The sequence below is a fragment of the Phaenicophaeus curvirostris genome, chromosome 1, assembly GCF_032191515.1.
Source record: "Phaenicophaeus curvirostris isolate KB17595 chromosome 1, BPBGC_Pcur_1.0, whole genome shotgun sequence".
In the NCBI taxonomy this organism is placed as follows: domain Eukaryota; kingdom Metazoa; phylum Chordata; class Aves; order Cuculiformes; family Cuculidae; genus Phaenicophaeus; species Phaenicophaeus curvirostris.
In genome coordinates this window covers 92,875,643-92,947,731 of record NC_091392.1, presented here as the reverse complement: position 1 = coordinate 92,947,731, position 72,089 = coordinate 92,875,643, and positions in this window count along the sequence as shown.

Below are 72,089 nucleotides of genomic sequence, written 5' to 3'. Positions count from 1 at the left end.
GCAAATGCTGCTCTGCAAAGTCAAGGCATGTGTCCTCATTGGCAATTCTAATACCTTTCTCTAGCAGATCTGTTTTCATGCCATAAAGCTCTTTAAAATAACACAGCAATACCCATTATAATATTGTAAACAGTATTGCTTAGTGCTCTTTTCAACAGAAGGAACAGAAAAAAGCCCAACTTGTAAAAATGGCTTCTGATCACTGTATTTCATTTGTGACTTTCCACACATTTCACTTATCTTTAAACAGGAACAAAGTATTCAGTATTGTAAAACCAATGAAGCTTTTAAGCAATGGAGTTAACTTCTACTTCCTTTACATGTCCTTTAAAAAACATGAAACTAACTTGCTTCATCTGGCAAACCCAAACTGACTCTTCATGCCAAACTAGAGTAACTTAGATGGACATTAAAAGGATTTACAAAACAACATTTTGTGAAGGAATTCTCCTACTTATGCAACTAAATAAATTCAAGGATAGTTAGTAGTTCTCGTAGATCCAGTGTAGGGAAGATCCAGTGTAGGGAATATCTCACTTATTCACTCCCTAGGCAAACTGAAAGATTACCACAGGCTTCAGTTTCCTCAGTGAATTAAAAAAACTAACCAGAAGAGGAGAAAATAACACTTCTGCTTAGCAGAAACAAACACAAATATTTTATACTTTATTTTCAGGTCATTTTTCTAACTCGTTTTTCCTGGTAAATCTTCTCAATTAAAATAAAATTCACATTTAAAGGATGAGCTGAAAATACAATTTTTCTGATTCCTTATTTCCGGTTTCCCTCTCTTCAAAGACTGTTTTGTCCATTATCCCCGAATGCAGCAGCCTCATCCCCTAATGTGTCTGTAGGCTAAACCCATAGGTTAACAATACCAAAAATCACCATTCCTGGGCATTAAGAGGGAACCACACTGTATGTGTCTCTGCTAGTGGAGACAATCAGTGTAAACCCCAGCAACGCACTTGGGCCTAAAATCTTCTGTATAACCTGCTTTAAATAGGTTCTGCCTCTGCCCCACCACCTCCAGTAAAGCCACTGGCATCTGGGCCTCAGCAAATGCAGAAGCTGGAACACACTTGCCCTTTATGTTTAGGGAAATGAAAGGGATTGTGCCCTCTCTCCTCATCTCAGGCACCACCTGCTTTTGAACTTCATGCTGAATGGGATAGAGAGGGGAAGTAAAGCACAGATGAGAGAGTGAGGGGAGGAAGAATTTCTGTGATTTTTTACCACTGCAGTTATGTCCAGGACCTTTTTACTAGCCCACATGTTTCTGAGATAATTTCCTACATGTTTCTGAGATCATTTCATACTTCTAGCATCACTGTCAGTTCCTCTTAGTGGATTTCGTTTATGAGTAAACTCAATATCAGGCAGTGTGTTTCCTGTCAGTATCAGCTGATGCACTTTCTGTTTGAGTTTACATCCTTCACTAAAGAGTAGAAATGAACTCAGTTATTTCCTGTGACTTTCCTCTCTTCCTAGCTTTTATTATAAAAAGGGAGGGAATAAATTTGTATAATAACATCCTCCTCCCGCACTACGTACCGAGGTAGTAAGTTTGAACAGGTAGCTGAAGAATAGGTGCTGATCCTGGCTGCAGAATCAGGGTAGAAGGATGGGTGTCCTGAATTGCAGATAATGGAAAGAAGGTGGCAGAGCCAGACTGCAGCCCTTCAGATCTGACTGCTTAAAAAAAACATGTGTTGTCATCTAGTAGCAGTGGGCCATCACACGTCGAGAGAGAAAGCAGCTTCATCAAACCACAGTTCAGCCGTGCACTCCTTCCTGAGGACTTTTTGCCAAAGAGCATCCCAGCATGAAGCAAGTACATTGACCTTACCACAAGTTGCTTGAATACACCCTCACACACTCCTCCTTTCGTCCTACAGGCTTGGGTGGTGGTGTACACAGCAAGCTGCTCTTCCTGCCATCTCAGAAGAGCTGTAATTCCCTGGGTGACAAAAAAGCGTATCTGCACACATTAGTGGTCTTGCCGTGCTTTACTTATGCACCACATAAATTCCATTTAAATCTGATGCTTGTTAATTTAGGCAGATACAAATAGGCAGATAAGTCCATCAAGCAGATGCTACTGACTTTTTCCATGTTGAGGATTGGGCAACAATAACTGGCAGATATGCCTATACTGCTCTGTGCCAACATTTTAAAAACAGCACCACAGATGCCACCATCTCTCAGCACCTAACAAACAGGTCAGGAGGATATATTGAAGCTACCAAAAGGTGTTTCAAAACTAGAGCATCTCATAGGAGTCAAATGCACAGCTTGCAGTCGAAATGTTTCTCCCACCTTGCAAATTGTTAAGGGAGGCAGACCACCACTGCCAGACAACACAGGCTCTGCACAAGGAGGCTAGAGGCACAAGAACAAAAAAGAGATGGTACATGAGAGATACCAAGCATGACTGGGAGAGAAAAGCTATAAGAACTGACAGTTTTGAGTGTTACAAAATAGGCTATTTATTAGCTTTGACTGACTGAGATGGGCAAAAAAAGTAGCCCTACATTCTGTAGCCTGGGTTCCCCCCTCCTTCTGTTGAATAAGAGACCCTCTGCTCTGCTAGCTGGCCTCTGAAAATCACTTTTCATCTGATACCACTTCAGTAGGTGAACAACTGTCCCCAGAAGCAATGTTGGAAGCACAAGCTCCATAATGCTGCCTAATCGAGGAAAGAAACCTCCACTAGGCAGCAGGGCACTGGCAATCTCCGCTGCCCGTTTGAGAAATATCTCTTTCCCTAACTACCCAAGTAAAGTGTATTTGTATATTTGGCACGATTCCCATGGGAGAGACAGAGAACAAGGCTGCATAGTCCCTCAGAGCCTAGCACCCCTGAATCAATAGAGACCTGTTAGCATGAAAAGAGCTCTATCATTGTAAGAAATGAGGTATGATTAATTTTATTGATGTGTGGGTTAGAAGAAATGAATTGGTGTTAAGTGCTTTGAGACAAAACACTACAATGTGTTTCCAAAGGGAATTTGGCAAAATAAACTTTACAAAACAACAGACAAGGTTAATATGAATTGGGAGTTGGAAGCTGAAGATAACATTTGATGCTTTGGTATTTGAATCAAGACCAAACTTTGATTATCACATCGATCAGTTGATTAAAACTAGTCACCTGAAACCCAGTATTATGTGCTGTACAGGACGTTAAAAGATATTGCTTAAGCCAGAAAGCATAAAAGGTTATTGCATCTCAAATCTTCATTCCATGATTATGCTCCAGTAATGCCATTTATAAAGATAGCAGGAATGTCACATTTGAAGAGAGCAAGTGTTATGTATGACTGCAAGTGTTGTTGACTTATTCTGGGTCATTGGAGATTAACATTTTGGAAAGCACAGACATGTAGAAAATATGGTGTATGTTATACGGAGTCAGAGAACAAGCCTGTTCTTGCAAGATTTCAAACTCAATTATGTAGACACAAGAAGTTTAGATAAACTTTTCAGATTCTAGCAAATGAACTTTTGGTTGCTTATCTGAACTGACCCTCTGAAGGCATTTGGGATTATTCTGAATGCTGTTGCTGTTGCTGGAAATAACAGCAGGTTAAGAATTTAGTTTCAGCTTTTGCATTTCTCAAGTCTGGTTTATTTAATTGTGCAAGAGCAGGGCCAGATTCCAAACTCTTTGCCCATTTACGTCAACACTTCATTATATCATAGAATCATAGAATAATTTGTGTTGAGACCCTATAATGGTCATCTAGTCCAATGCCCCTGTAATGAGCAGGAACATCTTCAAGTAGATCAGGTTGCTTGGAGTCCCATTCCACCTAATCTTGAATGTTTCCAGGGCTGGGGCTTCTATCACCTCTCTGGGCAACCTGTTCTTGCTGACTGTACTTGCTCTCCAGTGCAAAGAGATTACAATTTGAGCCTTAGAGTAACATTAGAAGTTTTGTGAGTTGAACTATGAATGAGTTTGCTTGTCTTTCCAAGAGAATACATGAAAAAAAACCCCAACCCTCCCACAAGACTTCAGTCTCAGAAGGGTGATAGACTAGCTTCATGGTTTTGCTGGTTTCTATCCCATACAGGTCAAGAACTTTACATGCCTCTGTCCTATAAAGGAATATCATCTAGTTAGTCCTGAAAAGCATTAAGTCAAGATGGACTTTCCATTTACAGACACTAGCTCCCGATCTGGATCTGCTATTGTAATATCACTCCTCAGTTACCATGCCTAGAGGTGGGCTTTATTGTAAGAGTGGGGAGAAGAGAGTGGTAGCTAGATGTCATCTTTCTCCCAGACAGTTCTCCTCTGCACTGCATGAGTGGGAGGGTACAAAGGGGCAAGGGCAGTGGTGACCTCTCAGCAGAAATGGGGAGGGACTGTGACATGAGCTGCAAGCTTGGGGCTTCAAGGAGAGCTGAGAGTGCCCAAAAGGAGGGCTTGAGCAATGGGGAATGGGCAGGGGACAGAGGTCTGATGTCAAAATGGGTAGGAAAAATACTGAGGAAGTAGGGCATGTAGGTGAGACCTCCTAGAAAGCAAATTTTTGGGGAGAGTAGGGTTGGGGGATCCATCAATGCAGGGCTACATTCCTGTTCAGCTGATGCTTTGGGGTGAGGCTGCTGGGGAAGGATCACTTGTGCACAGCTACCAGGCACATGTCCTCTTTTTCTGTTTTTAGAACCACATGATTCTGGGACCAGCGCTGTGCTGCTGTGTCTGTGCTGCAATCAGGCATAGGATCTTGACACAGCACCCAAGGAGCTTCGTGGTCTTGGTGGAAACTTCCTTTCTGAAGAGCCCAAGCTACAGCCCCTAGCTGCTTCCTAGTCAGTAAATAAAAGACTATAGTATTAGAAGGTTGATCGTGAAACAGCCCATAATACTGACATAATCAGGGATTTTTAGCCTTACATAGTACAGGATCTTTCTCATATTCACCTTGCAACAAGATTAAGTACACCTTTCTAACTAGGGTGGATTGGCTGGTTGCTTTCCTGCTGAATGGTAAAAAGAAAGCTGTGCAATTGCGCTGAAATTTGCAAAAAGATGGAAATAAATACTGGCTGTCATTGAGATCATACATTAAAAAATACAAAAAAGATCTCAGTACCAAAACTAAGTTATCCAAAATGTTACAGGGCACAAAACCCAAATGACTAAATTCTATAGGTACTATAAACAGCAGTAAGCTATAAATAAAGGATATGGCTGAATTTACCAAATCAGTGCTGATGCCCATTAGACAACAATACAGAAGCTCTCCAGTGTTGAAGTTCACATAAGTAAACAAATTTTACAAAGGAGACGTGTATGTAATATAAGTACTAATTCACATACATGTGGTGCCTCTCCACAGGGTGTTAATTGACCATCAGCATGATGGCCATTCATTTGGCTGTCTCTACAATAACAAACTAGTATGTGTTAGTTATTGTACTTGACATAGATTTAGCAAATGAAAATAACCTCAGCCTTGTAAAGCTCGTGATTATCTAAAACCTGCTATTTAACCACAAGAACAATCTTTTTGGCCTCCAGAAACAATGCATATAGAAATTTACTTGAAACCTACAGCGGTGCTAATGCCACTATGTTCATAGTGTTCACAGTTCACAGACCTAGGTGTCAGCAACTAGACATAAAACTTACATATGATACTGCATTATTTACAGTAGCCACCACTGCACAGAGCTGCAGTTACACCTGTCAGTCTCATTTGACTAAAATCTTGTCTTTACTACTCAGCAAAATTTAAAAAAAAAAAAAAGGAAGAAAACCCCAAACTAACTTGTTTTTAAGAGGAAAGGGGAAAAAAGTAATCCCACAGCAGAAGTTTAACAAATTCCATGTGTCAGCTGCCAGTTCACACGTTCCTGTGCAACTCATTCCAGGTAGCCCTCTACCATGAGAGGTAGTTTCCCAGCACAGTATTGCATGTTTGCACTTGCAGTGATCCAGGCAACACTGCACATTGTGGGTAGGAGGCTGCTGGTGAAAGAGTGTCTCTACAGGCAACTGCCAGCTATAGTCCTGTGATATCGATATAGGCAGGATTTGGGGATGGTTAATACTGGTATGTTTAAGAATGTGCCTAAAGTATGCAAAGAATGTAAATTCCCTCCCTGACATGACTGTAACAAGAAATTCTCACCAGTACCTCAAGGTGAGAATTATTCATTTGTGAAAACCCAGTAAGTCATTGCCCAAACAGGTAAAATAAATCAGAATATCTATTTCCCAGAAATCTGAAGTAACTGTATTTGTTTTGCTGGCAAAATACACACAATAACTTAATAACTTAAATTAATATTTTTTTACTTTCTCTGTAGAAATCCTGATATTGGAGAAGGCTCAGAAATGGAAACATATCAAGATTGTCAATTCCTTTAAAGAGAAAAAAGTGGGTACTGACATATCCTGGAAGAAAGTGGCATGTTTAAAGAAGAAAATGAATGCATGTCTCTTAAACCCACAGTCCAGGCAAATGTTTGGAATATCCCTTGTCTTCTCCCTACTTGCTGTGCTTCCCAAGGCGTGTCCCTCTTTGGGCTTTTAATTCAGCTTTGCTGTTTCTAATGAGAAGCTTCGGACTAGTTCAGTTGGTTACACACAGCCACCAGCAGCAGTGTTGATGGTCACAGTCTCAGTGTGTGAGAAACAAAGACTGTGAAGCATGTTTCTGCTTTCCCTCCACAAATGAACAGTGAGTAGATGGTTGAGCCCATATTTATCATCTTCTGTAGAGGTGCAATGAAAATTTCCTCTCCAGCCCTTCAGGAGGCCTTATACTCAAAAGCATTTTTTTCACAGAAGAAACATCTGCTGACTTCAGGGACAGCTACTTGCAACCCCTGAATGAGTGCATACCTCTAAAAAAGTTTTATTTTGGGGTAAAACCCACTGAAGCCCAGTTGGAACCAGGTAGAGCTTCACATAAAGGCGCCCAACCATGTGGTGCAGGATGCTCACAACAGCTGCCTGACACTAAAATTGAGTTCTCAGGGCAGAAACTACAGGAAGATGTAAAGCATGCAGCCCGTTCTCAGACAGCAATCACTAACCATCAATGACCTTGCAGGTTCCAGAAACCCCCTCCTTGGGGGCTAGATTATCCTAAGGTGGTCCTTCAGCTACCCAGCTATCTGAAGTGCCTAAACTACAGGCTTCTCAGAATGAAGGCATCACTATGCTGTAGATACTACTCCAAGCAATTTCAAAGAGTACACAGCCTTTGAAAGCCCGACCAGAGCTGAAACGGCATGGAAATCTGCAAGTTGAGGGTACCTGCTGACTTAGGAGACAAGCCAAAAGGAAGACTGCCAGGAAGTATCTTAAATTCTGCCAACAGCAGGCTCCGAAGCACTTAGTATTTTTTAACAATTTCCAATTGACTTGGAGGTGGCTGACAGTGAAACCTTAATGCAGAAATTTGAACCCTTTGCATGAAAGTGAACAAGTTATAGTTGAAAACAAGTGTCAGGGGAAAGTGGAGACAAGGAAGAGATGGAAGACACTTAAGAGCTCAAATCTGTCCTTAGGCTGAAGAGCTGAGGGTTGCTAACATGACTAGCAACTTCATCAGGCACTACTTGTGTGTTGGTTTTAAGTGCACAAAACTACGCTGCTGTGTTGCGCTGCAGGACCAGAACAGCCAATGGTGCTAGTGGAGGAGGGCATGCTTGGAAAGGACTCCTGCCCATGGTACCTCCTAGCATGCATGCGTTGGGTACCTATCTGTGTGAACAGACTTGGTGGCCAGTGAGTACCTGCCTTTGTGGAAAGCTCCTGTCAGTGGGAAATCACAGTCTTGATGGCACCCGCTCTCCCAGGACAACCCCCCACTGTGTCAAAGAGCCAATATGTTTCATGGCATCTTGGCTTGTATCAGAAACGGCGTGACCAGCAGGTCCAGGGAGGTTCTTCTCCCTCTGTACTTGGCACTGGTGAGACCGCTCCTCGAATACTGTGTTCAGTTCTGGGCCCCTCACCACAAGAAGGATGTTGACGCTCTGGAGCGAGTCCAGAGAAGAGCAACAAAGCTGGTGAAGGGGCTGGAGAACAGGCCTTATGAGGAACGTCAGAGAGAGCTGGGGTTGTTTAGCCTGGAGAAGAGGAGGCTGAGGGGAGACCTCATTGCTCTCTACAACTACCTGAAAGGAGGTTGTAGAGAGGAGGGAGCTGGCCTCTTCTCCCAAGTGTCAGTGGACAGGACAAGAAGGAATGGCCTCAAGCTCCACCGGGGGAGATTTAGTCTGGACATTAGGAAAAAATTCTTCACAGAAAGGGTCATTGGGCACTGGAACAGGCTGCCCAGGGAGGTGGTTGAGTCACCTTCCCTGGAGGTGTTTAAGGCACAAGTGTTTGATAGGACTGGTTGGACTCGATGATCCGGTGGCTCTCTTCCAGCCTGGTTGTTCTATGATTCTGTGATTCTATGATTTCCCTCAAATCTGGTTTCCCTCAAATCTGGTCACTGGTTATCTTTGCATGTTTTGGCCTAAATGACCACATGACTCAAAACACATAAAGCCTTCTTTTAGAGTCTGGAATCAACTTCTGGTATATTTGTATTCAGAAAGCCAATCTAATCCAGGGCAAGGCCGGTAAATGATATACTGACGTTACAGAGGATCATACCTAGGCAAGGATCAATTAAGGAAAAGGACGTAAGATCAAAGGCAGACTTCACAATAAGCAGTTTGTAAATTTGCAGACACTCTAGTGAACAGAAAAAGCCAAATCTGTGCCCACTACTCAGAAAAGGAATAAATAATGCGAAGATATAAACGAAACAAGTGAAAAAGCTCTGTTTGGTGGCAAAGCAAAACTCTTCTGGATCAAACTAGCAGGATTTACCTGTTTTGATGGAGTCACGTTCCTTTGCCTGTTAAGAGAAAGCATTAGAAGATGACACTGACACAAATATGGAGATTGAGCATATCTATTTTCTCTAGATACTGTATCCCTGATGTAATAATAGCTGACAGTAAGCCTGAATTTTGTAGATATGAATTTTTAGCAGAAAAAAGAAAAATTAAACAGGAAAAGTCTCAATTTCAGCTGTTCAGGTGGTTGGGAAAAAACAAGAGCCAAGCAATGCAGAATACCAATTTGGACTCATATCTGCATTTAATACTGCTGTGGAACAACACTCATGAAGGCAGCTTGTCACTTGGGTGTTTTTTAGTGAAAAACAAAACAAAACTGCCTACACTGTTGGAACCAATGTCAGAGTTACTGGGGGCATGCAGATAAATAGAGACAGGCAGAACAAAGGCAATTAATATGACAGTCACAACTCTGGCCACATCAAATGAGTCCACGTTTCTTGGTAGACTGGAAGCAAATAAATATGAACTGCAATAATATTACCAGGAGATTAGAGGAGGTAACCCTTCTTTGTCAAGCATAAATAACATCTGTATACTCCCCCAACTTGCTTTTTCATCTAAAATATCTTGGAAAGGTTAAACCATAGCAAATTCAGATAGCTGAACCCTACAACATGATGATAAATTCAAATTCAGCACGTGGAAATTTAAGCAGTGAATATAAGTTCAGATGCTTATATCCAGAACTAATCCATTTATCTTTACCTGACCATAGTGATGATGATACTCAGGAGAAATCAATAAATTACAGACACTTAAGGGATTATTTGGGCATTGCTATTTATATGTATTTTAACTGGAGTTTTATGGTACATTCAGGTTGATGAACTGTTCTTATTTCTAGCTGTACCTTTAAAAAGCCCTCACTTTGAACAAACTGAACCTGTTTACTGTATTATACAAAAATTCATATTGCACTGACACAGTTGGTTGTAAACCAGGCGCTGAAAGAAACCAGTCTCTGTCAGGCTTCTTATCCCCAAACCACTGCTGAACTGCACACTGACCTTACAGTCTCCGTTCTAGTCCAGCAGGGAAAGCAGTGACGCAGCCCTTGACCCTGCTCACCATCTTGGCATGCTCCTTATGGGCAGCAGAAGGGCCTGTTGTGCGCGCGCGCGCACACACACACACATGAGTGCACACATCCACACCCCTCCTGTCCCCAGACCCAGACCCAAGCCTGAGGCTGTGCCTGCCTCTGCCGATGCCACTGGTGTTTCTGCAGCTGCAGTCGAGTTCTGAGTGGAGAGGACAAGGAAAAGATAGTGAGAAATAATCTCAGTGATTATGTGAGACGGAGAACACATTCCCTTAAATAACCTCCTCTGTCTGCTGGAGTTATCAGAGTATGCCTTTCTGATACTGGCTAATGCCAGGTTAAGTTCAGTAGTTTGCAGGTGCATATTTTATTCAAGATTTGTCCTTAACTGAACAGCAAGCTCAGAGATATATTTGATGTAATATCTTCTAGAAAAATACATCCATCTCAAATGACATTTTTCAGAGAGGCACACACAATCTTGTTAAAAGCAGGAACCCACATGGCTATTTGCTCCATTATACACCTACAGCAGATATGTCAGGAAAGGGAACAGCTGCTTACTTGCTTCTGTGATCTTTTTTTGTCTAGATGTTTGTATGTTTTGGAGAGTGGTTTGGCCTTTTTGCAGCTCTCAGATGAATCACTCTGCTAATGCACTAGCAAGTGCACAGATAACATTATTAACGATGCAGACCATGGTTCCAGTATTGCCTTAATACACCTTCAAGTCAATCTGGTAAATTACTTCCATTATGGGATTTAGATAGTATCCCATTACAGATCAAGCTTTTGGTTAAATGGCATTTCTTCGAAAGACATATTTGGTGCCAAGGTCTGCTTGGCAGTTTCAGAAGAGACTGAACAGAGCCCCAGACTTCCAATTTACTCCTTGAAGCATTCTCTCTAACTAGCAATCAAAGGGTGGAATCATGACAGTCAGGAGTGACGTGGTGAGAACTTCTTTCATCAACAGAGTAGGGCTAGCTAGACAGATTTTCACTACGGTCTGTCCCTAGAGTATTATAAACATGCAAGTCTCCTGGTCACATATTGAAAATTGTTTCTTATCTGAATTGGGCAATACCAAAATTAAATGGACTATTTACTCTTAAATTATTATTCTAGAAAAATAATTCCATATATAGGCTGTTGTCAAAGAAACTGTCTTTTCAGTATCTTTCCAGTGTTTTTTTCCTTGAAGCTTCTGTGAAACTGCAGAGCCCATCCCAGTTGTCAAAGTACAACCAGTTTAGGCAGCATTTATTATTGCATAGTTCTTGCTCTGAAAGAAGATACAAATAAAACAATTCCCACTTGCACTTCAAAAAAAAAATTGTCCTGCAACAAAACCAAGCCATGATAATGCTTCTGTTAATATTAGAAAGTATAAGTTGTGTTCTTTTTTTTTTCTCTTTAAACAAAATGAAGACTTTTGTGTACAGCCTAAGCTTTTTTTCCAGAGTTTCTATTAAACATTTTTAGGTTTTAGTTAATAAAAAGAGGCATTCCATGACACGTTGTGCCATGTCTGGCACATTGAAATTAAAGTGATGTGGGATATTAGAGGGACTTGCCAGTATTAACTATCTTTGCATGATAATTTATTCCATACTTAGTGTTCAGATGTTGCAGTATTAAATACAGCTAAAGCATATGGTACTATTTTATTCAAACAGTAAACTATGCAATCATTAAAAATATATGGAAATGTAAACATCATGTCAGAGTTCGATGTTTCAGAAAGGAGCTGCTAATCCTTGCAAATGGTCTCCTTATAATAAAAATCAAAATCAATTAACCATTTTTATTCCTTATGTATTTACTTGGAATTATGTATCCATTTAGAGCAATTAATTTAGTTACATTTTGAATTTATATATATTTACATTCCTACATTATTGTAAAGGAATGTGTCATATTTATTTTGATTTGGTAAGAAAGAAGGATTGGAAAAATCTGTTTAACTACAAAACTAGGAGCTGAGATCAATCTCCATTTCACTTGAGGACTGAAAGCAAAATGCTTCTGGCTCTACAGCATCTTTGTCAGCCTTGGCAATCTGCATTATGTTACCCATGATGGTATGCATAAGGATCCATTGCCATGAATGCAATTTAAGAAAAGACTTTCAGTTCTTTTTACTCCTTTTTCGTATTTTCAGACAGCTAGAATGCCTTTTTTCTCCTTGCTGTACAGAGATTACTTATTACTTGTATTTAACTGAATAAAAAAACAGCTTGAAAGGTAATAAATAAGCTGAGTTCTTAAGAGAAACTTTTCAGGTCTTTTCATGCATAGGGGGAAAACAAGAGGGATTTTGCTGGAACAAGGTAGGTGCACTGCTTTGAAGACCGAGATTCTCCATTGAGCAGGAAAGCAGGGAAAGCCAAGGTAAGTGCTCTGGCAGGTAGGTGCTCTGGGAGTGCTTTTCACAGCCCCCTGGATGTTCCTATCAACCCAGCACTACCTGAACCACTTCTAAACATTAGTTGGCCACTGAGGCTCTGTGCTCCAAGTACTTAATAACGGCATTAGCATAATATTATAAGTTTTCAGCTATGGGTCTTGAAGGAAGATGTAGACATTTAGGGCTGATTGCTGTGCTGGTTAAAATGCAGAACTGGACATCTTTCACCAGCAGACAAAAAAGTCTCAGTCTTTACCAGGTAAGGATTTCATCCACAGAGCCTGAAGATTCAATACAATCCAGATACGAGAGTTAACCAATACCTGGTATGGCTGTCTCCCCACTCAAACACTGCTGTTGATGCAAGACCTTTTTAACTATTTTGTGAGGCTACCTGAAGGTATGACATTGGGCAGGTATCTCCTCCCAAATCTGACTTAGTTTCTTTATGGGGTTACTGCAACTCAGCCTGACCACTAGAAGCAAAGGCAAAATGCTCCAGATACCTCTGCCGTACAGACAGTGAGTGATCTACAGAAAACAGACAAATTATCTGTTGCCTTTGGGCAGAAGGACACAATGGTACATGCAAGATTTTGCTCCAAAGCACATAGATAACAGGGTGTTATCTTACAACTAAACCAGTGCCTGCAAAGCTAGGTAGCATTTCACCATCACTGTGGAAGATCTCCACTTGCAGATGGATCACATTCCTTAAAAGAAAAGCCTGCATCACAAGGGAGATGGTGAAATCTGGATGTCTTTCTAGGAAATCACACAGATTTTCCTTTGATCCAAATGAGAAACTCAACATTAGGGTGACTGGGTGAAGGTTTAAGACCGAACATAAATTAAAACCAACTCAAAACTCAGTATTTCGTTACCAACATGAAAAGGTGAAATTCTGTGTTCAACAAGTTAGACTTAGTTATCTAACTAAATTTTCTAACTATACAGTCTCTGAGACCGGGATTGCGTGCCTCATTTTGTTGTCAATTGTTTTTCTTCAACACTATGTAAATTCAGCATGAGAATTTCTTTCTTGGAGCCATTTAATTTACACTATCCATTACCCCTGTCTGCGTGACTGAAACTTACTGCATGATGTCTGGTAAGCAGTGCTGGCGGCTGGGAGCCAGGAGACCTGGTGTCTATAGCTGATGTTACTATCTCTGGTAAGTTGCTTCATCTCTTCTGTTGCATTCACTTAATTATGGGCATCATCTTCAATTGAGCTGTTTGAAGGGACTCTATTATTACAGCTGTTACACCAAATACAACAAGACTTGAATTATTTCCAGGGAACACAGCAATACAAGACTGTGAATTATTAACTGGCACATGTAACCTAAAGTATTTGGCAGATACAGTCACAGACTTGAATGTCACACTGTCCAGGTCTTTTTTCCATCCACTCAGCAGTGTAGATAAGCAAAACATTTGCTGCCTATATTGAAAAAAATTTGTCTCACCCATTGTGCTGCAGAAGTGGAGAGGAGCAGGTGATTAATTTTTCCACTTCTTTGATAATTGTAATTTTTTTCATGGGCCTGATCCAAAGTCTGGTGACACTGACTTGGGGCTTTTCCTTCACTCCCTTTCCGAGTAGCAAAATGCTATCCTAATACTACGGGTGTTCTAGCTCACTTGCACTCTTCTGCTGAAACTGTTGGAAAACAGGTAGCAAAGTTGACATAGAAGAAGCTGCAAATCCTGTTACTTACACAAATTTACACAAGTTAAATACCCTAAAACATCCTTTTTTCTCTTGATATCTCCAAATAGTATCCAATGATACCTCTGGTGTTCCTGAGGAAAAAAAACCGGATTCTGATTTAATGAGGACAAAGAAAATCATGAAACATGAGAGGCCTCCAACACTATTCCTTTCACACAGAATCAAACTTCAATCAGAACCTGATTCAAAGCTTGACATTGTTAAAGAGACCTTTTATATCCTCAAGCCATTGGCACTAGAATTCCTAAAAAGAATTACAGGATATCAGATAGTTTTCTAGATCTCTTTTTACAGATCAAGTTTTTAGAGACATTTTGGATAGTAGCATCCTAACATTTGAAACTGGAATTGAACTTGGGGAATTCACACATCTTTTGAGGTGACCACATTTATTTCACACGGGCTGCAGAAAAAGAAAATATTCCAGGTCTTCTGAATCCTCATGATAATCCATTTCCATTCCTGGTCTGACAAAATGTTCAGATGCACAGAATTCTGCAAATGATCTCAGCATTAAAAGGACCATTTGTTATTCATTGAGCTCTAACCGTGTCCTTGACACTTGGCAATTCATGAAGACTTCCCTACTTAGAGAAGTCCCTTTGAGTAATAGGCTGGTGATGAGATCTGCTGGAATGTCAGAGGCAGGAGGAGGTCACAGAGTCCCTCTTTTTTGCTGTTACCCTACCACCCTTCATCCAGGCATTGAAACTATTATTGAGGTAGCTGTCTCTAAAGTCTTTGTCTCACTGCGGTTAAGTTCCTTGCCTGAAGCCATGACTGCAAGCAGACACTGTGTTACTCCCCCTTCCCTGGCACCATGAGGTTGTCACCTCCCCTTGGCTTTTAATAGCCTGAAGCAAATATATTCTACAGTCCTCAATTTGCCTGTCAGTCCTCAAAGTACCATATGATTTTGGAGGACTTGGTATTGCAGAAGGTAGGTATATACCCGTGAAATAGGAACATCATTTCACAGATATTTTCTTGCATCTTTAATGCTGAATTTTAAGGCGATTTTTGCACTGTTGTAATTCTGTAGCAAGCATAACTTAATTATTGGGCCAATTATAATATCAGGGAATTTAACAACCATTACATGAATGGTTGTTGCATCAGCACATTTTCCACTCCACGGTAAGCAACAGGAAAGAGAGAGGAAAATGTATTAACTGAGCAAAATCTAATAAACATAATACTACCTACAGATATGTGCTATTTAATCCCATGAAAGGATTTTATGCTTCTGTTCACATGGCAATATCAGATATCATCTCACTGAAGGAATCGGTAACTCCAATGTGCAAGTCCAACACCTGGGAAATAGTGTATTTATTTTAATATCTGCATGCAGACAAAATGTTGTCCTTGAGAATTCTTAAATGTAAGGGGAAATAATACTTAGACATTAACAAATTTTAGGCTAGATCCAAGAGGAAAATGCTGTCATTGACTTCAATCTGAGCTTTCTAGACAAGTTTGTGAGATTCTCTAGGACATGGTGCATCTTCTGTTTGTCTGTATAAGCCTTCCCCAGCTGGGACTAGGGCTGGAAAGAGGTGTTATCAGTTGCTATCATGCAGACAGTAAGAATCTCTCTTCCCAAGTTCAATTAAAATGTATCTGCCACATGTATTGTGCTGTGATGGACAAGTCCAAAGGTACACAAATGCCACTCAAAATTCAGCTGTTTCAGTCCAGAGAAACATGAATAAATAATTGGTCAGAAGCTGTACTGGAAAATAAGAAGGTGTAAAAGGAAGCCACATCAAGCTTAATTTTCCTTCACCTTGCAGAGGAAGTGAGGTAGAAGAGGGGATGGCTAAGTCTTTAGAAAACAAGCTAATTTTAAGACAAAGAAACAAACAGTTCGAAAGAACCAGCGCTTCAGTTCAAAAGGCAAATATTTGTGCTGAATCCGAAGCCATATGGTGCTCGACAAGTATTATATGTCCTTTCATTATTTGCAGTTCTTATAGCTACGTGTGATATTGATTATGTTAATAATCAGGATAACATTTTGAAGAGGAAGTGTTAGATTTCCTAACAGTGATTAGTACATTGATTGTGATTGGCTAAGCAATTAAAGAGTTAAGGTGGTATTTTATTGTTTAACAGGGCATTTTATAAGTCAGCAGCTATTTAGGACATCAACGAGCCCAAGCTGGAATGCTCAAATTTGTAAAGTACACAATGTTTTTTAAATATAACATTCTTGTATTAATGTTCATTGACTAAATAGGATCCTCATGTAGGTTTCTGCATGACTGTTACTGAAACTGAAATACACAACATACATCGTAGACTAAATATTTTCAAAAAAAGTAGCCACATTTATGACAACTTCTCTAATACCTGAATATATATTTAAGGTGAGGCTATTATTTTTATTACTTCAATAGAGGAAAAGATATCCTAAAGCTATATATTATGTAGCCCTTATCCAAATAGTACTGAAGTAGATGAGAAGGGTCCTTTTATTCAGGGACTGAATGCAAATCCTAAATTGGACACTTTGAAAGATTAAAGTTTATATCATTTTAGGTTACATTCTTATTTTCAAATTCAGGATTCAAAATAAGAGTTGACTAGAATGTTATTGGGAGTTTTTTACTGCAGCTGGAAGTATCCACCTGCACAAGGTAACATTAGGGTTATAAATTCTGATTTTTTTTGTGAACTGCACATGGATTGCACACTTGTTTTTCTCATGAAAAATGGCTGACTCAAGAAAGATTTACAGATATACCAAACCCAGGGATTTATTTATATTTAGTGCTGATAAACCAGTGGGGCCTTGTTTTTATTGTTTTTAAAAGGCAAGAAAAATAAAGATCAGCTGCCACATTACAAACAACACCTATTTCACATACTTGAAGCTAGATCTTTGCGTGCAGGCAAAACCAGATTTTTATCTTTTTTATACATAGACATATCAGGCATCCCTAGAAGTTTGAGGGAATATTGATAAACCAACCCTGTCTACTATATTTTCAAAGGAATAAGTGCATGGTATTGTAACCCAGAGTGTCTCCTTGTTATAAACTAAAAAATGGCTATGCTGAAAGCGTTCCACATTTTTTCAGAATGTACTACTACTCTGCTCTTGCAGTTGTTCCTTCTTCTTGGGCACATTTAGCACAGTAACAACTGCTTTCATAGCCCAGATTCACACTGAAGGGTTTTAACAACTGTCAAATGGGTCCTGACAGACGAATTTCAGGAAACTGGCAAATCTGTTTCTCTTTGAAGCCTGATCACATCTTCTTCCCTGAAAAGCACAAGGTTTCAGAAAACACATGGTCATCAATATAACCTGCTTGGATGCTACACCGTGTTCCATCAGCCCCCAAGAAACAGTCACATACAACATTTGTATTCTTGATGGTGACAATTAGGATCTTTAACTCCACAAGTCCAGTGACTCAGACTGCAGACACTGATTTCCTTAGTCTCTCTGGTGGCCCATTTCTATCACCCTAGAAGATGAGAGCTCCATTTAAGCTCTATGCTCTTGGATAAATACAAGATCACCTCAGCCTGTGGGGACAGGAGATCATTTCAGTTCCCCTCCAAGGTCAACCAGGGGGAAAGGACAGCAGTTGTGATGTTGCAAGGAGGACAGACACTATCGGCAATGAGGGAAAGAAAAGTGGCTAGCATTCAGCCAGGGAACCTTGCCCTGACGAAGCAGAATCACAATCAACACGACTTCTGGAGATCACCAAAAACTGCTTGGATTTGGGAGCAACCCCTCCTTTTCAGTTTTGTCTCCCTCTTCATGCCTAGTGGCATCATGAATGTATGAATGGGATGGAAGGGTCTCTGAGAAACAGGAAAGTTTGGGGGAGGTGGTGACACTGTTATGTGCCTCTGTTGAAAGACACCACGCTAAAACCTGCCATGGGGTGAGGACAAGGTACGACACTTGGAAAAAATTGTACACTTTCAGCATCTTGTCCCCATAATGCATCATAGAAACCTGCCCTCTCTCACACCCTCTTTAGAAATGGCAGTCTTTTGTAGAGTTGAAAAATAAAGAACATAGAGGGTAGCTGGTTCATTTAAAACAACTGTCTAAGCTATGCAGTAAGAGAACAGAGTGAGCCATCTGGTAGGGTTTCAGCTGCTGCAAAACAGCAATACAGCAGCAGTACATTTCATAAATTAGTAAAATAGTAATCCAGTCCCCAAGCATAAGAAAATAAGTGACATAAGGACATAAAACTGAGTTCCCTGAAAGACTTGCTAGTGACTTTAGCCTGAGATCTTGTTTTTTGGTTTATTTTTTGGTTTGTTTTCTTTTTTTGGGTTTTATTTGGAAGTCCCCAGTATTCATGCATTGAAAAACACAGAACTGTAAGTTCAAGATCAATTACCTCACTCTAAACAGACCAAGCTGTTGCAGAAGATTGTAAAGGGAATAAAAGTTGAACTTCTTTCAGGAAGACTTTCTCTTGTCTCTTATACATAGCTAGCAAGCAACAAGAGTTCTGTCTCCTTGTCCAGCACTTCCTGACCAATCAAACATTATTGCTTTTTAAGCTAGTTTCAGCAGCATTTGCAAGGAGATAATCATCAGTCCTTAGGTGTTCCTGCTGGTAGAAAATATAACCACAACTACAAGTAAATAAATCAGCTCCATAGGCAGCTTGCACTCCTTTAGTGGTGCAAGAACAGGTAACAGGCAACTCTCACATCCACAGATTCTCTTCTTTGCTTTGAATGTGCTACGCTTATTTATTTTCTAGATTTTATCACACATTTTCAGTATGTATGAAAAGTTCAGCATAAAAGCATGAGAACCAAGAGATGTTGTGTATCTCCTTTTTTCTTCCTTCTAGAATGATCAACAACTTTCTAAATATTTGAGCTATTTACAAAAAAGAAGAATCAAAAATAAGCAACAATTAAGCATATATTAAGACACAGTGGTAAAGTGAGAGTTTCCTCAACTGCAGTACTCCTGAGTGACTTTGCTTGGTGCTTTGCTGCTGAAAACTAACAGGTGACTCTGTTTCCTTTTCCTAGTCACCACATCATCTTTGTTACGCCAAATACTCCATGATACATAAGAAGAAGCAGTAGGATGAAAACATGAAAACTGCTTGCCTCAGAGAGATGCAGGCAAGTCAGTCTGCTAACAGTATGCCAAAATATTCCTTGTCTTCAAGGTGGAGTAAGACAACCTGATCCCTCTATGTGGAGCCCTAAGCTCAGAACAGGGTAGCTGGCTCCAGTATCTGCTTTGGACAACAAGCACAGAGATGGACAACAGCACACTAAGCCTGGCTTTTCAGACCTGGGACTAGACACAGTGGGTCTTGAGCCCTCTCTCATCACCCTCTAATAACACAGCAATCACTGCTCACATTACTCTGAAAAAAACCCCACTGGGCTGAAACACAGTCCTCTCAGTATAACAGGCAACATGTGGTGGAAAAAAAACAAAGGAAGATAAGTAATAAATTATGCCCCAAGCCTGCAGGAATAACGCAGGCTAGTGGCCTGTGTTGGAGGTCTGCAGAAGACTTCCTACCCTCCTGGGTGCTGCTAGGTCTTCCAGGCTCAGTCACTACCATTGTCTGTGAGGTATTCCTGTGCATCACTTGCTTTCCTTTTCTTAAAAATCCTATCAGCTGTGTTGCAGCCTTTTAAATTACACCAGATTTAGGTGAATCATGCAGTCTCACTATAAGAGGACATTACATATGAGCAGGACTTATGATCATGCACTGGAGAGGTAGCTGCTGAGCACTAAGAATTTTAAGCAATGGAGTAAAGGAAATGTGGAAAGCCATCCCCATCCACCTATGATTTCCTTGGCTCTCCACTGTGCTTTTCTGTAAACCATAAAAAAGCACATCCTGCAGGGTAACAATGACAGGAGGCATTCTGGGGAACACTTGTGCTCTATGACTGCAGTGTACTGTCCAGCCAGGAGACTTTATGAAGTACGAGCTCAAGCAACAAAATTTGGTTTTTTTCTAAGCACATGTCAAAATCAGCTATTGCATGCTGACAAATTTGTAGAGGCAAGCTTTCTAGTATAAACACAGCCTCACCCCTCTGCTTGTGGGGTAAAGCCATCATTACAAAGTGGGAAAACATGACAAGAGTCAGACAAAATGTGTGATGATTTACTAATAAAATGATGGAGGAATGAGATAACTCATGAGCACGGTAACAAAGTTACTCCATATGGCTCAAACCCTGCTAATGTTTGGGATTACATCTCACAAAAATGTATACAATTCCTATCAAGAATTTCCCTCTCAGACCACTTTTTTCTAATCAGAGATTTTCAAAAGCATTTGCTGCTGGGCTATGATCTGCTTCTATCAAAATCACCAGCAAAATGGTTTAATTTTGATGGTAGCAAAGGTAGGCCAAAATTCTGCCCACAAAGTTTTATATACCAAATTCAGAGTGCTAATGTTGTTATCTCCCCAGCCATAGGAAATCGTGTGGCATATCCCTGGAAAAGTAAAGTCAGGACTTTCTAGCAATACAGAGCCTCAAACAAAAGCCAGCTCAGCACAAGTTCTCTCCTCATATGAATGACTTCTCATCAAATCCTAGTTACAACTGCTTAGGTAAGCTTATCAATATTACTCTAATGCACCGGGGAACTAAAAATAAAGAAAACGGAGAAATCAAAAACCAGTAAAAAAAAAAGAACAATAAAGCCTGGACATGCTTCACATTCTTTTCTGAATTAAAAACATTGTCTGTTCCTGCAGCAGCCAGCTCAGCAACTCAGAGTGCAAGTCGTCTTTGCAAAATATCGGTGAAACAGAACTGTCAGAATTAAGGAGAAGAGATAAGGCTTAAAATGGAATTTGGCAAATAAACAAATAAAAAAATAGAGAACTAAACTTAGTTCAACCCAGCAAACCCTGCTAACAAGGCACGTCTTCTATCTACAGTCTTAATAAAAGCACAAAAGACAACTTATTCCTTTTCTGTACACATTGAAATCAGTCAAAATAAACTGCAGTTTGGTTGGTAGCTATTATGAATCATAATTACATACAAAGAAAATGGATATATTTAACATGAAAGATTTCTACACTGAACTAAAAAGCAATAGAAAAGATAATTACTTTGATCCTTAAGTTTTTTCCACAAAGACAAAAATCTTGCCAAGTTGGAAGCTGATTCTGCAATTTTTAATGTCTTAAGATAACTCATTTCCTCCTGCTACCCCCCACAAACCTGTAAGTCCCAGATTTTTTAAAACAAAAATTAGTTAAAAGGAGATGCTCATTTAAAATAAAAAGGAGTTATTTTATATGATCTTTTTTTTCCTTTCTCTTCTCTCTCCTTTTCATTACTGTTACTGAAGTAACACTTTGGATAGCTCTTATTGCAAAGTAGTAAAGAGGAGAGAAATAAAAAAAATCATATGTGTGGATGTTTTTCTCCCCTCTAGTTAAGTTTACTACTGACAAGATCTTGTACAATTAGTTGCCAGTGGATTATTTTCATGGACATTTTAATGTGATTGAAATTGAATAAAATATAATAACATATATAATATAATAACATATATACCTATATAACATATAACATATATAACATAACATATAATAACAACACGATTATTTTTTCATTGCTTCCTTTACTGAAATGGTTTAGTTACTTCTGGTTCTGCAGCAAAGAAAAGAAATTTTTCATTAACCTAATGATCAAAAGGGATTGATATAGAATAGTGGATGTGTGACCAGCCAAGGTCAGGGAACCAAGGTATCTTTACAGAGTCATCTAGCAGAGACAGTGCTTACCCTGTTCTTCACTCACATTAAGTTAGGTAGTATGCAATCAGGGGCATTTCCCAACATCCATAACTTACACACTACAGACCAAATTCTTGGAAGCCTCTTTCTCTTTGATGAAACATATACAGAAACTTTCTGACCATCTGTTGACGTGCTTTATTTCCAGTTTAGAAAATTAAAATCTGACTTGATGCACAATCGTGAAAAGGTTGGTGATCTTTCCAAACAGAAAAAAATGGAAAACAAAGATGAAAGATCTTGTAGCTAGACCTAACTATTTTAGTCAAGTAACCCAGGGTTACATGTGTTGCAAGAAGAGGTGTGTATATGTGTATATGGATGTCTTTGCACTCGCATACTTATGTGCATCTGTACCTTCTCCTTCTTCCTTCTCCATCCTCCCTGCAATCTTTGAGATAATTTCTAACATATTTGATACAGGAATAAAGCTGTTGGAGACACACATCCCTTATGACATAATGAAAGAGCTGGTAGGTAAGGGAAGAAAGATCTTACAAGAACCTCTGTCAAAGGAAAGGGCGTAATGTGAGCTCATTGAATATTAGATACCAAGCAATCTACACAAGACATAATTTTTGAGGTGCAAATTTGAAGAAAAGCAAGCCCCCAGTGCTCATGCAGCTGGCTTTTTTTCTTTCTTCCCTATAGCTATCTGGACTCCTGATGGATGGTCTGCCTTTAATTTTGATGAACACACACCCACTGATGCATAAATTGACTTCAGTACCACCGGGTACTTGAGCACTGTGAGGAGCATGATATAGGCTGTGGGTTAGTAGACTGAACAGTTTACACTTATGTGCTACTTGTACAACACATGGCTCAAACCTGTCAGTTTACACGTTACTGATGTAAGAACAATTTTATCTAGCACTGAAGTGGATTTTGAAACAGCAGTCTTGTCATGAGGTATAAATGGCAGCAGAATGTGGACTGACTTTTTTAAATGTGTTTTTGAAATAGGAGCCTAGGCTTTGTTTGGATACACAGTCTAATGTACCTAACCCATCACTCCATTGGAAAGCTGCTGGGCCACGTTCCTGCAGAGGAATGGTAATAACCACATACCTCTGATGTGCCTGGTTATGCTGCCCATATGTATTTACCTTTTTTTATCCTGTGCAGAGTACATGAAGCAGAAAAGGTGACTTGTGTTCAGTACTGATTCTCCCCTTTCCTCTGTAGGCTGTACTGTACAGCTAAACATGCAGAAGAATTAAGTCAGCAACTAATGACTGTCAGTCTGGGAGAAAAGGAGAACTGGAAAGCAATTAATGCTTGAGGACACAGGCATAATTTACTCTAAGTACCCTGCACACTGTGTCAGCAGCTCTGCAGGAACCCCCTTCATGCGTCTTCTACCCTGCCACGGCCCATGGCAAAGATGCACCTTTCTGAAGCACAAATGTTCAAGGACTGTCCCTGGAATACTGCCACTTAAGCAACGTCCATAGCCCTGGAAGAAATCTTACCATGTGTATTTCCTTTTCTCCTTAAACGTGAATCTATTATAGATTTTCATACAGTACTTACTTTTTTCACACTCATAACACAGGCTTTTATTGTCAGGAATTAATGTGTCAGCAGGGAAAAAAAGAATAATTTCAGCTATATATGTTTCTCTATATACATCCATTTCTTTAGGAAGAATGCAATATTCCTACTCAAAAGGCACAAGAAAAAGCATTTGCATGGAATGAGTGTTTCAAGTATAGTACTTTAACATCGCACCCAGTGATTCTAAGGACATATGTGCAATACTCTAACTAACCTATTTCAAATGTTTTCTTATTGAGCTGGTACAGCATGATTGTGACAAACAAAGGCTCTATCTCAGTTTACAGTCAGGCAAATAAAGAAAGAAAACAGAATACAGGTCTGTGAGTTCAAGTTCAGACTTCAGTTATACATACAACAGTGAAATGTGCTTTTCTGAAATGATGCATGGTAGTAAAAAAGTGGCTTTTAAGTACAGGTGTATTGTTCCAGATCCACAGATTATGTTATATATATTGTATATATAATATTAGATTATACTGTTATACATTATGTTAATATTAAACAATGCAGCTTCAGGGGAATCAACTCTTGAATATTTTTCTGCTTCAAGAATACCTACAAACAAAGAAGCCTCAAAAGTTTTGCTCTTTTATCATATGGAAGCCACAAGAAACTCTGTGTTTAATGCTGATTTTATGGTTTTAAACTCCTAGTTTACTTTTGTCATGTAAAGCAATTATTCCATTTCATACTTCTGCAGATGAGTTAAGAATCAGTCCCAGAAAATATGTTTAAGCAGCTAATATGTAGTTACAGTGGGAGTCGGCCAAACTTACTCCAATCCTTCTTTGTCTTTTTAAAGAAAAAGGCAAGAGTGTCGGAGTTTTTTTGGAGCTTGGAAATGGTATTTTTTAACAGAGAATCTGTTTTCATCAAACTTTAGTTGCTGTCCTCTTAGAAACTTGCATTTATTTGCAAGCAATGCAAACAGTTCTTCAGCTCAGGGACTATAAGGTAGATAGGCCCTAGCATGATGGAGTCCTCATGTCAGCTGGATGATACTTTATTAGAAACAGTAAAAAACAGTCTAGTGAAATCTCAGCCCAAGAGGGACCGATATTCTAAGTCTCTATTGCCTTTTTCTTTTTATACCATTCATTTTATCCAGACTGTGTAACTGCCTTCGGTTTTAAATGATGAAAGCCTTTTGGAGGATTTTCACTGAGCTTTCCTTGGCTGCTGGATTAACAGGACATTTTTTTTTTTTTCTGTAACACTAAATATCCTGTCATTTTCAATTCAAACTGACCTACTGCAATAACATTAGTTGAAATGCAGTTTGCTTGGTGTAAGTGAACACTTTACATGGTCTTTGATAGAAATTTCGTTGTAAGTACAACGCTACATTTACCACTACAGAAACAAATAAATCACAATCTTTAAGCACCAGGGCTACTTAATGTAGCAGCAGGGACTTTCAGAAAAACGGGAGGGTTTCATGAACAGGAAATGACACTGCAGAAAGGGCATTAGCAGACTGAAGAATGTTTGATGGAAAATATGGCAGCTCAGGACAGAAGGGCAGGCAAAGGTGACACCATTTCAACGCAAGCTCCTGCTTTCTGCTCTCTGCTCAGCAGATTTTGACTAGGTAAGCCTGGACAATTTGTAAATACTTGTTCCTTGTCTAGAAAAACACATTAACTTCATTTCCAAATAATTTCATCCCCAAAATGCAAGGCTTATTCCTGTACCCCTGGAGTAGTAAATGTAACTTCTCAGCAACTGTATCTGGACTGCTGGTCTCTCTAACTGCATCCAGGGTTATTCCAATGTTTTTTGTTTCCACATATAAAATTGCAATGATATCACAGAGCATGGTGTCCCATAGAATATTTTAAGTAAATAATTAGCAATCAAGACAAAATTATTTAGGCTAGCCAGGAGAGAAATTAATGAGTAGGCCTCCTACTAAATGGAAAGTCTTAAAGTAATCATTTCCTCCCCATATTCTACGTTTTGTGTAGTTGTTCACAAATCCCTGCTTCCACTCCCCTGCTGGCTAGTTCCTTTCTGTGTGTCAGGTCTTTTCTTCCTGTAGCATTACAGAAATGGCCTTTCCTACATCCAGCCCTAGCTCTCTGTATGTGTCTCTCAAGCTTCTTTCCACATTATGAAGAGAGCAGGTTTTTTTGAAGTTAGATAGGATTGCTGCATGCATTTCATCCTCTACAGACCATTCTGATCCTTTCTGCTTGCCAGGAGAAAAAGACCAAACCAACAGAGGAATGTTTCAGTGGGGAATATTTGACCATGTGCTACGTAACTGTCAGCTACTATTGAAGCTTCTTAGTGGGCCCAAAGACTAAACTAATTTTTCACTGTCAGCACTATTTCACAGGCTGAGACACCCAAGGAGAGGCATGAGAGGGTGTGTGTGCTGCCTGTAACCGCCTGAGGTTCCCTTTTCCCACAGGGAGGGAGAAGACTCCAGTTGCCAGGGGTGTCAATCAAGTGTTAAATTTGCAATAGCAAAGCATTCTTTTAAGCCAGACATCTATTTAATAATGCTTACTCCTTACTCAAAATTGCAGACAAACCTGTCCATAATCAGATAACATGAAAAAGACTCTGACAGATGGCTGGTGACGTCTGTACCTGCTCCCTTCCCCCATACTTGGCCAATTCACTGTGGTTTGCAAGTACCTGAGAGAGGCAACATCTGAGAAACAGGCACACTTTGCACTCCTGGGCAGGCTGTATGTGTTTCAGTAGTGAGCGTAACCTGCTGGTTAAAGCACAAAAGTGATTATCAAAAGAGTTCAGATGGTGTTCCTGACACAGATCATGCACGTATTCTGCACAACTTGAAAGGTGATGGTCGCATAAAATTTAGGGAAATTTTGTTTTGTAATGCTACTGAGAATCTCATATGTCAACTTTTTTTTTTTTTTTTCCTGCATTGGTGAATAAAGAAGGTTCTGGAATGGAAATAACTAATCTTCGACAACATTGCTGCATTTACATTGAAATTACTATAACAAATAAAACCTCTACAAATCTTTCCTCACTTTCAAAAACCATAAAATATGCTTATGTGTACAGGTGTTCTCAAGGAACTGTGATTCATATTTGTACACAACACACGAATAAAACCTTATAGTTACAAGTTACTTCTGTCATGGGGTTCATCTGATTTGTTCAAGTGTCCATGTTAGACCAACACTGCATCTCACCTTGTGAGGTTATTAATTGGCAATAAACAGAAACACGCTATTTAAACCACTTTTGACTAATGCAAAACAAGATAAATCTGGGTTGGCAGATTTATTAGTACTCAATATTTATGCTATGACTCAAAGAATGATTAACTAGGACCCCTGACAGGTTGAAGATGTATGACCTGATATGGCAGCCTTTTTCTGCATCTATTGGGAGAAGACTTTAACTGTAGGGATGTTTGTTTAGTGCTTGTATAAGTTGTTAGATTGATAGCTGTGAAATATGAAACTTTATTTTCAAAACTGGGCACAGGACAAATCCTTTATTATAATGCTGTACGGTGCCTTAAACAAGGCTCAGGACCTTATTGCTAAAAGCAGGGCAGGATAGTGACTTCGTGCTTATTCACCAAGGAGATAGCTAAGAATCATAGAATCACTAGGTTGGAAAAGACCCACTAGATCATCGAGTCCAATCATTCTTAACAATCACTAAACCATGCCCCTCAGCACCTCATTCACCCTTCCTTTAAACACTGCCAGGGAAGGTGACTCAACCACCTCCCTGGGCAGCCTGTGCCAGTGCCCAGTGACCCTTTCTGTGAAGAATTTTTTCCTAATGTCCAGACTAAATCTCCCCTGGTGGAGCTTGAAGCCATTCCTTCTTGTCCTGTCCCCTGTCACTTGGGAGAAGAGGTCAGCACCCTCCTCTCTACAACCTCCTTTCAGGCAGTTGTAGAGAGCAATGAGGTCTCCCCTCAGCCTCCTCTTCTCCAGGCTAAACAACCCCAGCTCTCTCAGCCGCTCCTCATAAGGCTTGTTCTCCAGCCCCTTCACCAGCTTTGTTGCTCCTCTCTGGACTCGCTCCAGAGCCTCAACATCCTTCTTGTGGTGAGGGGCCCAGAACTGAACACAGGATTCGAGGAGCGGTCTCACCAGTGCCGAGTACAGAGGGAGAATAACCTCCCTGGACCTGCTGGTCACGCCATTTCTGATACAAGCCAAGATGCCATTGGCCTTCTTGGCCACCTGGGCACACTGCTGGCTCATGTTCAGTCGGCTGTCAACCAACACACCCAGGGTCCTTCTTCTCTGGGCAGCTATCTAGCCACTCTTCTCCTAGTCTGTATCACTGCACAGGCTTGTTGTGCCCCAAGTGCAGGACCCAGCACTTGCCCTTTTTAAACCTCATGCCATTGGTCTCAGCCAGGCTAATAAGGTATTTGTTTGCAATGTAGAAGGGCATGAAAATACCTAGGATATGCTTCACGTGTTTGTTTTTTTCATGTTGAGTACAGAATTTGTACGATATTTTAAAAATTACTAACTTTTTATGCTGCACACCTGTATTTGCTTTATATTATACTTTATCCTGAAGAATTAGGTATTGCTATATGGATATCTTAGTGAAGGCATTGGGAAGAAACAGCACCAAGCAAGGTCTCCAAAGATAAAGGAGAGAGAATTTGAGAAATATCTCCCCCTGCCCCTTCCCTTGCAAAGTGAATCAGCTTGTAACATGCTTCAAATCAAAATCAGCTTCAAAAATTCACATTTGAGCAGTAGTCTTATCCAGAAAAGTCTAAATTAACTAAATAACTAAACAGAGTTAAGGGAAGGGAAGTTTCAATGTTTTCAGAGATTGAGAGTAAAGGAGAAACATAGATAAAGCAAAATGACAACATGGCCTTGAAATTTCTAGTGAGCATCTGAATTTTGTAAGCCATTCTCAAACCTAAGAAGCATGTGTTACTCAACCAGAAGTAACAGGACTGCAGCTGAGCTCTTGAAAGAGCTGTAATAGAAAGTGAAACATAGCATAGGTAGAGGGCATTAGCAGTTATTTTCTTTTATTATTCTCTGCTTTCTTGAATTCTTATTAGGAAATTAATAAACACATATGGTATGCAGAACAAATCCAGGCACTAGGAACTTTCCGGAGTACTTTTTTTTTTTTTTATTACTAATGGTAATTATGCCTACAGGTGAAGTAACAGCTGAGTGACTCAAGTTACCCTGCTGTTTAATTTAATCAAAGGAAATGCGAATCTTTTAACAAGACCTTTTCAAAAAAGGACAAAGATAATTTTCATCATTATTGGGTTACAAAGAATACAAAGAATTTATTTCATAACACCTAACATACAGTAAAAGTATAGGAGGAGAAAAATAAAAAAGATGAGGGAATCGATGAATCTGATTGAAGGCATGTTAATTTTTTTGCCCCTGAAATTCTGGGGAATGTTCTTAAATCACTGCCTTAATCCTGAGGGCTTATAGATGATACAAGTTAGTCAAGACAATTATGTGATAAATTCACAGTCTGTGAATTTAGCAGAAAGAGCATTTGACTGCTACTTGTCTCTAGAACACACAATACATGACAGGAGGAGACAAAACCACATCTACCAATAACCTATGTTAGGAAGGTGGGCTGAGATTTCATTATTTCTGCTGTTCCAAAGCGTGCTGCTTGCAGAACAAATTCTTGCAGAACTTGGCAATCAGGTGCAGCAGGAAAGATCTACTGACCTTTAGTGTATTTTGTCTTTTCTGATGTCCCAAAGTATGGGAAATTTGAGTCTAGACAATAATTTAAGAGGTTAGACCAAATGTGTTATTTAACAATGTTCTGGTAGATACTTATCACCTTACTTATTGAGCACTGATGCTTCTGAAAATAACAGTGTAGAATAAACCCTGGCTTACTGATAAGTTGAGTCACTGCTACTATGGGTTCTTCAGTTCATGAAAATGTTGAAAGTTAACGTACCAGCTCCACTGTCAGAAGAAGAGTTACAATCCCTCCTGCCCATAATGTGTCCTTCACTGTTCGATTTCTACTGCTCACAACTGAAGTTTAAAAAAGAACATATAAGGAAAGAGACAAACAAAACTAGTCTTTAACCTCTCTCTGGCAAGGAGTAGCAAATAGCAATAACCTCCACAACACCCAGAAATCTTCTAAGATGACTCACATCTCTCTTGATTACAGAGGAGCCTGAGGGACTCCCCAGTGTCTGGCAGAGTGGCTTGTCTCTCACCCAGTATCAGCATGGCCACTACACCTCACACTGTCTATTTCAGCTGTGGTGAAGTTACACTGTCTACGTGTAGCCCACAAAATGAATCCCCTGTCTTTATGCTTGATTGCCCAACAGCTCAGGTACGTGCCACATGGCTCTGGTTTCCCAAGCCTGAGCTCACCACGGCTCCTTCTTTAACTGTATCTGGGTTTTTGGAGAGAGGCATGACAGAAAGGTAAAGGCTACATGCCTACAGTCGTAGAGCAGGTCAGTGACAAACATAGGAGTAGTATAGTTTTCTACCCAAGAGACCTTTCTTTCAGAGCCAGACCAACCCAGAAAGTCAAAGAATTAACAAGTGTAGCAGGCTTTCATATAAATTGTTCATCTGTAACATTTTCTCTTATATTAAGGGCTAATTAAGGTTGAGCATACCACAGTCTATGTAAAAAGACTTACTAAGTCACTCCCTCTCTGGAGGAGCAGGACTGGTTTCAACAGGAAAAATGCCAGTATTTTCTTCAAACTACTTTTAGAAGCCACAAACAATAGGGATTTTTAGTAGTTCCTCTGCAAGATACTTCAGCTGCCTTGCCACCTGAAAACCTTAACTTGATTTTTTGGCTTAAAAGTGTCGCCACTGAAGTTGTATATCCCCATGCCTCTTGATCCTACTTGGGTACATCAAAACACATTTCTTTCACTCTTGGATGTTTGCACATGTCAAATATTTATTGCTTTTTATAGCTTAATTTCTTTTTGGGCATTACCTACTGACACACTGGATTATTGAATCATTACAATATTTCATCTGAATTCTTTCCTTCCACTCCTAATACTTACTGCTTCCTACTGAACTCCCTCCAATCTGTTCCACTTTTGGTAACACAGTGACCCAAATGAATTCAGCAGACAAAATTCAACACTCAATGTACAATATGCTACTGATTCATTACATTTTCCTCTCTACTTCCCCACCCCTTGTTTTTACACCCTTCTGAAGATTGGGTCCCTTTTCAAAATTTCAGTAAAATAACCAGATGTCTTTAGCATCTAGTCTTACTATTAGCACACAAACTATTGAATGTGCTGAGCTCCCAGGAAAAACAAAACTAGTCCCATATTTACATGTCAAAGTATAAAGCCGGAATCTTCTGAAAAATCTGTGTCACCCCAACATCAGAGGAAACAATCTGAGACCAAGTGCCCATTGCCACCATTGCTCTGAGAGCAAAGATGGAGATGATATTTCTTTAGTGCCATGAGTAACCCATGAATAAATACTGGAGTGCAAAGGAAGATAAGATATACTGCTCTTTCATTATCAGGTTGGAATACAATGGCAGTGTTGGCCAGGATGGGCCAGGAGCTTGAAGAACTTTTCCCTTTCCAGACAGTGAGGGGTCTCCCACCTGTACTTCCTCCTGTCCAGTGCACTGTGGTGTAGGGCTGCTACCTGGCTCTTCCCAGAAGGGAAAAGGGGGGAAATTCAACAGAGGCACAAAGGGGCACAAAGTAAAACTCTGAGGTCACACAGTCTAAGTGCACAGGAAAATAATGTCCGCTATATTTCTGTAGCCAGAAAATGAATACTTCAGGAAAAAAGTATTCAGCTAGCGTTTGTGAAGCAAGCTGTTAAACAAAAGCTGGAGGAATCCTGCTTCCCCATGCTCCTGCTAGACGAAAGGCAGCTGGAACAGACTGGAATGAGAAGAAAATAATTTTCATGACATGCAACTCACTTACACCTTGCTTGTGTGGACAGACTGACTGCCCTGGCCCAGGCCCACAGCTGCAGGTGCTGGGTGACTGTCCAGAGCCATGGCAGAAGGCTGAGTGATGGGGACCCACATCTTGGAACCTGTCTGCCAGCCTTGGCCCCAGGAAAAGCCTAAGGAGAATCCTTCCCCAGCTTCAGCCCAAGACAGGATGAGACTCCCTGACAACTCTCAAGTGTGCCACTGCATTAAATTAAGGGTGCTGCTTTTACTGTCTTGAACACTGGGATAAGTCTGCCTGGTTTGGGTGCCTGCTGTTGCAGTGGCTGCATTTCATGAGCACCTAAACCAAAGTTTTCCTTAATTGCTTGTTGTGACTTGAGTCTGCATATCCTTTATCACACTCCTTTTAAAATGCTGGTATTTTCTGAAGGAAAAGAAAACATCCTGTGCTATCTGGAATTTTCCCTGGTTACACTTTGCCCAGAGGTGACTTTCTGAGGAAACTTTCATCATTATGTAATATGTTTTTAATTCTGTTGTTTGCATCTACCGAGGCAGGCAGATAAATGGTGAAACAAATAAATGAAAGAACAGCCTGAGATTTTTATCAGAGTGCAGGGCTAGGATGACTCAATGATCAAGACAGCTGTTTTGGAAAGTTTTAGACTTTTGTTAATTGAAGATTGCTGAAATTCCAGGATGACGGGGGGGTCATCCTTGAATCTTTCTCACGGTGGAAAACGTAATTTTAAGACAGGGGTGTGAATGGAAATACCTAAATGGAATGACATTTTAATTTTGAGATCCAGTCAAATTGTTCTTTCATAAAGTGCTTAATATTCAAGTAACCATTTAAGGATATGTTTTTTATCAACATTTAGAAAAATGCATAAGTATCAGTAGTTTAAAAAAACCATAACTTTGAATGCCATTGTTAATGTATAAATACACAACCTAGTTGTAACCACTGTTATCCACTGTTAGCACTTTCCCAAACATTTGTATCCCTAAAATCCATGTACTATTTTTGTAAGTGAGTTGTTTCCTCCCAGAAACAGCTCTGAACTCACTCTCCCTACTGCTCTGTAATATAAACATTGGACATCAAGTATTTTTCTGTTGTTGTATAATTTTTGCACGCACAGATACTGTAATAGCATAATTTCTAAACAATATGATTACTCACCCTGAACTTACATACACACAGAGCCTGCAAAAGATTTGGGGGTCTGGTTCATCAAGATGAAAAAAAATATCCTGTCATAACGGCATTTTTATTGTGAGGTCATTTGTGTGTGGACAATTTAATTACTTGCTCGAGCAATAAAATTCCCGCAACAGTAAAGCTCAGATAATCCACCCATTTCTCACTTGATTAGCCTGCTGAAACTCAAGACACCTGTTCCAAACTAACAGATTTTTATAGAATGACTATCATAGGACTTGACACTTTGCCACCATCTTGGCATCATATCTTTCCCAGGACAACCCCCCTAGAAATGCCTTGCATTCTGTGTGACAGATACATTTGCCTGGAGCTATTATCAGGAAGAATGCAGAACACCTTGTCAAAAGGCAGTTGGTTTGTTGTTTGGGTTTTTTTTAAGATACGATATCAAGGAAAACCAAAAAAAGTAGAAAAGTATACTGATGATCCATATCCAGAGGCTAAGAGGCTAAATCCTTCTGTTATTGATCTACTTAGGTCAGGAATTCAGGAATTTATCTTTTATTCTTAATAGCACAGATGCCCATGGCCTCTAATACCCATGGTGCCGAAGATCTGTTAACATCTTCTGAAGCATTGCGTTACATCTTACTGAGGCATAAAGTTACCCAAAAACAGAGACAAGAGCTGTTAGTTCATCACTGTGGTTTGAAAAAATATTATAAGCCTTGTGTCATAAGATTTAGAGCATCAACCCATCTGCTCTACTGGCTCAACTCACTCATCTATTGAGATCAAATTCTTAGCTGAGGGAATTTCAAATAAAATTAACCTGCTCCTTCTCTGGTATAGCAGTTTTCTGCTCTACAGACTGGCAAAACTCACGATGAGAGTTATTCTTGCTCTGTACTGCCTATGAAGTAACACTGAAGGAGATTTCCACACAAGCCCTTCAGTGGTGCTGCCACGTCAGCAGATTTGCTGCAAGTAAAGAGACTTTCTGAATTACAAAGGAGCAACCGTTTACCATTAAATGCCATTACATTAAGAATTCAAAGTAAATAAAAAAATCCTTATTTATACTCCAGGTGTTAATTATCTCTGAGCCTGGTAGTAACAGGTACTATTTACAAGAAATCTTGAAGAGTTCACACTGAAAGAGAACATAATGAGACATCTGTGCCTAAAATGAGACATTCTGCACTTTACTCCTCCACAGGCAAATATTCTAACGCTACTTGTTGATTCCTTACTTCTGGCATGCAGAGGTTATACCTGACTTTTCTCAAAGCAAATTCAGCTTTCATGACAGATTAGTGACAGGTGGGGAAATTAAATTCCTCATTTTAGCCATGCAGAGGTGCACCATGGATAATCCCACAGACAGTTATGTACCTCATCCCAGCCTGAAGAGAATGTCTACTGGGCAGCAAAGATAACTCTTCCTACAATACCCAGATGATCTCTCACCCATGAGTATCAGGTAAAACTTCACTAAAGCCAGCATGTCCTGCAGTGTGAAAGTAAGAGCGTGGTAACACCATTAACATTGATACATCTTAAGATCTAAACTGTGCCAGCCAAAATCAAGTTTACCACCAAAATTTCCTTTTCGCTATGCCTATCCTTGGAGTTTTTGAGATATAGAAATACCATCACAAATCATACTTCTCATCTGACACTACTACATGAATCATATTTTTAAGAACAGTTTTGGCCTTCAGTCCAACCTTCTTTAAAGAAAGGCTGATGCTCTGACACAATCACTGTCTGGTATCAGTGGAAATTAAACAAGCCCAATATCCAAGATGGAAAAATTTTCTGTTTTCCATTATCACTATGATGAAGCACCCAGTCCCTTGTGCAACACACAATTAACACTGCATATGAGTGAGTCATTGAATAATTTCAGCTCCCTGAAGGAAACACTATTGCCTGCTTTTTCCTTCAGATATTCCACATTCCCTCAAAAACACCTAAGGTTCCAGTATGAAATAGGTCTTGCTCCTAAGGGCCGGTATAGTATATCAACAGAAGAAATACAGCTTATTGCTAACTTTCTGTATGCATCAGTTGCCATTCCATTCTACAGGCACTTGCTGACTGAAGTAATCCCAATAATAAAGGTGAAAAAAATATATATTCCTGGAAGATTATTAAATGGATTGACATGGGATGTAATACCCTGTAGCCATAGTGAAATGATGATATTAAATGAATGAAACCAGTGCTGCTTATGTGGTGACAGGAAGATACTGCCTTTTTAAAAAAATGTATATATCTGTAATGAAAGCTAAGCTGTTATTATGTGTAAAGCAGCTGCAGAGAAAGTGATAGCATTAAAGGCATTAGAACAAAGATTATCTGTTCCCTGTAATTAAATCCTTTTCCTTGCTTTATACTAGATGACTCTTCAGGTCACATGAGCTCGATTCAAGGATCATCTTTGAAACTAGACAGAACAGGCTGCAGATAGTCACTGGAAATCCTTCACTCTACAGGGTTTCACTATGGCTTCCATCCTGCCTTCTGTAATGGAAATGGAAAGCTGTAATGTTGATCCTAAAAGTGTCTGGGAACAAGCAGATCTTTGCATAGCTTTCACTTCCTGCACACCTTTTGCCAGTGGCCTCTCTTACATTTGAAATTACAACACATAAATATCACTTTCTTGCAAGAGCGATCAGGTTATTCATATTCTAGTTCTAATAGCTGTATGATAACATATTATCTTGTGGTCACTGACGAGGGAGTATCCATCTCCCAGAAAATGAGCACAGTGCCAGGCTATTCTCTGCAGGGTGGACATAGAATCATAGAATAACCAGGTTGGAAAAGACCCATCGGATCATCGAGTCCAACCATACCTATCAAATACTAAAACTTGCCCCATAGCGCCTCATCCACCCGTCCCTTAAACACCTCCAGGGAAGGTGACTAAAGCACCTCCCTGGGCAGCCTGTTCCAGTGCCCATTGACCCTTTCCATGAAAAATATTTTCGTCACTTGGGAGAAGAGGCCAGCACCCTCCTCTTCACAACTTCCTTTTAGTAGAGAGCAATGAGGTCTCCCCTCAGCCTCCTCTTCTCCAGGTCTGCACATCTATAGCAAACACAGACACTACTCAATGGCCTTTTATCAGTCTGTCACTCTGACCAGGCTATGAGAATAGTTCTATGCTCTGAGATTCAGCTTTCCTCCTCATCTGGCACCACCTCACTTATTGCTTACCTAATACTCTTCTGCTGGAAGAAGTCAAACAAGTTTAAAAACAAATAAAGGTTTTGCAGGATCTGGGGTTGGGGGGTGGTGGGGGAAGAGGGGCTGCTCCTAGTTCAAACTGTGATCCACATCATCAGTGATGAAAGAAAGAAAAAAATATCAATGTTTTATGTATTACATGAGCTGTTGATCTCAATTTAGTCACAAGGGGAAAAACAATCCATTCGCATGGATTCTGTTAGCCTGGTAAAAGGGTCTCAGCACTTGGAGGGCAGGGAGGCTGAACTAACCTTTCTTTCCCTGAGGAATCCTTTGGGTTAGAGCTGGAGGTGAAAAGAAGGTAATGACAGAGTCAGACCTGAATTGTGCCACATCACTTTACAGCCAGAAAATCAAAGGCTGACCAAGGCCACAGTCCTTCCACTCCAGCCGTTCCCCAGCTAGACGAAGCAGCTTTCTTCTAGTGCAATTTTAAGGAAAACAAGTTCTGGCATTTACAATCTCTCTCCCTTTAGAATTGCACTCATTTTTCAGCTTGCAAGGAAAAGCTGTCCCTTCTTAAACTTAGCAACAGAAAAAAGAAAAAAAAGAAAAAAGGGAAGATTGACTTTGAAAACACAAGGGTTGGAAGAAATTCAGATATGAAATCCCTCTTTTTTCTCTTTTGCACAGATAAAACAGTAGCATAAATGAACCAGCTCTGCTGCAGCCAAGACTAGAGCATCTGTAATTCACAAGGAGCCGTGGTAGTGCCAGGAAAATAGGAAAACTTCAGCTGTCCAATGAAGTCTACTGTCATCTGTGGCATGAAGCCAGGATGGACTGGAAATGGGCAAGCATGCACTAGCCTTTGCAATTCAGCTGAGATTCAGTGTCTGCTCCCTGCCCTCATTACCCCTAACTTGGCCTCCAAGCTTGCTCCTTCCACTACCCCCTCCACCTATATTCTTTTCAAAGGTTATTATATTTTACAGAACTTGGTAATATTTACTTTCAGAGTTTTATTAGGCTCCTTTTTGCTGAGCAGTTAAAGGATGTTCTGTGAAGCCATGCAAATGTGTAAACTAAAACAGAAAACTGACAAGAAGAAAGAGAGAGCAAATGAAGTTTTACATGAATGTGCATATGAAGTTGTGGGTGTTCTTTGCCTCAGTCTTTAGTTGTAAGGAGGGTCGTTCCGTCTGTGTACCAACCCAGGAGCTAGAGGAGCATAATGAGGCTCCCGTGATCCAAGAGGAGGTGGTCAGAGCCTTGCTAGCCCGACTGGACAGCCACAAGTCTATGGGGCCGGACGGGATTCACCCTAGGGTACTGAAGGAGCTGGCGGATGTGCTGGCCAAACCCCTTTCCATCATCTTCCAACAGTCCTGGAAGACTGGGGAAGTCCCACTGGACTGGAGGCTGGCTGATGTTGTGCCCATCTACAAAAAGGGCCGCAGGGAGGACCCAGGAAACTACAGGCCTGTCAGTCTGACCTCAGTGCCAGGGAAAGTCATGGAGCAGGTGATCTTGAGTGCTATCATGAAGCACATGCAAGAGAACCGGGTGCTCAGGCCCAGTCAACATGGGTTCACAAAAGGCAGGTCTTGCCAGACTAACCTGATCGCCTTGGCTGCTGGATGAGGGAAAGGCTGTGGATGTGGTCTTCCTGGACTTCAGCAAAGCCTTTGACACAGTTTCTCATGGCATTCTGCTTGAGAAACTGTCAGCCTCTGGCCTGGACAGGCGCACACTCTCCTGGGTGGAAAACTGGTTGGATGGCCAGGCCCAGAGAGTGGTGGTAAATGGTGTGAAATCCAGCTGGAGGCCAGTGACAAGTGGGGTTCCCCAGGGCTCGGTGCTGGGTCCAGCCCTGTTCAATGTCTTCATCAATGACCTGGATGAAGGCATCGAGTGCACCCTTAGCAAGTTTGCGGACGACACTAAGCTGGGTGGAAGTGTCGATCTGCTGGAGGGTAGGGAGGCTCTGCAAAGGGATCTGAACAGGCTGGACCGCTGGGCAGAGTCCAATGGCATGAGGTTTAACAAGGCCAAATGCCGGGTCCTGCACTTGGGGCACAACAACCCTATGCAGTGCTACAGACTAGGAGAAGTCTGTCTAGAAAGCTGTCTGGAGGAGAGGGACCTGGGGGTGTTGGTTGACAGCCGACTGAATATGAGCCAGCAGTGTGCCCAGGTGGCCAAGAAGGCCAATGGCATCTTGGCTTGTATCAGAAACGGCGTGACCAGCAGGTCCAGGGAGGTTATCCTCCCTCTGTACTCGGCACTGGTGAGACCGCTCCTCGAATACTGTGTTCAGTTCTGGGCCCCTCACCACAAGAAGGATGTTGAGGCTCTGGAGTGAGTCCAGAGAAGAGCAACAAAGCTGGTGAAAGGGCTGGAGAACAGGCCTTATGAGGAATGGCTGAGAGAGCTGGGGTTGTTTAGCCTGGAGAAGAGGAGGCTGAGGGGTGACCTCATTGCTCTCTACAACTACCTGAAAGGAGGTTGTAGAGAGGAGGGTGCTGGCCTCTTCTCCCAAGTGACAGGGGACAGGACAAGAGGGAATGGCCTCAAGCTCCACCAGGGGAGGTTTAGGCTAGACGTTAGGAAAAAATTCTTTACAGAAAGGGTCATTGGGCACTGGAACAGGCTGCCCAGGGAGGTGGTTGAGTCACCTTCCCTGGAGGTGTTTAAGGCACGGGTGGATGAGGTGCTGAGGGATATGGTTTAGTGTTTGATGGGAACGGTTGGACTCGATGATCCGGTGGGTCTCTTCCATCCTGGTTGTTCTGTGATTCTGTGATTCTGTGTTCTACAAATACAGTGTCCCTGTGCCGCTCTCATATTTCACAGCTGATGACTGCCCAGCTGGTCCTAGGGAGCTAGAAGAAAGAGACAGGTCAGCCCTTCTGTTTTGCATGGCATGGAAACATGCTGTCAAGCAGTGTCCACAAAATCTTTTACAGCTGTAATTTAGATGACCATTTTCCTACAGCACCTCATGAATGAATATTCTTTGCTCTCTGAAGGGATGTAACTGCAAAGATCTGAGTCTGATTTTTCTTTTTTTCTTTTTTTTTATTTTTAGTGGGAACTCCGGCTTTTGCTTACTGAATCAATAGAGGAAAAATAAAACTCTGTATAGAAATGTCCCTACAGGAAATGGGGGCAAGACTGGAAATACATGCTTGTAGAGAGATAGAGGGTTGCATTCAAAAGCAGAGAAGGAAGTAGGTCTTTTGTTACAGAGGCTTATAACATTCCAAGTACTGAAAGCCAAGGCAAACAGGAGTGGCTAAGACTGCCTTCTTGTACCCTTTTTACAAGGGCACAGTAAAATCAGGCATTCCAACTGTTTAATCCAATAGCCTGTCTCTGACACTTCAGTACAATGTGTAAGTAAATAGTATGTTAACAAATCATTAATTTAATAAGAGCTTATTTGTTAACCAAGGGAATTAAAGATTAGTTTATGCCTCAAAGAATGAAGATACATTTATACATTTTTATTCTACCTAAAGCAACAGAATAATTTTATCTATACACAAGTTGCTTGTGGAATCCTGTCTTTTCACTCTCTTTGATACAGTCTGGCAGCATACAGTACAAATTGCAAACACGCCACATTAAAAAAAACCAAAACAACAAAACACACACACATCCCCAAAAACCCAAAACAAAAATCCACAAACCAAACTTTTCTGATCAGTTCCTTTTTAAATAACTATTTGTATTCTACCATTACTACAATTTATCAGTATCAGAATCCTTTAGGAGAAGTAGGGTGAAAATTATGTACGTAGGTAGGCTGAGCGAAGGGGGTTGGTTCAGTTCTAAGAAGAAATGGCAAAATCACATACTATTGCTTTCAACTACCCAACAGGTGCATATAGAGAAGGCAGAGACAGTATTCTCAACGGGTCAGATTTCTGGGATGGGAAGTAACAGGTCCAAGTTACAACAAAAGAAATTTCAGTTAGGTGGCAGGGGGTGGGGAGAGTAACCTTGAGAGTGCTTTAAGGCTGGTGGAGATTACTGAAAGCTTGCAGAACCACCATCCTCAGAGACATTTCAACCTCACATGAAGGAGGCCCTGGTCTATTATAATTTGCCCCTTCTTTGGAACTTATGGCCCCCAACAGTCCCTTCCCAACTAAATTATCCTATGACACTGTTGCCTTGCTTCATATACATACAGCATCAGTAGTCCCTCAGAGTTTATTCCATGACATGCATGTCAGAGTTTCAGGTTCATTCAGATGTACAGGTATTAAGTTTCTGTCAAAAAAAAAAAAAATCCACTTCAGAATTTATTTTGTATCCCAGAATATCCATTCTAAAATGGTACCACTCATTTGTGTCCCACACCACAAACTGCGTGCTTTAAGTGTATGGGTTTTGTCTAAAACTGCCTTAAGAGCCATCAAAAAAATTCTTCACAGGCATGAGCTGAAGTGCTTGAGCTAGTAGTTCTTTGCAATAGGAGGAAATTCCTAGGAAAGCCTGAATCCTCCTGTCTTCAGGACACAACCTCCAAGCTTATGTGTGTGTACAAACCCTTGCCTGCAATAGAAAAGTAGGGTAGGCAGCTGTTTAGTATCTAATGAATTAGAATGTTTTGGTGCTAAGGAAGTCTTTCAAATATGTTTTTCTTTTTAAGAGGCATTGAATTGTTGAAGGACAAAAAAAGGATTTAATATAAGCAAGTGTGAAAGTACCAGAGAAGTATTTTTGTCAGTATGTGTGAGTATTCTGTTTTACAGACACTAGTCCGTTTAACTCCATGTTAAAACATATACTAAAATCCAAACAAGGAAGTTATCACAGACAGGCGTTCAGTGGAAATTATTTTATATTTTCTACAGCAAGTCACTGTTAAGCATTCAGTTTTTCTACCCTGTTCCATTTCTGTTGACAAACATTTTATTCTTCTCCCCCTGACAGTTCACCCACTACCCTCCAATCTCCTGCTCTCTGCCTTATGATTTTCTATGAGGCAGATGTTTCTAGCATATGACATACTTCTACAGTTTCTCTATACCTACTCACACCATTGTAGTCTCTCTTCATTAGCACCCTACCCTTTCTCTCTCTTCCTGATGTTTTCCTTTTCCTTTGTGTGGTTTAGGGTCCTTTCCCAGATCCCTCCCCCCACACCACCATGTGCTTTAATTTTCTTTCTATTGTGATTAAGTTTTCTTTTTAATGTAAATTTCAAAGTAAAATATTGTTATTCCCAAATGCTACATGCACACTCTTATTTGAACAAGACAGAAACACTTCTCAGCCCTTACCTTTTGTTCTAGTGTTTCCCACCTTGCTATGATGGTTCCTTTCTTCCTCTGAACTAATCTCTCATTTCTTTCTTTGATGTTTTTTTTCTTTAATAGCATAATTGTTTTTCTTTGATGGTCCCTTAAACTTCTTTTCATTTCAGTATTTAAAGCTTAATTGATATTTGTCTCCTTTTGTCACCATTTTCTTTGAGTATCTTATTTATTCCTTCTCACTCTTGGGCTGCTATTTTATCCTATCACCATTTTTTTAGGAATACCTCTGAAAGATAACACTAAAGAAAACCACATTTTCTCAGAGGGCTAAATACTATGTGCAAACACTAAACTTAGTAATACTACACACCTACAAGACAGATTACAGACTTTTTTTGTTTGTTTTTGACTAGAAGTGTCTGGAGTGCCACTGGTTTGCATCTTGCATATTCAAACAAAGAGAAAAGTAGGTGATAGACGTTGCGCTTCAGAGAAACTTAGCAGTGTGAAGAAAAAAGTATTACTTTCTTTTTCCCTCAGCCAGGCCATAATTTAAGCTAAGTAGAACACCACAGGTCCTCTTTCTAATGGAATCTATAGGTCTGTAGTCAAGTCGTTGAAAAATTATGGTTTTGACCTTTTATTCTAGCATGAGCAGCCACCAAACTCCGTTTTCTGTGAAGTATTGTCAAACATGGATGTTTTATCTACTTAATTCTGAAAACTGGAAACCAGAAGCTCTGGAACTTAAATAACACCCTTAAAAATACTAGAATTCTTAAAATTATAGTTTTCCTTACTTGACCACCGCTGGGGACCTGATCTTGTGTTTGTTGAAGAACGTGTTTAACTCTAGGAAGCAAGTGAAGTTACCAGATCTACAAAAAGTGGTTTCTGTAGAACAAAGAGGGTATGGAAGATTTAAACTAATAGTTCTGCTGTTGATAGTAATTGCTCCAGGCCTAGCAATTCCTCACAGACAATTCAATTAAATGCTGACAGAAACACAAATAGAGCTCACAGAGTCTTCTAGTTCTTGCAGTGTTGCACTGATGTCATCTTGTCTGCAAGTTACTGTAAAAGACTGTTGTTACTGAACATATAACTACTAAATAACATGGAGGTGTCCAAAGCAATTAGAAAAACAATAACCCTGTGTCTCAAAACTTGAGTTTCCCAGTCTCAAGAATTTACCTTTTTGCACCAGGCAGTCTCATACTGGATAATGTGTATCTTTGCATTCCGAACATTTGATGGGCTTTGCACTTCTCTGTTTTGGGTTTATTCTTCAATTCCTGAAGAGTCTCTGATGGTAACTGAAATAGCATGCACTTATTTTATGCTGAAATTAGCACCAAAGAATCACCTGGATGGTATTGCTTTCAGTGTATAACTAGTTTATTTGTTCTAATTGCCTGTTATTGCACAGATATTTGCCTTCCTGATTTCGATCTTGTCAGTGAATATCATTCAGTTATTGCTTGTGTTTCCTGATCTAATGATATAGTGCAGTATTATACATATGTATAAAATATCAAGCACAGTTTTGAAATGCTGGTGGTTTTAACAGTAACAATTGTTTGCAAAGCAAGGCAAAACAGCATTGTAGAGATATACAAATAGTCATGTAGAAAGAACAAGTATTGTAGTAAATTGACACAGCATGAAATTTGGGCTAATTTTAAATTTGTGGTTAGAAAATCTAAAGCAAGTTTATCTTTAATTAATTTTATAATAAGATAGAGTGAAAACATATAACCTACACTACTATGGAGGAAAATTTGAAAGTTTGTTCTAATATCAATAGCAAGCAACTTAAGGAAATACTTCAATCATCTCACAAAACAGAGCCTTCTAAATGAGGTTAAACAAGAAAAAATCAAAAGCTATTAACATATGGAAGTGCCTACTTAAGGCTCTCAAACAGCTTTAACTCTGACTGCCAATGATGTTGTTGCAGAACACTATTCCATAACCCTCAAAACAATTAATGCATGTTTTTATTTATCATCTTAATCTAGGAAAAATGTGCCTTTCAGACAGTCGTTAAAAGTATAAACACATGCACAGTACCACTATGCAGCAAAATCTGTGTGTGGGCACAGTAGTTGTTCATTGCCCAATCACTCTGGATGAGTGTGATATAAAATAACTGGCAAGTTTCTGAGACAGGTTAAGTACTTGTAGTCAAAGTAGTTAAAATGTTTTAAAACATAAGAAATCCATGTCTATATCTTCTTAAATTATGGGGCCTAACTGGCTACTGTCTATGATGCATTTATGACTGACTCTGATACCAGTTATTAGTGTTTGGCAAGTATGTATAGAAATATGCAAATCCTTGCCTATCAAAAATGCTTGCATCATGAATTGCCATATGAATACCCATGTTGAAGCTTTGCTGCTGGATTCTGCAGTATCACAAAAATATTTGATGAAGTAAACTCCAGCAATCGCTGGCCATAAAAACAACACGAATAGTACCCTACAATTCAAGCAAGTAAAAATAGTGGTATTATAATAGCTCTATTTGGGTCTAAGCCTCTAAGCCTAAAATTTCTTGATATGCTTTGCAATCCAGCCATTTCTTGGACTTCTTTGATGAGAATTCTGTCTTCAGATCAGTGCTTTCTTGTTACCTGAAGGTTTTTTTAGTCTCTTTCATAACTAAGACTGTATCTAGATATGCTTATACTTTTTAATGTTACACTTGCTTAAAAAAAATAATACTAGCAATCCAAGCTGGTTTTATTTTTGTATCTCTCAGCAAGTTCTAATAAAGTAAATTGAGCAATATTCTCAGTTTATTGTATTGATAAACAGACTGTGAAGTGTTTTATGACATGGTACTTCTTGTATGAAAGACGCTAGACTAACATAAATTGCAATTGTAACTGTAAAGTACTAAAATATATTTTCCCTCTAGGGCTTTCTAGTATATTTGGCTGAAAAATAAAACAAAATAGACTTGTTTATTGTGTATATTTTTTGTAGTGTAATTAAATGTCTCTATAGTTTTCACTCAGAAATGAAGTCCTCTTTCCCTGCTGAAGGCAGACTAAAGGCCCACAAATAACTTTACAGAGCTGCCTTGTTCCAAATTGGATGTGAAAAAGCACTCTTTTTCACTTTCTCCAAACTGTCTCCAGAGGAATGGATCGATCTGTACTTGCTGTCCTGTCATTTCCAGGCCATGCTAATAGTCATTATTAAAAAAAAAAAAAAAAAGCACCAGACTCTTGACTTTATATTTCCTACTGTCCCAGTGATACTGTCCCAGTAATCTGGACCAAAGCAAAATTTTATATTTTTCACCAAAACTGATGCCAAATGGATTCTTTGTGCTGATTACTTTGGAACTCATTCAAAATGAGTATGGACCAAGAAGGTATCTTCCCTCTAGGATTAGGACTTGTCTGTGTAGTAACTCCTATACTGTAACAGTTGTAAAACAATCACAGTGGCGTAATGCCCCTACCAGTGGTAAAGACACAGAGTTGCTCTGCCTCTCTGGTGGGGCACCTCAGCCCAAGCACAGGTTCCATGGCCCTGGATTATGCCAATGCAACTGCAGCTCTGCAACACTCACAGCGAAACTGAGAACAAATTCAGTCCTTGGTGGTTTTATTGGAGAAACACAGAAATTTGCAGGGATGCAAACGTAGGCACTGACTCTAGACAGGTCTCACTTTGCACATAGCAGCTACGTTTTGAAGCCCAGCTCTTCAAAGACACCAGGACCTACTCTGATTCCTCTTACAGTGTTCACCAGCAGTAAAATTACTGAAGTGCCTGGAACTACTGAAGGGTGGTGAAAGGGAACAGTGTAAATCAGAGGACTATCCATACCCAAGGATAGTAGTCTCTGCTCAGAAACTGCAGTCCCTCCAGTTTTATATCTACTTGCTTTAACAGCGCTTCCCACACAGACCTCCTATTAAGAAGGAAGTGCTAATGGAGAGGTTGTAATCCTGTTTCAGCCAAAACGCAGCAGCTAAAATAATGGATAACCAAGGAAAGAATACTCAGAACAGTCAGAGGACTGGTAATGGATCTTTGAAATAAAGGTGGAGGCGAGATACTTAAAAAATTAACCTCCTCCTCTCTTTTTGTCTTCCTTTAATAAAATGGTGAAAAATCCATTACCTGTTTTAAGGTTCAGAGCAGCTGCATAATGAATAGGCTGTAATACACAGGAAAGTGTAAATTCACCATCACACTTCAACAGCTCCTGCTCCACTCTGAATGAGATGGAGGATTGTACAAGCAGAAAAACACTCCCTGGAGTAGCTGAATGGAGCTGGTAGAATTAAGGTTGAAATAGTCACAGTTAACTCCTGATACATGTTTAAGCACACAATGTTATGCCCTTCTTTTGACAAACACATTTATAAGCTTTGATTGTCCTTACAGAAAATTTCAGATGGGATATCTCAGTCTCAACTCAACAGCTTACCTAAAAAAACCCAGAAAAATATACCTCTCTAGTCACGTATGAAGGATCTGGTTGCTTCCTGTGGCACTTTCTAGATCCTAAAACTCTCTTTTATAATTCAGGATTAATGTTGAGGTTTGGAATCACAGTATTTCCTAAAAGTGTCTTGAAGAGTGGTCTATCTTGGATCTGAATCTACCATTTTAATTTAAAAATATTATTTTATCATTTGCACTCTCCAGTCCTTACTCTTGCGTAAACTTTCCTTAATCTCCTTCGACCCTTTATTTTTCTTTTTCCATAAACATCTTATAGGAGATAAAAAACCTCATTGCTTAAATATAGCATAAGATGAATATTTTGCATTGTCTCATTGATTCATTCTTCAACCAGAGAAAAATACTTAATGGTTTGGACACCCATGAGGTAGAATTTGTCTCATATCTGTATCTCTTTGTACCCATCATTACATTATATAGGCTCAAAACAGCCAACTTCTTCTGTCTTGGGCTTTCTTGAAAAGGCCATGTCTTATGATAAAGCAAAGTATGATAAAAACACAGAGTTTAAGGCTTGCAAAGCTGATTGTATGCTTTGGTGATAAAGCTGGAGTAGCAGCAGTAATATTAGCAGTACAGAATATTTTTTTTCCCCAAAAAATATAGGGAATGTTTGAAGAGGAGGGGAAAAAAACCCAAATAAACACAAGCAAGCACAAATAAAAAAAAGTGTACAAAAGCTCAGGCTTATTTAATTCATACATAACTGGTCCAAGCCATAAGTTGGGCAAAAGCAGTAGGGCTACCCTTGGCTTGGCAAGTGTACCAACTGTTCTGAGGTTGCCTTCTGGTAACATCCAGCATTTGACAAGCAGGACTTCTCACCACTGGCCTGAAGAATGGAGGAACAGTACTTGAGGTGACAGACTTCTTCAGTGTCCTAGGAGTAACTAGTATGTGCATCGGGTTTTGCACTTTGCAAAACCTCACTGACAGAAATAAAAGGCAGATCTCCAGACAAGCACACTTCTCTTCCTCCTCACATACACACTTCAGGAGAGAATGAGAAAAAGGAAAGATGCCCTATCAAAATGTTTTGTGGTAGACCTGGGTATGATCAGTATTCATATATGTCCTCACTAAATTAAGATGGCATTATATTGCAGACCTCATCAGAGTTTTTTTTTATTAGAAAGGGTGTTTTCCTTTAAGAGTTCTTGATAAATCTGTTGGTTAGTTCACACAAAATTCTTTTGCTCCCTGAAGACTGTCTCCGTCCTGCAGAGCACTGCCTTAAATAATGCACATCCTTCTTGTGTGTTCTCTTTTTTTTTCCTGGGGTAGATGCTGAGTGGTTTTGATGTTTCTTGTCTATAGTCATGACAGAGGATGCATCAAACTTTAACCTAAACATGTTCCACAGGAGAAAAAAACACATGACTCCAAAGGAGAAATTATGCAAAACTTTCGAGATGTGACGACCTCCCTTTCATCATCATTTCATCAGTTGAAATACGCTGCAGTCCAAAAGCAAGGAGGTAGGTAGCCAACACCAAGCTGAAGGAACATGTAGTTCCCCTGTAGACAGCACAGCTAATGAAGTCTGCTCTGACTTCTATGCAGATTCCTACGTACCTACTAAAGGACGAGTTCTTAGTTGGCTCCTCAGAGGAAGATCCTAGCAGGATGTCTCTGCTCTTCCTAGTTGCCTGTCTGCATAGAACTTACAATATACTCTAAAGTAATTTCTCATCTGTGAAAGTAAGTTGAATTTTGCCACTAATTTTGCAGGTTCTTTGGAGAGGAGAACAAGCAGACAAAAACACAACAGCACAACTGAGCATTCTTTTTGCCTTTGAAGACCAGGCTAAAAATCATATTTAGCTGGTGAGAGGTGGACAGAACGTGACACACAATAGGTGAGAATCCTGAGCAAACAAAGCAAAAACAGAATTAGGAGAAAGCAAAGAGAGGAACAAAAAGGCCATTAAACCACACGAGCACCAAATCTCTCTTGAGAAATCATTTAGTCCTTTATCTTCAAATTCCACTTTAAAACACAAACTTGAATAACGTTTCTTCAATTTAGCATGAAAATAGAAATGTAGTCTTTTTTTTCTTCAGAATATAAATAATATACTCGTGTCTGCCAAAACAAAGACTGATGTATCAGTAAATAAAGGATTACATATCTTCACTTGGTGACTTTATTGATACTTTGCTCAGTAGGAATAATTCTAAATTATCCCCCAATGCATATAGTTGTACGACAATTCTGTCACATCCTACCAGCATCTAGAGACTGAATCTGTCCTGTCGATGCCTTCTGCATCCTTTCATATTGAAGGTAAGACAGCTATTCAGTCAAGAAACACTTCAGCAAAAGGCATGCAGTTTTTTTTCTAAAGTTTGCTCACAGCCCAATGCAGGTTGCACACTGCCAATATTGCTGTAGCTTCTGGGGAAAAAAAGTGTGGAAAGCAAGAGGCTGAACATCTGCAGAAGAAGAAAGGAGAAGAAAGGAGAAGAAAGGGTTCCAAACATGGATGTTGTTACAGATCACAGCCTGTGACTTCTTTTCTTCCTGGCCCTGCCTTACAAGAAGAGAGAGTGATGCTTTAGCCAAGGTGAGTGATGTGGCCTGAGGGCTGTAAATAAAAATTTCCAAAGAGAATTTGTCCCATGTGACTTTAGGTCTGACCATTGTTGCCCTATATCTGTAGTATCTAGATTCCAGAATAGCAAGCTTTTTATATGTCCTGCTATTCTAGTGTCTTCAGTGGGAAACTTCTGAAAGATGAAGCTAGGAATGTGTTTTAATGCCTGAGTTTATAAAGACCTACATAGCTGACATTGTGGATGGATGAAGTCAATATAAAGAGCTTTACTCATCAAGGCTTTCCCTTGTTTTACAACTGGATATGTCTATTAGAGATGATCAGAATGCAAACATCACAAACGCAATGAGGTTTTACTGCATGAGTTTTCAGGCACAATGGTGAATCATGGCAGACAGAAGGAGATATTTTCAATGCCATTTGTTGACAGGAGATAGGCTGTCCTGTTGACAGGACCTAGTGCTCTAAGCTCATTTTGTAGACATTGTATATCATGGGATTTTAAGAGCATGGCTAAGCAGGAGACTTGTCTGTTTCCCTTGGCTTGATTGTTCCCCTCAGGGTCAAACAGTGTTCCTGGAGAGAGACAGCGATACTGTCTGTCCCTTGAAGAGTAACCACCATGCTTATCTCCAGCTGTAAAGTGAGGGAGGAGGAAAAGATGGCTGCAGGAAGAGATTCAACAGCTGCACAGTTCCAAAATACTACGTACAGCTTAATAGACATTTGGACAATCTTGCTTTGCTAACAGAATTGGGCTTGTATGTAGACTGGAAAAGTAAAACTCTTTATCCAGGTTCAAAGCAACACTGGAAGAGGTTGAGAATCAGAGCCAAATCTTCACAGGAATGTTGGCTCTGCTTGGAAAGAAAAGAAATATATGTTGTGCATTTGAGGGGAAGAAGAGGCAGGGAATCTAAATCCAGCTTGATATATCATGGGGTGTTTTTTATTCTCTGCAATGGAAACTCTCCTAATGGCTCTTTTTTTCCATTTCATGCCAATATTACAACAGTTTCTAACTGATTAAAGCCCAGTCTTACTCTCTATAACAGAGAAACTGGAAAACTGTCTTGAGTTTGTTGGCCCACCAGTTCATTCCAGTGCAATGCAGTCAGGCAATATGAAATAAACTTGCTATTATTACAAATGACCATATTTAGCAAATTTCAGTGGGGCTATTTCAGTACTAGCTAAAGAGAAGACAAGAATAAAATACAGCTGAACAGCTATGAACATTTTTTAAATTGATACTTCCATCTAACCTGTCTTCACATAGTGCCTCTACTAATTTTGAAAATTAAAATACAATGGAACTTGTTCATTAACAACATTCTCCAAAATGTGCAGAGTCTATAAGAAGAAGGTGGAGCATATTTTTGAAACACTGCCAATATTCTATACCATTCTTGCCCTCTTTCCTAGTGCTTCTGTGACTTGCATGCCTGTTAGTCGGAAAACAAATATTGCTACCCTTGATGACATTGTTAATCTAACCTTTACTCTGCCATCTATTCTGATTGTTTTTCTCTCCTAACCTTTCTTCTTGGACCTCTGGTTGGGAAGTTGCAGGAGAGTAGGAGGCCCAGGTGCACTCTGTGTTAATTTACATGTCAACTTGCTGTGAATTTTTTCCCTCTTCCTTCTGGGATCCTGTTGCACAGCTCTTTGTGGAGTTGTCTGAAGGGGCCCTATATTCACGTGTTGCCTGCCTCTCTGTCCCTTGAGGATAAAGTATGAGGAAGGTCTAACAGGACCAAAAAGATGGGGAAAAAGCTGTAGGAGAAACACTGTGATGCAGCCACCCATTTCCTCTCTTGCTCTGTTTCTCAAGGGTCTCTGTGGGTTGGCTTCCTGCTGAGCAGTGGAAAGGAGAAATTGGGCTAAGGTAAATGTAGTCTCAGAGCGACACTGGTAGTTCTCTTCCTTTAGACTAAATCAAAGTCTTACTCCTCTTGCCAGGCGTTTGCACGAAGTTAGTACTTGACTCTCCTGCTTAACTAGTACCTGACCTCCCTGCTGCTGTTCACCAAAGATGGCTTCACTTTCTCAGACAATTAGTATTTAAATTAGAAGCTAAGCTTTCTCTTCAGCAGTTCCAAGCCATTAGGCTTTCCACATTACTTACCTGTCTAATCATCCAGCCCTTCCCCTCTGGGGAGTTTAAAATAATGCCCAAATCACACGTAATGAAAATGAGTTTCCTTCCTAGTCTCACACTTTGCCAGCAATCCCTCACAACAAGTGATGCTGCCCTTATGATCCTGATGAAAAATAAAAGCAGAGTCTCCCAGCCTTATCTTCCTTCCCTTGATCATCTCCACATCAAGCTGAAAAGACAGAATGAAGGACTGTACATAAGAACAGACGATGGGGATAAAACTACATACAAATCAATCTTGTAATCATTCTGCATACCTTAAGCATATGAGTTATCATACAACATAAAAATAAATAGTGCATATTATGTGTATTTACCTGAATCCTAATCACATTTGTAAACCAATATTAAGACCACTGTTTCAGCCTAAAGCTCGTGATTTCAAACCAAACCTACATCTTTGCATGAATCACATTTTTTAAAGCAGCATAACAACTTTGAGCATATAAACTGTGGAGAAGCAGGACCCACTGGTAACAGAGAACCCTTCCAATTTCCATTCTTATTTCAGCAATAAAATAAAAGCTGTACACCTACAAAATCTGCCTTGAATTTTCAAAATTCAAAACTTAACTAAACCGATGAATTACACTTTATGTCATATCAATGGAAGAATGTATTCCTAATTTATTTTTAGTGATTGAGACCCTTAAGTAGCTGAATTTTCTGAGAACTGCTCCAGCACATTATAATCTCTTTATTTCAATATTATGTAAGTTTGTCAGATAATAAAAGCTGTTTGCAACTGAGCAGAAAATAATATATACAGTATCAATAATGCTTTAATGCTCCAAAAGATTATGGAGCTTAGGGGTTTAGGCTTCTCATTTTCTGATCTAAACATAGCAGGGGCAGTCATTTTAAATTTTCTATCAAAATTTCATACTTGGGAATTCCAGTTTGTCTAGCTCAAGACTGCAAATATTTCACTCTTGTTCTCCATTTGCCTATTTCCACAAGGCCTTTTTCACACATTTTTTTTTCCATTAAAGGACAGGAGAAATCTAGATAAGGGGAAATGTCATTAGAATATTATCTCCTTCTACATATATTTGTACATTCTGACTGCCAATAAGAATCCGTATTATACCAGCTTTTCTCTACTATGTTATGCCTACTGATCCAATGCAATAAGAGCAGAGAAGGATAGCTTTGTTTGATGCCTATTCATAATTACAAAGTCCTTAAAGTCACTCCTTTCAGATAAACATGAGTAGAAAATTGCTACCATTCAATGAAATTGATGAATACTACACCGAATACAAAATGTATATAGAGCAACAAAGAGAAAAATGTGATGTTTCACACTGAAGTCTTCACATGTCTTCAGGGATTTTTTTGCAATTTTCTATCTTCTTCACTAAATATACATAACTTTTCAAAGATTTTTCCAAAGAGCTGCCAAAGGCATAATTCATATTTTTATAAAAGGAGAGAAAAATGTTTAATGCTGGTGTTAAATATATTCACCTCTGCCCCTAGCACTCACTCTTTTCTTTAAAATCATGATTTCTTTTTAAGAATGTATATTTTAATTTGAATTGCCACATTTTTGCATTGTTTGAGTCAAAACTGAGGTTGTTAGGCACACAAAAAATTGAGGTGGGGAAAACCATACCATCCTATATCTCTTAAGGTTTTGTCTCACTGGATTTGACAGGAAAGCTCTCTCTAGTTACTGCTATTTTTTTTTCTTATCCAAGACCAGAACTTTAATTGCATCCATAAATTCTTTTATCAACACATCTGTATCCAAAACTGTGCTAACACTTCACTCACCTTCAACTATTTTTGTTTGTTTTGGGAACATTTCTTTGTGGTTCTAAACAACATAAATTTGGTTTCCTCATCAAGAAGCTCATTTAGCTGCAGCTTGATTGCAAGTAATTTGCCCTAACTGTCTCCGTCTTTTAATTGTTTGTGCCTTTTTCTAATCTATAAACTGTAACTTCAGGCAGGCCATTTTTGTCTTACCATTTCCTTTTTGGAAAGGCATATCTAATAACCCACCTCATATCCTGTGGCTTTAGGCATCTGAAATCATATGAACAGAAGGGATAGACCATTGATTTAACTTCAAGTTCATTTGAAAAAACTACCTTCATAAAATCTCCTTTTTAAGAAACAGGAAAATAAAACTTCATCCATGAAATTTAGTTTGGTGGAAAATAAATATGCATCACCGTTGGTACAGAACTGACTCCTTATTCTGTTTTCACAGCATTTCCTTATGACCTTCAAGAGACATGAAATTCTAAGTGCCAATCTGGGTGTTGCTACAGTCCTAGAGTTTATCAGAGTCCAATGAATTTTATTCCCATAGTTCTGAACTGGCATAATTTACCCTACTGGAGACAGAATACATGATCTCATTAGAGCCTCTGAACTTAGTCAAGCCTATGCATGAGGCAGGGTTTTTTTGTAAGTAATCTCATTAGAAGTTCTACCAAATATGGTATCATATCAAATCTCTTTAATTCCTCCCACCTAATCCCCTTTACCCCCAAAGTGAAACATAAATGTATTAGTCAGATTAGCAGCATATTCAGGAGTAATCCCTTCCAAAACAAGAGAAATATATGTATTTTTCCTGATCCCCAAAGTTTTGTTTGTGTTAATCATTCTAAACCTGGCTGACAATGTGAATAATACTCTTCCCCCTCCAGTCTGAATAACAATTAAGGAATTTGCATTTACTATTTCTTTTTCCTTATAAAATAAGATATTTTCCCTGCATTTTTTGTTCTGAGGAATTGCCTGCTCTGACTCTCACTGAAGTCTGTGGCCAAGCTCCCAAATGAATGTTTTCAACTGTGTCTTACTTTATAGTACTTGCATAAAGAACAAAATACACACAGAAGTACGGTAGCCTTGGGATGGGGAAAGAATGCCAAACACAGTAGGTTTTTTTCTCTTAAAATTCCTTAGATGGGTTTTTTCTTACATGATCTCAGGACCACCGTTAGCTATTGCTCTTGCCTGCTGGAAACCAGGGATTCCAACCAGAGGAGTACTCCTGGCATAAAGAATGAGAAATATTTTCTGACTGGGATGATAAAAGTTTAGAAAGCTTTATCACCACACTGGGAAATGTTCTTTTCCATTGTTTAAACCACTGAAAATATTGAGACTACAGTATGAAATGAAGACCATATTCATGCAGCCAAACTTCAAACAAATACAAACAAAAAGCTTTTAATCAATCTCGGGAAGCTTTCTGTTAGTGAATCAGCAGATGTGTGCACATACATTCAGAGAAATATGCACTAGACACAAGTATGTATTTATTGTCCTTTCAGAGCTCTCTTGCCTATGTAGCATGTTTTCTTGATGGATAAATAAAAGGAAGCAACAAGACAAGACAGCCTGCCCAGTTTATTGGCATTGCCAATACTCAGCTATTTTGAGAAGGACATATTGGCTGAGAAGTTCTGTGTTATAATCTAAGTGGCTGATGGCTTGTAACATGAAAATTATGGACGTATTCCTGAAAATCTTCCAGTTTTCTTCAAGCTGTGGGGACACTTCCATCTGGCAAAGTCAAACTGGCATGAAAGTATGCTGAGACCCCTAAAATTAAAAAAAAAAAAAAAAGAAAAAAAAAAAAGAAAAAAAAAAAAGAAAAAAAAAAAAAGAAAAAAAAAAAAAGAAAAGCCAGTACTTTATTATACTATTAAAAATAAAAAAACCCCCCACTTTAAATTCTGAGGAAGAGGTTAATTTTGTGTCAACTCTCTGACATCCCCCCACATATGCATGCACACATACCTGAAATAAGGAAGCAATTTCCAATTGTCTGACTCCAGTTAGGAAAAGAAACTCCAGCTAGCTTACAGATAGAAAATGCTTCTACCCGGAAGATTCAGAATATACATTTTCAAATGTAATTTAAACTCTTGGGAGTCTAAAGGACACAGGACTTAACAGGACTGAACTGCTAAACCACATCGAAATAGGTACCATTAACATAACATTTCTCAAAGTCCCATTTGGAGACTTCATTAGGTTCCTAGATCTCACTTGCAGGAGGACCCACGCTATTCTGTCATGTGAAAATTCTGTATCATTTACAACAAGTCCTTAGGATTTCTTTACCCACTGTTCTCCTTGCAGATAGTGAGAAACTGGACTGTCTGAGAATGCAGAATAAGGTATTTAGGACACTAAAGATATTAATTCTACAAGTAAAGTATCAAGTATTTGGACTAATGAAGCAGATATTGTTAATAACAGGAAAGACACCACCAAAATGCCTCTAGCATGCTGAATGGGGATAACACAATACATCATGGCCATATGGACTCAAGAGAGTAATTACATATGAGTAACCCATCTGATCTTTCATGTTGCCAGGCTTTTATCTCAGATAGTCATTTTTCTCTGTTATTATCAGCTTTTTGTTCTAATGAAGAACATCCTCCCCCTTTCACCATCCTTATTATGTCTAAGTAATCATTATACACAGATACAGAAGTGGGTGAGTTCCTCAAAGCAGATGCATGCTGAGAAATCATAAAACTTCCTTTCTACAAGGCCAGAACAAGTTATATAGGCTCATTTAACACCAGCAGATAATTAAAATTTGGGTTTAGTGGGCATTCCCACAAATTTTAATACAATTCACATAGCAGAAAGACTGAAGTACTGCATTTAAAAAAAAACAAAAGTTTTCCTTTCTTTTAAAATAACGTATTTCATTAAAAAATACAGAAGAAAGAAAGAAAGATACTTGTATTTGGTGATTACTTCAATAGACTCACTGGTCAGTTAAAGTGAACGGGAAGCACACTGGACAAAATAGGAGCCTGGCTTTTGGAACTATAGGCTATACTCCATAGTGGAGGAATAATATCTCAGGGCTCTCCATAACCATGAATTTCCCTCTTGTCTCTATACCTGTATTATACAGGTATATTATATCTATACCCAAGAAATAACTTCCAGCATTAAATGAATGCATAATTCTTGAATTGATATTACACAAGGGGCAGAGGCAAGAACAGAATAGCAGAGCTATGATCTGAAAAACATAACTGGGACTGAAGGGTAAGAAGATAGATTGTGTTTTCCAGGAGAAAATGACAGAACCTCACTTTTCCTAGGTTTGTGGTACTTTATAAAAATGCCCATATGGAAATGCTTGCTAATGCTAGCTTCAGACATTCTTACCTTATTTGCTTTGTTTTAAAAAAGAGGTGAAGAAGAAAGGGCCAGGTCAAAGTAGTGGAGGGACATTTAAACAAGCGAACAGATGCACTTGTTCATCTCAAGTGTGGATAAACCTGGAATAATTCCAGCTAGATCTGAGTCAGAAGAAATTTCTCTACTATGAAGCAGGAGATTAAAAACAAGTGTCACTACAGTCAGTAACAACTTTCTTGTAGTTCATCTTTTAATATTCAGTGGAGCTATTCGGATCCAGTGTCCTTTCTAATGGGTGCTGCAGAAACTTGAACGTTTACGGTTTCATACCACAAGCAATATCAAACCACAGACTCCTGAAAGACTTTATAACCAGTAAGAAACTCGTGTACAATAAAGAATCTGACACACCTCAAGGTAGCATTTAGGTTCATTGGTTGCTGGCCGTAGATGAAAAACATGAGAGTTTGCAGGAGTGTCTTTTATGGCCATTTATAAACACCATGCTGGTACCAAAAAGATTAAGACTATCTGCTCGTTGCCTGTAAGGCAATGATTTCACTTCCTTGCTCATGCCTGATGCTGAATGTTTTGGGTTTTTTTACCCACATGCAGGAATCATTTGGACTTGACAAACCTGATTGAAAGGAAGTTTTCCTAAAAAACTGGCTAGGAAGTTCCAGCCATGCTGGCTGATCTCTGACAAGCTCCTCTCCGTGGCTTTAAGAACTATTTGATTAGATTGAAGGCAAAGATGGACAAAAACCTACTCTGTTGCCCAAAACATAATTTTCCATGAATTTGCATAAGATGAAAGTTTGCTATGCTTTTAAAGAAAGAAAAATGTCAACTTTTTGACTAAAACTGAGCTCTATACGGGAAACACCCTTTGTTTTTCTCTTCTATACACAGAAAAGCTCCTCTCCTCTAAACAGAAGAAAGGGCATTAAGAAAACACATTTTTGCTTTTTCCAAAGGCATGAGCTACCCACTGAAGTCAGTTTTTCCCATATAGCTCTAGGTTTTCAAAATCTCCAAACCAAATTTTCTCTCGGTTGGTAACTTGTAGTGACATTAACCCCATTAAAATCTCTTGTTCTGCTTCAGATTGGCCCTGAAGTGTCTCTGACAGACAAAGACTAGTTGCCTGCACCTGAGGATTAGTTCCGTTTACCCTGTGCAGCAACAAAAGCTCTTGTTTTCCGGGGAAGATTTGAGACAGTCTTCTGATGTGCTATGAAGTTATTAATGTTGCTTGATATTTGTTTTGACAGCTGCTCTGTATCCTCTTTAATCATCTTCATCATGGTTCACAGCTCTTTTTTCCCTTCATTTCACTTTTGCCTATTCTTCTTAGGGAGAATGATGCAACACACAAGTTGATAAATCTTTCAGCCCTTCGTGCATTTCTTCCCTTTATCTTCACTTCCAAAGGTTCACTGTTTGGCATTTTTTTCTAATGTTCAATAAGAGAACAGAAAAGTGTTCCAGATGCAAATACCACTGGAGTGTAGTATTTTTAAAAATTCTGACTCTCATGGGAGAAAATTACTTTGCAGCCCACATCCATTCAACAGGTAATTTGGTTATGCATTAAAGGGCTCCTTCAGTACTTAAGAAAACTCTTCAAAATCATATTATGAACATTAGCTGCCTGCCTTTATTGTATTTGGCTGCCTTTCCTTTGAAATTACTCACAATGCTTAGGGAGCAACCTCTGCTACATAAGAGCTTTCTCCTCTTATGGCACTTCTTGGAATGATGTCATATTTAGTCACCTGCCTTCTATTTCTCAGGACAAACCATTCCATATGAAGCTGCAGCTATGTCAATCTTGGCTTCTGCTAATCAAACTACTGTTTCTGCCTGATAAGGTGCAACGCAGGAGTACATTTTCTCTAAGCAATGTCATTGTCATTGACAGGTCCCTCAACAGTATGGTTGTCTTACTTTCTTCCAGACCAGGGGTACAGCCTGGTTTGGACCCCCATGCTTTGGGCTTAAGGTTTGAGGTCCAATCAGTTCCCAAGAGGGACTGGAAAAGGTTTTAGGCTATGGGATAACTCCCTCCAATACCACCTAGCGGTTAGCAGTCAGATTTGCCAGAGGACTGCGATCCTGCGACTGAAAAAGAAGTGATCTTCAGCTAACTGGAGTGACACAATTTCTCACAGCATTCTGCTTAGGAAACTGGCTGCCTCTGGCCTGGACAGAAGCACACTCTCCTGGGTGGAAAACAGGTTGGATGGCCGGGCCCGGAGAGTGGTGGTAAATGGAGCTACCTCCAGCTGGAAGCCAGTTAAAAGTGGGGTTCCCCAGGGCTCAGTGCTGGGTCCAGCCCTGTTCAATATCTTTATCAATGACCTGGATGAAGGCATTGAGTGCTCCCTTAGCAAGTTTGCAGATGACATTAAGCTGGGAGGAAGTGTAGGGAGGCTCCCCAAAGGGATCTGAACATGCTGAACCACTGATCTGAAACCAACAGTATGAGGTTCAACAAGGTCAAATGCCAGGTCCTGCGCTTGGGGCACAACAACCCTATGCAGTGCTACAGACTAGGAAAAAACCGGCTAGAAAGCTGCCCAGAGGAGAAGGACCTGGGGGTGTTGGTTGACAGCGACTGAACATGAGCCAGCAGTGTGCCCAGGTGGTCAAGAAGGCCAATGGCATCTTGGCTTGTATCAGAAACGGTGTGACCAGCAGGTCCAGGGAGGTTATTCTCCCTCTGTACTCGGCACTGGTGAGACCGCTCCTCGAATCCTGTGTTCAGTTCTGGGCCCCTCACCACAAGAAGGATGTTGAGGCTCTGGAGCGTGTTCAGAGAAGAGCAACGAAGATGGTGAGGGGGTTGGAGAACAAATCTTATGAGGAGCAGCTGAGGGTGCTCAGGTTGTTTAGTCTTGAGAAGAGGAAGCTAAGGGGAGACCTCATTGCTCTCTACCACTACCTAAAAGGAGGTTGTAGAGAGGAGGGACCTGGCCTCTTCTCCCAAGTGACAGGGGACAGGACAAGGGGGAATGGCCTCAATCTGCACCAGGGGAGGTTCAGGCTAGATATGAGAAAAATTTTTCTAAGAATGTGTCATCAGGCACTGGAACATGTTGCCCAGGGAGGTGGTTGAATCACCATCCCTGAAGGTGTTAAAAAGATGGGTAGACGAGGTGCTGAGGGGCATGGTTTAGTGGCAGATATGAATGGTTGGACTCAATGATCCTGTGTGTCTTTTCCAACTTTGTGATTCTATGATTCTATGATTGTGAAGCTTCCCAGAGGGTCAGGATGCCATCTAATTTTTCAGTCTCCCTGAAATCGCCAGTATTGTAGACAGCAAAGAAAATCCATTACCCAAAGTTTTCTTCCATGCCTGATAACCTACTTGTTATGTCATGGGATAGTGCCTGCATTCCGTGAGGGTCTCTGTAAACTCAAGTGCCCACACTTACACATCATTTCACAATTGTACAGACAGAGATTTGCAGAACCTCACAATACTCTATCTGGCTGATATTGCTGAGAAGACTGATAAACAGCCAAGCCTTGACCTGCTTCACAACAGTGCAGTTCAGAGATTGAGGAAGGATGTGCCAATTTAGGGGATTCACAAAAAAATCCTGAAAACATCCCTACAACCCCTAAAAAACCCAAACCAAAAGAAAATTGGAAAAAAAGGAAAGAAATTCTTCAGTCATCTGTCAGGTATGTGGAAAGTACTGTTGTATTTCAAATTGTACAAACAGGAGCTCTGACTTCAAATTCTTGGGATCAAACTTCTATTTCTCTCAATCACATTCAATGCATTCTTTTCAAGTCAGTAGATTGCATGCATCACAGAAAAGAAACGTCTCTTGATATCTGTCGGTTTCAAAGTCAGATGATTATGATCAAAGTTTAGCACCTCAGCGCCTTACAGGGAAAATCCATTTAGACATATGAAGGGGGAAGCAAGAGCAGAGCTACTCCACTTTGATTTCCAGCCAGGGTGTATCTAGAAACTGAAAATAGGCAGGTATTATCTTTTCCTTGCTCCTCATGTACAGTAGTATTCAAGAGAGAGTCTCAGGGTGGCTGCTCTCCCCACATGTCCCCTTTATGTCTCAGCTCATAGAACATTTAGCATGATGGAAATGCAGAGCTTTTGTAAGGTGACTTTCTCCCTTTCAGTAAAATTTTTCTGTCCAGCTATACTCTGCCACACATGGCAACAAGTCTCCAGCTCAGCTGCTGCAATGTCAAAACCCAGGAGATGCCACAGTGTCCCAGGCACCCCTCTGTATCATAGCACCTGACTCTTCCTAATTAATTTCCTTCATTGTACAGAAAGCATCCAGGGGCTAATTGTTCTGATGAGACAGATAGAACATCAATGGATGTTTTAAAATGCGTTTAAAAATTTGGCACATCACTGACAGTACTGTAGTTTGATGCCCACCAGAATTCAACCGGTCTGTGCCAGAGAAAGCTGGTCCTTGGGGCCTCATCAGGGTGTTGGAGCAGTGCTTTGACAGTCTGCCTTTGCAGGGGAATAAGAGCCTGAAGTAGTTTATGCTCCATATTTTTGCTTCCTGAGCTGAAACTGTCTCCCAATTGTAAGAGAAAGTGGTCTATGTGAAGCGATTGAAAACAATCTCCTGATCTTTTACACCACACCCCAACCCTCATCACCCCTCCCCAATTCCCTCCCTCCCCCTCACACTCACTCTCACTAATTTCAAGTTAAGTCCTAAGTGGCCATCAGACCATAATGAGTTTTTGCAATTGGAAAGCTGAATGGATTTGAACTACTGACCGCAGAATTAAAATGCTCCATATGTAGTTAGCTGTGCATTCAGAATTTTTCTGTGTCTCACTAAGAGTGCAGCAGACAGCTTTGATTCCTGATCAGATCCTTCCACTTCTCGGAAAAATAACAGTACCTCGTCTGGAAACAGAATGCACTCAAGCCCCCACTACCTGATATTTAAAGTTTTCTTTCTATTCTAACAGAATAAAGAAGTAATGAAAAAATCTGTCAGCCCAATTCTAGTCATTGTAAAAAAAGCTTTTCTCTTAAAAAGACTGCTCACATAATGAGCAACAAGAAATTTTTTAAAAAAGAAAAAGCCAGGGAGGGTAAGAGATTAAGACCCTGGTACAGTACATAGGCACATGCTCACCTGGCTTCATGGAACTTGCATAGACGCACAAGTACTGTCACTAGCAGGACTGCCTTTTTGAAATGGGGCCTTGGAAAAGAGGAAAGTGGAGAGAGAGCAAAGAAAACACTGGAGTGTTTTAAACTATCTGAAAAGGAATCAGAGGCAAAGGAGAAAAATGGCTGAAACAAAGGAAAGGGAACAAATAAACTGTGCTGAAGGTGTTATGAAATAAAAAAGCAAGGTCATGGAGAGAGACACAAGGAGAACACAGAGCTATACACAGGGAGCTGCAGGAAACCAAAACACAGATGAGACAGAGAATCCTGGCAGAAAACAGGAGCCCTCACGCTCTGCAAAACAGCATGTTCCTTCCCCATCTCCTGTGCTGTGAGCACTAAGGGTCTAGTCCCAATCTCTGACAGCTTTGCAGGAATAAGGGGCAGAAAATTTCAACAGAAAATTCCTTTGAGCTGTATAGAATTTAAAGCAAATATCAAGACAAAATTCTCTCCTGTCACTGGACTGTCAGCGTTTTTTTTCAGGATGGAGGTTGGTGGTATTGTTTTGATAACAAATCTTGTTGATACAGGTACAAAGGAGGCTCTTGGAGGTCAAACACCACCCTTGGAAATGGAGCGATAAGTTTAACAGGCTCACAATGTTGCTTTTGGTGTCTGACCTTAAATAAACATGAATCCTGCAGGAAAAATAAGAACAGCATTATAAACATGAACTGAAACTAGTTTTTTTTCAGAGTTCTATTTAAAATGCAAACATAAAAAGGAAACAGAGAAAGTAATCACATAAGAACAGAAAAAAACAACAAAACCAATAGCTGCTATTAGAACTACAGGGGTAAAAGTATTCAGAGCAGATCTATCTCCTGTCACCTAGTATTTTTTATAATTCAGGCCAAGTATCTGAAAGAACCAGCCAGTCCAATCTGACTGGAAAGGCTATTTTCCTGGGTTGTATCTCAGACTTTGCTTTAGGTTATTTTCAGTTCTGTTGATGCAATGAGATGAAGAGATTAAGTTTCACCTACACTGCACTAAAGATATGTGGACAGAATTTATCTCCAGATTCAAGCTCAGGCCCAAGCCTGGAGATACAGTCACACTAGGCACAAGGACTTTGGTGGACACCACAACGAGTGCCCACAGCATGTGCAGCACCTCCCAGCATTTGGCCTTATGGAGTTTGGGGTGTGGAGGTTTGAAAATAACTTGGCCAGATGATTCTTTCCCAAGGATAGATTGAGTTTAACTGAAAATATTGTTACATGCTGTGTGACAATACATTCATAACATGTTCTGTTCTCCTGGGGTTTTAGACTTCTTTACAGTGAGACAAACACCACATCCCTAAATCATAAATACCCAAGAGATACAGAGAGAACCAATATGGAGAAAATGGGTATTTTTGAGGAGTGTTTGAAAACAAGATTTGCTGACCTGGAATCTAGTTATACTTTTTCTTTTTAAAATGGGGTCAAAATGTCAGCATTTTCCTCATTTTTTCCCCTTCAACTGCATTTTTAAAAATGTTTCAATCCAACGTTGAGTAAATAATGCCACTTTTTATATACATTTTCCAAACACTTTTCAAAAAATGAAATGTCATTGCAGAATTCCTGATTTATAAAAACAGCTTCAAAACTTATAAGAAATAATGATTTTTCAGCATAATTACAGTAGTCAAAATAGAAAGAAGAAAATTGTTATTGAAGAAAATGTTGTGATTTGCTGTAACAATCACTGTAATAACAAGATATAACAAGAGAGAGAAACACTGATCTTCTGACCACATAACCTAGTTAACCTGGTAACAACATGAGACATTCATCAGGATTTCCTCTCTGGAAAGGAAGCACATGCTGCTAAATTTTGAGCTCAGGACTATCCATCTTACTGTGATATGAGGGATCTTGCCCAAGGACAAGGAGAAAGCCTGATCTCAAGTTGCGTTAGACCTGTGTTAGTGACTGCTAATCATGCATTCAGACTATGGTTTTCCTTTATGGGGAGCAGTGGGGAAGGTAAAAAACCAGCAGATCATACAGTTTAGAAGGAACCTGAAAGTCTCGTTATGATGATAGCAGTTCCTTGGCAGAATATTGCATGAAATTTGCAACACATACTCACGTGATGAGAATGGTATCCCTGTGTAGGAGAATTTTGCAGCTTGGAATTCAGGCAAGCAAAGTGGGGGAATTTGCCTTAGGGCTCCAGGAGTGAGAGAAGGAGCTAGAAGGGTATGTAGGACTAATTGCTAACCTGGTTTTAGTTGTTCTCCCATTTTTAATACAAATTTACTTACATATCACCACCCTATTGGTTAAAAAGGCTGTAAGCGCTGTTAGGTTCTCCCCCCCATACGCTTTTCAAACTTAGAAATGAATTTTACATCTATGTCCTCCCAGTCCTACTCTGTAGCTTTCTGTTTATTATAATGATGAAATATAGGGTTGGTTCTTTTCACAAGATAGAAGTAAGATTTCTTTTCATTATTCAACCATTATAGAACAAGAATAAGAAAATGAATACTCTTATATCCATTATATATATCAAGAGACTGAATCTACCCTTTTATTCCAAGTGCTAGAGATGACTGCATAGCTCATGAATTACAAAGCAATTTTAAGACATAACAGCAGCAGAAACAGTAGTAGTATTTGGCACAATGCACCACATAGATGCGATATCCAGAGACTGAAAAGTAAAGGGAATTTCTATCTATTTATCCATCCATCTCATTATTGTGTGGCTTTTACTTCCAGTGTGGGAAAATAAAATCTTTTACGTGCTCTTTTTTCCATGCATACTCCACTTAAGCACTGTTGATTTATGAAAGCTGTATCAGTGGCATAAGATATAAATATATCACAGAATTTGGGAGAGGTATGTTCAGACAAATATGCTGGAATACCTGAATCTATGAATTAAGATGCATAGTATAAAAGTAATAAATATATTGTTACCATAAATTAAAGATGCAAAGATCTTTTTTTCTTACTTGTTGGCAAAGGGACTGATCTCTCCAGTGTCAGGATTGAACTGCAGGGCACTAATAAAACATGACACAAATAACAAATAAATTTCCTCTGTATTGAATGGTTTGAGATTTATTGAGGTCTCTTATACAAAGATCTATTGGGAGTTATCTAATATATAAAATTTACAGCTAGGAGATAAAATGTGGATAAAATAACCATTACTTCACAAGATTATTTCAACTCTTGCATCTAATTTGAATATTGTTTAATACAATACATGCAGCTTTAGTGGAGAAAGGCATTTACACTGAGTGAAAGTCATGACAGTACTTTGAAACTGAATTCCTAAAAGAAGGGAGAGTACATTAAGTTTTCCTGATATTTTACAACTACATAGATTTACATATGAACTAGTCATCAACTCTCTTTAAGCTATATCGGGTTTTCAGTCATTTGTACGCATGATTTTTTTTCCATTTCTCAACAGCTTTCTACTCCCTTTATCAAATATTTTAGGCATCCTATCCTGGATAATTTAAACTGTACGGAGCAAATACTTAGCTGGAGACACAGTACAGAGGTACACTGATTTATGACATCTTAAATTCTGGACAAGTTCAGTTCTGAAGAAAAATTCCAACTAACCTTACTGCATGGGTACCAATGCAAATGGATACAGACTATAGCTCTGATTCTGTTTTCATTCATGGTAGTATCAATTCAGAGATAAAGCAATGACTTCCTTGTTGGCTTGAATGTAAGCAAGCAGGAGAGAAAAAAATTGGTTCTTTGGAAGTAATTTTACCTCTGCTTGATTCTATGGTGATGAAACCGCACTGACATAAAGGTGTGATCACTCCCTATTTATACAATTATAGACAGAAATAGAAATTACTTCACATTTTATTCTACTTTTGTTTTGCAGAACTTGCTGGGGCAGACACCACATGTTTCAAAATTTCATTATCCTTTGATACCATCAATTTAAATGAAAGATAAATAAACCTCTGTTCAATAACCATAACTTAATTGTTTGAGAGATTCCCCATATGGAAAATTTAGATATAGAAAGATTGCTACCAGCAAACCTCAGCCTTTTATTTGAAAGTTACTCAGGAAAGCCTGAGATAGAAAGATCCTTCTTTCCAGCAAATTTAAAGTGAGTCTCCCTATTTTCTGATTTTCACCTACTCTCATTTAAAAAGATGCTGTAAAAAATTGTCACCCACTGAAGAGACCAGTCTGCTTTCCCCTGCAACAAACAAACTTTTAGGAAAGAATTCCACAATAAGGCAAAGCATCCTAAAATACAAGTCTTCCCTGGAAGCCCAAAGATGCTGGATATTTGCAGTGATGGGGCAACTTCTCTCCATGATATGAGATGAGCATTCAGCCACAAAGTTCAACTTTGACTTCCTGAATATGAGAAGCAAACAGACGAAACAGTCTCAAGTTGCATCAGGGAAGTTTAGACTGGATCCTAGGAAAAATTTCTTCACTGAAAGGGCTATCAAGCTACCCAAGGAAGTGGTTGAGTCACCATCTCTGGCAGTATTCAAAAGTCTTATAGATGTGGCAATTAGAGACAGGGTTTAGTGGTGAACCTGGCAGTGTTAGTGGACTCGATGACCTTAAAGGTCTTTTCTAATGTAAACTATTCTGTTCTGTTCTGTTCTGTTCTGTTCTATTCTATTCTATTCATGCAGATGGGGTAACAACATTAAACATCTGTTTACCTAGATTTTATTCATCAGAAAGTTGACACCTACTCTAGATTATTTAACAAAGAACTACCAGCAGCTGTCAGAGGTAACTGCATTTAGTATTTACCTTGAAGCCAGATGCAATCATTGACCTTGAAGTAAAAGGCTCAGTGACCTCTTCCTAGTCTTTTGAGTCCCTCCAGTTACAGAGTTTAGGTAAGAAGTATCTTGCTGAGCTTCTTTAGAGAAACTGACCTAAACATTTAACACTAATGCTTTCTCTGACTGTTTTTACCACAGTAACCCTTCTCCTCTGATAGGCTTAGGGAGCCTGCTGTTCTGACTGCTATAAATTAGTATAAAATCTTCCTTCTCCTCTCACATCCATCCATTATTTTCAGTTTGTGAGGTCAGGTGTTGCTCAGAAAAGACATGATCCTGTACCAATTGAAACAATGGAATTTAGCTGTTCCTCTTGGTTTCCTCCCCAAAAAGCATATGTGGAATGCAAGATATTCTAACTCAGTCATGCACAACAAACCATTCCCAAAGTCATGCCCTGGTGAGGTTTATAGGTACACAGGTCCAAAAGAACCTTTGGTCCAAAGGTTCCCGTTTAGAGCCATGGTAATGATCTAGTGCAATATTGTAGTGTTCTTCTTTCTGCCAAAGATAACTCTTTAAGCAGTGGTTCAGCATGTGCTTTTATTTGTTTGATATTTGACTGCCCCATGTGCAAAACAATGCGAGGACAATATGACAACCAACCTACCCTCAAACCAGCCCTTCACTTTTGAATGAAATACTTCGCCCACAGCATTCGGTGCAGGAGGGCCTAAACAGTGTCAGTTACATGTCAGGAGAAACCTTTTGTACCTCAAGGGTAATAATCAGAGCTGGACCACAGGACAGATCATAATGGTTAATGAAAGCTAATGGTTTGGGCAACTGGGGTGCCTCTTGTCATTCTGATATTGCATTTTGCTGTCCCTATTTTATTTTACCTTTTAGTTTATCTGTGTGTAAAGTGAGTTTGGTACTTGTACTTACCTGTCCATAAAGAGCGGTGTTTAGACCTAATGAATACAGGCTGTTTGAACTCCCTGGATAAAAGAAAATACATAAGTGGAAAATATCCTCTTGTTTATCCTCTATGAAGTTTAATCTACTTTGATGTGATTGTGATCTATGTCACTTGTAGTATGTATTATAGGAAGCAGTTCACACAGCAATGAATCTAAGTAAAGCTTTTAGTAATACAAAGTAACTTATGAATGTATAAGTTCAAACACAGCATGGAAATTATTATTTTGGGCATAGTTCCAGGATTTAGTTAGAGTATCTTTAGTTTTTAAATTGCTTGCTCCTATTTTCAGACACAAGCTAGCTTTTATATTCTCCTTGACTCATCAGAGGCCAGACCCTCAGGCTGGGATAAATCTACATTACTTTTTTGATACCAATAGAGCCACCTAGACTTGCGCTTTGCTGTGCATCTAGTCCAGGGACATGTATTCCCAATATGCAGCCATTCCCAAAATGCACTCCATGTAGATGGTCAGTAAAAATAATGTGAATAAAAGCCGTGAAATAGGAAAGCTGAAATTGTTAAATTTTATAGTCCTACTTATAGGGTAGTAACTATGTAGGTTAAGTAAACTATCTCTGGATTTGTACTGCCATTCACTTTTGACCTTTGCACTAAGAATACTTTAAGGAACAGCTAGCAATCCCTTATAAATATATTAATATAAGTATTGATATATCTGTAGTTCTGATGTGAGTCTCAGAAGGGCTGAGAATCAATGCAGACTTGGAGAAATAGTTCCTACTGTTTTACCTCTGCAAATGACCCAGTTTGAATCAGGCATGCAAGCATGTGAGCCAGTTTGTTCACATATGGCTATCTGGATTCCCTTATTGCACTCTATTCAATTAGCGGTGGAATACCACATTGCTATGGGCTCCTCTCTGCTGGAATAATATTGATTTCTATTGAAGGCTTTCTCCTAGGAGAAAAACTACCATTATTCTAGTCCTACGATGACAAGTTAACGGGGAACAGAATTTACAGCAAGGGAAAAGGAAGGAAAATGAGGGAGGAAAGAACAGAGAGCTATAGATGGAGAAAATGTAAAGGATGTAAGGGAAGAAGGATGGATGTCAGAAGGATATATGTCAGAAGGATATGTGTCGGAAAGGTAGTTTTTAAGTTCCACCTATCCTGAAAAATTCACTGCTCAGAAGAACTGAGGTCTCAGCAAACTACTCCTACAGACCTTTATTAAGGAGTATGTAAGATATTTTTTCTTTTTTAAAAACTCCAAAATCTTGATCCAATCTCCCCAAACTCCTTCATATGTACATAGTATTCCCACAGACAACATGCTACGTACAACTTCCTACAAGGTGAATACTTCATATGTGAATGCAGGAAGCAAGAGAAGGAGAATAGCAGCTGGAACTAAAAGATCAAACACAATTCAGTGACAGAGTTGTGTGTTCCTTCTTACTCCTAGTTTCCAAGTAGCAGCAAATTCACTGCAACCATTCTGCCTAATTCTCTGTCTTTTTGCAATTATCTTTCAGAAAAGGTTCTCAAAGAGCCTTCCTTTGATGGAAACCATGAATAGGAAAAAAATGCCTACAGATTCAGGCGCTTGCTTTTTTGGTGCTTTTTCTTCCCACCTACCCTCTTTCAACCTTCATTTTAAACAAGAAGGAGTTGCATTTCATGCCTGTAAACTCAATGGCAAAACTGTAACTGTGTTCAATGGAATAAATGCTTTCAATCATAACAAAATACTGATGATACTTACTATTTTATTAAACTGCTGTATTTTTTCCACCCCATGAAGCATCCTCTCCCCCTTTTTTGTTGCACCAAATGACTAATTTAATCTCCTTAATCTGTAATTAAACACAGCACTAAACATGTAAATTCTTTCCGTTGATGATATTTCTACTTTTGAGACTGATTTTCTTCACTGCCAAAACACTTTTATGCCAATGAATTTTTTTTATTATTATTATTACATTTAGTATTAGCTTGTACAAAAAGCACAGCAGCATCTCCTTCCAAAAATCTACTTTTAAGGAAAATAAGACTCAGCCAATAATAAGAACAAATTTTTTTTTTTTCCTAAGCAGTTTCCAAGAGGAGGAGGGGTAATTTTCCAGCACACTATCAATTCTGATTACCATAAGAGGCATTTGGAGTGTTCAGCCCTTTTGTTTCAATGCATACTCTAATGAGTGCACTTTGATGCAGACTCTGAAATACCAAGTTTCTGAAATTAAAAAAAAAAAATAATAAAAAAAAGGCCCCGTGTGTGGAAGTTATCCAGATTAAAAGTAAAGGACTCTGAAGCCTAGACGACACTCATTCTGTCATCGACACTTATTCCCTGGATGTATAAGCAGGGGCTTGTTGGATCACAATATGTAACAGATAGGAGGCTGTTCTGGAAAAAGCGTAATTTTGTGACTGCTTTGTTCATACACTGCTCTGTTCCTGGCCATTTTTAGGGACAGGATTAAGTCAGGCTATCAGGGCCTTTAGATTAATTTGCATATTCTTAAGAGCCATTACACCACAAGAAAATCGCAGCAATGCAAATAGCCTTGAATGGTGCCCCTTGTGCAGGAAACTGGGAACATTTGGTATTCTGAAAATCAAACCACTTGTTCAGATATTGATAAAGGCCAAATAAGCAGTTAAGGTCTGAACATGTAAGACCCTCTCTGTGTTGCATTGCTCTGTTATCTTCTGTAATGTCATTACATGGATGCAGTTAAAGCTCCCCCCAAATTATTAAAAAAGGTGACTTTACTTGATAGGCTAATCCTTTTCTAGCTGAAATATCACTGTCTTCACTAGACAGTGGGATTAGACTTATGTTGCTCTGTATGGGTATATTTTATATCTCTGCTACCTAGCAGTGTTCTCAGACAAGTGATTAATAAGTGCTAACAATCTTGGTTAATATTAGGGCAAAGAGACACTCCTTCTGATAGGCCATTTAGGTTAAATGCATTCTCCTTCTGTTCAGCTTGTCTGATACTGTAATGTTAAGCCAAGAACTTATCTAAGTAAAAAGATTAAATATATCTCTGAGGAATGCACAACATCATTACAGTTGAATCATGAGGTTAAAGTGTTGCACTGAGGTTGCAAAATATCAGCTAGAGAAAAGATTGAAAGGATAAATCCTTACTCATTTAGCACAGTTGCCCTATTCCACTTGCTAATGAAATTGGTATGTAAAGTGCATTAGAAAGGGGCTCTGCATGTTAGATGCTTCAATATAAGTTACATTGCATTTTGCTATGGAAAGTGATGGCTAATTGTAATCATTCTTTCAGCTTTTTTTCACTTGGGATCAGAGGAACATAATTCAAACATTAACAGAGTTGCCAATAATTCATTCTTAAAGAGCCCCGTAAAGATATGTGGCCAATACTGCGGCCTCTTTCAGGAAAAATAATGGTCAGACATTTTGCATGAAATTATCATTTCATTAGTGTTCTGATCATTCCAAATGCTTTCAGACTTAAGTATTAATTAAACAGTATTATATTCATCTTAGAGTTGTAGATACAAGCTCATCACCTGCCACAGCATTACATTTTATTCGCCTCTGGAAACAGACTTGTGTTTATATATTTAAGCATTAAAAGCCCAATGAAGAAAAGCACTTCATCACATGCTTAAGCAATTTAGTGGAGCAAGGTCTGGGGTGGACGCTAACTCTCTTCATTGGTGAGAATTTCAAAAATAAGCAAACCAATTTTAAAACAATTAAGAAGACATTGTAAAGTGAGATTTCATCAAAGAATAATTAGACTGTACTGTTATTGGATAATATTAGGGACACAGGGATGTTTTCCAGAATTTCTCAGCAAATTTGCCTAAAGATAAACGTAACATTCTTTTAAGGCAATATATTCTACACATGGGGTATACAGCCTGACAATGCCTTAAAATTCAGAGGGGTATTTTTTAACCAGTCGGAAATGAGGATTTTATGCCACATTTTGCATTATGCAAGTTGTGTATGACAAAAATTATGCCTTTAGCTGCCAGAAGCATCCAAAGATGGGTCTTTAACCAATACTCAGACCAAAATTGTATTGGAAACAGATAATCAACATATTCTAATTTAGGCATTAACTATGTGCCTTAAGTGATGTCCACATGAAATTCCTAAAAGCTCATGGCTGTAGCCTTTGATTCTCTTAGACGAGGATGAAGATTTCAGTGAAACCATTGATAGCTATCTCACAACATTGTCTGTAGGTCTATGTTACAACTGCATTTTCTATGAAGGCTGAACTTTTGATCTCATCATGCAGGTCTGCTTGGTCTGTAGTTTCCAGGTACTTCTGCCTTAAAGAGGATCTAAAAACAGCCAAGGGGGGCAGGAGCTTAAATTCCACACCCACTTCTGCAATGGATTAGTCCTTGTAGTCCTAATCCCTGAAAAACAAGTAGTTCCCTAGACAAGAAGACTAATGAGCCTCATTTCCTTTATATTTATGGCTTGTGGCTAATTGAATTTGGTTGTTTGGTAGATTAAAGAGCCACATGAACTTTTCCTTGCAGCTGTAGATTCCTTATAGGCTTCTTCCTGAGTTACTGGATTCTTGGATGTCTGGTAAGAATCCAACCCTTCCTGTTTCCTCTTCCTTATTTGCCAAAAGCACGTTTTCCAGTGGTCGCACACCTATTTTATACAATTTTTAGGAATGCTATTCCTACATTCTGCCCACATCAGACTTAATTGGAATTGGACTATAGGTTAGAATATCCTAGTGTGCGTACAGATGATGCAAGAACAGAAGCCTTGCTTCCATAAAAAAGTCAGCTTTTGTAGGGCAACCTAGGTCTACAAAGCAAAATGATTGTTCCATTCCAGAAACAATGAGTCAAGAACTGAGAAGAAATGCAAATAGCACCATCATCTCAACAAGGGCTAAGAACCAGGACCCAAATTTGAAGCATGCAGCAGAACTGAAGACATAAGCAGGAATTTCTGCTTGAAAATTTGACAGTTTCTCAGCATTAATAACTGTCAGTCCTCAAAACCACTTGAGTTTAGGTGCTCTCTGATCATGTCATTTATGCCCTAAGTAAAATGCTTCGATAAACAGAAATCAACATTGCTACATGGAAAGAGTAGCAGGAGATCATTGCCTTCACCCCATACCACTCAGGGACCATCAGACAGCTGCTGAAGTGAGTTTTCAGAGGGATATGCAGAAGGCAATCGAGGGAAAGATCTTCCTTTCCTCCCTCCTTCTCTATCTGGCTTTCCAAAACTTACACTTTTCAAGTCAGCTTCTGATCCATCTCCTCATCCTCACTGCACAGTGAATTATCTACCCTTCTTGTGTCTTAGGTTCCTCTACTGGACAACATTGACTTCCAATGTTATGCTAACACAAAAATCCCTGCAGCTATCCTAATGGGTCCTGGAAAACTCCAAGGTGTGTTATTAGCTGCATTTTATAGGTGGGAAAATTAAGATTGAGAGAATTTAAGTGACTGTCACAGGAAACATACTCCTATGACTGCATATGAGCCTTAGAAGACAGCACACTTCAAAATACAAGGCTCTGTATAACTAGGTAATAAAAAAGCAACAGCGACTTCTGTTGTCATTCACCTAACAGGTTAGTATAATCCTGACCCAATCTCCCTACATATATTCCTTTAGCAACATAATTTACTGCTGTCTGGTAGAGCACTTTGGAAGTTCATCTTAAGTTTTGAGACTGCTGAAAATCTTTTAAGGGATTTTATATCTGTTGGTAGGTGATGTCAGAGGCAGCCAAGAGAGAGAGAGAGAGAAGGGAGGGAGAGGAAGACCATGAGAACCTTCAAAAAGAGTCTTTGACTGGAGATTTC